The 71,686-nt window shown below is 38.4% G+C and overlaps 4 protein-coding genes across 5 annotated transcripts; 3 read left to right on the top strand and 1 right to left on the bottom strand.

The window, feature by feature from the left end:
- The first annotated feature begins 22,310 nt into the window (after nt 1-22,310).
- LOC121978518 (nicalin-1-like) lies at nt 22,311-35,082 on the top strand. The gene is made up of 16 exons (XM_042530854.1): nt 22,311-22,383; nt 24,423-24,429; nt 24,590-24,930; nt 25,250-25,389; nt 26,560-26,663; nt 27,961-28,027; nt 29,110-29,199; nt 29,273-29,437; nt 29,712-29,852; nt 29,927-30,004; nt 30,464-30,576; nt 30,652-30,712; nt 32,891-33,058; nt 33,666-33,767; nt 34,629-34,718; nt 34,792-35,082. Exons 1-16 carry the CDS (start codon nt 22,311-22,313, stop codon nt 34,852-34,854), a joined length of 1,803 nt encoding a protein of 600 aa, XP_042386788.1. The 3' UTR covers nt 34,855-35,082.
- Nucleotides 35,083-37,705: 2,623 nt separating this feature from the next.
- Nucleotides 37,706-46,053, top strand: LOC121976004 (serine/threonine-protein kinase rio2-like). The gene is made up of 13 exons (XM_042527974.1): nt 37,706-38,042; nt 38,181-38,227; nt 38,326-38,396; nt 38,483-38,596; nt 38,664-38,839; nt 38,919-39,007; nt 39,113-39,230; nt 41,585-41,658; nt 41,746-41,793; nt 42,659-42,821; nt 43,373-43,504; nt 44,317-44,409; nt 45,573-46,053. Exons 1-13 carry the CDS (start codon nt 37,959-37,961, stop codon nt 45,756-45,758), a joined length of 1,395 nt encoding a protein of 464 aa, XP_042383908.1. The 5' UTR covers nt 37,706-37,958; the 3' UTR covers nt 45,759-46,053.
- Nucleotides 46,054-47,264: 1,211 nt separating this feature from the next.
- On the top strand, nt 47,265-50,991 carry LOC121976005 (vacuolar protein sorting-associated protein 55 homolog). 2 transcript variants are annotated; one of them, XM_042527975.1, is made up of 5 exons: nt 47,265-47,393; nt 49,282-49,333; nt 50,050-50,089; nt 50,173-50,257; nt 50,513-50,991. In XM_042527975.1, the coding sequence occupies exons 2-5, from the start codon at nt 49,301-49,303 to the stop codon at nt 50,694-50,696; spliced, it is 342 nt and encodes a 113-aa protein (XP_042383909.1). In that variant the 5' UTR covers nt 47,265-47,393; nt 49,282-49,300; the 3' UTR covers nt 50,697-50,991. The 2 variants fall into 2 exon arrangements, with proteins under 2 accessions (XP_042383909.1, XP_042383910.1); XM_042527976.1 differs by lacking the exon at nt 47,265-47,393 and adding an exon at nt 47,476-49,204.
- A 2,753-nt stretch (nt 50,992-53,744) lies between these two features.
- LOC121977826 lies at nt 53,745-54,731 on the bottom strand. Its single transcript, XM_042530250.1, has one exon. The coding sequence runs from the start codon at nt 54,563-54,565 to the stop codon at nt 53,864-53,866; it is 702 nt and encodes a 233-aa protein (XP_042386184.1). The 5' UTR covers nt 54,566-54,731; the 3' UTR covers nt 53,745-53,863.
- Between the last annotated feature and the right edge of the window lie 16,955 nt (nt 54,732-71,686).

Genomic DNA, 71,686 nt, shown 5'->3' on the forward strand with positions numbered 1-71,686 from the left:
GACCTGGTTCGACACGGCCGACGCCGCGAGTTTGATAAACACCTTTGACATTCCTTCTGACCATAAAATAGTTCTAGCCTCTCCGTCCGATCGACCCAATGATCCGCCGGTCGGCACAGTTTGCTTCTTCTGAGACTAGTTCGTGGTCGGTCTTCGGTTTCCCGTCTACCCTTTCATAACCGAGGTCTCAATTACTTCCGTGTCCCACTTGCCCAGCTCGTTCCTAACTCCTTCCGCCTGCTGTGCAGTGTGGTAGTGCTGTTCCGAGTACACAACATTCCACTGATCCCTCAGGTCTTCCACTACTTCTATTATCCCAAACAGCCCGAGCTAGGTGCTTACCTTTTTCAATCCCGGATCGGTCTGGGTTTTTTTTTTTGACAAAATGTCCATTTCCAACAAACACTGGAAGGAATACTTCTTCTTTTTGAGACTCCCCGAGCGGTCAAGCTACCGGACCATATGGCAAGTCGGGCTTCCTTCTCAACTCGATTTGAAGAAGTACGAGACCCGGCCGGACTACCTCCATGTTGCAAACATGCTGGCCTGCCTGAAGTTCGACATCCATAAGTTGTTGTCGGAGGGTGTGATGTGTAGGACCGTTGAGGCCAGCTAGAAGGGGGGTTGAATAGCCCTGTAAAAATAAAACACAACCCTTCCTGACTTTTCAAACTAACACTTGCATATAAAATAGAAAAGCAATAAATCAAAACAAAAAAGATGAGGCACCAAATGTTTACTTGATTACAACCGGGGAGGTTGTTAATCCAAGGAAAATGATCGAACTACTATCTCCTTCAGGCGGAGAAGCCTCTTTTACAGCAATGTAGGCACAGAAAGAAAGAAGCTAATCTAAACAGTGGAAGCGCACAAGCGTTGTTACAATTTCTGAACTGATTTAAAAGCTTCTGGATCAAGGCTATATTTATAACCTTGGTCGGGGTGCCTGGAGGGGTTCCGGGCGCCCTAGGGGGATAAAACTTTATCCCCCAACGTTCAGATCGCGTTTGACGTGATCTGGTCAACAAACCAGGTCCAAGCCCCCGGAAGGGTTCTGGGCGCCCCGGGCTGCTCCGGGCGCTCGGAATGGTTCCGGGCGCCCCGGAGCCTAAAGTCAACAGATGTTGACTTTTTCATCCAGGGACCACTGCTCTGGTTCAGTTCTCCTCGGTCCGGGTCTTCAACTCCGGATCCGCTTGCTTGGGTGATCTCTGCCATCTGGAAAAGGGCTCACCCGAACCCAACTTTCGGTCTTCTCGAGCGGGCTTCCCTCCAGCTTCTCGTCCCTCGGAATCACCGCGTGTTTCCTTCTCGTCCGCCGGCGTACTCATCCGCAGTCTTCGTCCCTCGGACGCACCGCGTGCCGTCCTTCTCGCTAGCTGCATCTCTTTCTCCTCGAGCAATCTTCCGCTCCGACTTTCGTCCCTCGGAACCACCGCACGCTTCCTTCTCGTCCGCCGGTGTACTCTTCCGCAGCGCCTCATCCCTCGAACGCACCGTGTGTCATCTTTCTCGTCAACCGCGTCTTCCACTCGACTACCTATGCTCCTAAGCTCCTGCACACTTAGACACCAGGTTAGAAATACACAGGACCTAACTTAACTTGTTGATCACACCAAAACAACCTTGGGGTTCCAATAATCTCCCTTTTTTGGTGTGAGTAATCCAAGTTAAGCTAGGGTAAAAATAGGCATAAAATAAATTTAACTAAATTTGTAATTAAGTGCAAAAATAAAACAAGTTAAATTTTGGTCTACCTCCCCCTAGACTTATATTTTTCCTTCTCCCTCTTTGATAAAAAAAAATGGGGTTCAAAGTAAAATAATCTAAGGGTTAAAGACTTTGAAAAAATATTTCTAAAAAAGTTCTAAGTTTAAGAAAAATATAAAAAAATTTCTAAGTAATTTAAGCAGAAATTTCTAGTTTTAGGAAAAAGTTTTAAACTTAGAAAAAAATAATTTTTGAGAGTTTTTTTTAAAAAAAATCTAAGTAAAAATATTTTTGAGATAAATTTTAAAAAAATTCTAACTTAAATCTTTTGAGAATTTGTAAGTTAAAAATATTTTTTAAAAAACTTCTAAGTAAAAAAAAATTCTAACTTAGGCAAAAATATCTTCTGAAAATTTTTCTAAGTATAAAAGTGAAGTTTTCTAAGAAAGAAAAAACACTCAAGAATATTTCTAAACAAAATTTTAAGACTTTGAAAAAATTCTTTTTGGGAAAAAATGTTTGAAAAACTCTAAAAGCATTAATTAATTCTAATATTAATACTTTATTAGTAAGTTAATTAAACATTTATTTCAATATTTTGTCTTCCAGGTCGTGGCGAGGTACTAAGCCTTCTTGATTATTGGAGCAACAACCATTTCCTTAGACAAAGTCTCATAGAGAAATTCACTGTTTAATTTTCTCACTGAAGGCGCTAATTTCCTTTAAACTTTAGACTAAACAAGATTTAGGAACCCAATATAGGTTCCAGCCTACTAGATTAACTAAATGTTTCTTAGGTACATATTTTCTTGAAATATTCCTAATTTGTCCCTGGTGATATCTATAATACCAATTTAAATTTTTAAATTTCCTAAAATTAGATGAGCATGCATGGTTTTTCAAATGATCTATTTGAATTTTCAGATCTTTATTTTCTAATTTCAATTTCTCAATTTCTAATTTTGATTTGTCTAATTCTTATAAGGGACAGGACTTAGCTAAAATTACTTTTAAATTTTTTTTTTATTTTTATTTTCTAATTTGCAGCAATCTTTTGTTAAAAGTTTAATGAACTTAAACATTTTGTCGGGAGGAAGAGATCATACCTGACTTACCTTGTCGATCTCGTTGTCCGTTTCTCCCCCTGAACTGCTGCTTGCTTCCGACGTGGCTCCCCCTTCATCGATGCTCTCAATGCTCATTTCGGAAGAGCTTAACTCACAGTTGTCGTCTTGATGACTTGCCATTAGCACAAGTCCGGAGAATGCCTCGACTTCCGACTCCGACGACGTATCGTCCCACGTCGCTTTTAGGGCCTTTCGTTTTTGGATAGACTTCTTACCCTTCTCCTTGTCCTTGTTCTTCAGCTTGGGCAGTTATCCTTGATGTGCCCTTCTTCGTCACAGTGGTAGCAGCAGATAGTCCTTTTCTTTTTCCCTTACGGATGGTTAGTAGATCTGGATTTACAAAGTTTCTTGAATCTTCTTACCATCATTACCATTTCCTCATCATCAAGAGAAGATTCCGACTCTGGTTCGTCTCTCGAAGCTTTGAGGGCGACGTTGTTCTTGGGCTCCTTCATTCTTGCACATCTTGACTTATGCACTTCAAATGTTGAAAAGAATTCTTCTAACGAATTTTTTTCTAAATCTTTAGAAATGTAAAAAGCATCTACTAATGATGCCCATTTAGTATTTCTAGGAAAGGAATTCAGTGTGTACCTAAGCGAATCTCGGTTACTTACCTTTTCTCCGAGATTCGAAAGTTCGGTAATGATTTCTTTTATTCTCGAGTGCAGATGTGCGACTGTCTCGTCTTCCCCAAGTCGTAGGCTGGTGAGCTGATTGTGAAGCAGATCTCGTCTAGCGAGCTTGGCTTCAGACATCCCTTCGTGCAGCTCGAGGAACTTCTCCCAAAGTTCCTTTGCTGAGTCGTAGTTCCCAATCCTGTTGACTTCTTGAGGCGGAAGAACACTTAGCAGATGGTATTCTGCTTTGCTGTTCGCCACGAAGTCGGCATGCTCCTTTTTCGTCCCATTGTTTTTCTCCTTACCTTCCGGTGCTGTAAAACCAAATTCCATTGTAAGTATTAATTCAAAATCGGTGGTAAATAATACCTGCATTAGCTTTTTCCAAGTGGTGAAATCCCCTTCGAATTTCGGTGGGTGGATGCTTGGTTTGACCATCTCGTTGCTTCGTTCGACAGTTAGTCCTCCTGAAGTGCCTCGGCTCTGATACCACTTATAGGACCATTGTGGCCGGCTAGAAGGGGGGTTGAATAGCCCTGTAAAAATAAAACACAACCCTTCCGACTTTTCAAACTAACACTTGCATATAAAATAGAAAAGCAATAAATCAAAACAGAAAAAGATGAGGCACCAGATGTTTACTTGGTTACAACCGGGGAGGTTGTTAATCCAAGGAAAATGATCGCACTACTATCTCCTTCAGGCGGAGAAGCCTCTTTTACAGCAATGTAGACACAGAAAGAAAGAAGCTAATCTAAACAGTGGAAGCGCACAACGTTGTTACAATTTCTGAACTGATTTAAAAGCTTCTGAATCAAGGCTATATTTATAACCTTGGTCGGGGCGCCTAGAAGGGGTTCCGAGCGCTCTGGGGGGATAAAACTTTATCCCTCAACGTTTAGATCGCGTTTGACGTGATCTGGTCAACAAACTAGGTCCGAGCCCCCGGAAGGGTTCCGGGCACCCCAGGCTGCTCCGGGCGCCCGGAAGGGTTCCGAGCGCCCCGGGCTGCTCCGGGCGCCCGGAAGGGTTCCGGGCACCCCGGACTGCTCCGGGCGCCAGGAATGGTTCCGGGCGCCCCGGAGCCTAAAGTCAACAGATGCTGACTTTTTCATCCAGGGACCACTGCTCTGGTTCAGTTCTCCTCGGTCCGGATCTTCAACTCCGGATCCGCTTGCTTGGGTGATCTCTGCCATCCGGAAAAGGGCTCACCCGAACCCAACTTCCGGTCTTCTCAAGCGGGCTTCCCTCCGGCTTCTCGTCCTTCGGAATCGCCGCGTGTTTCCTTCTCGTCCGCCGGCGTACTCATCCACAGTCTTCGTCCCTCGGACGCACCGCGTGCCGTCCTTCTCGCTAGTTGCATCTCTTTCTCCTCGAGCAGTCTTCCGCTCCGGCTTTCGTCCCTCGGAACCACCGCATGCTTCCTTCTCGTCCGCCGGTGTACTCTTTCGCAGCACCTCGTCCCTCGGACGCACCGCATGTCATCCTTCTCGTTAGCTGCGTCTTCCACTCGACTACCTGTGCTCCTAAGCTCCTGCACACTTAGACACCAGGTTAGCAACACACAGGATCTAACTTAACTTGTTGATCACACCAAAATAACCTTGGGGTTCCAACATGATGTACGTGTTCGAGCTAGTCCGATCCGAACGAAGCTCTCGAGCATCCTAGGTATGAAATTTCTCAACCTTCTTCCCTTGAGTCTAACTGATTTCTTTCTTCTTTTGCAGCCGACATCATCATGCGCGCTCGGGCAGCCGACATAATGAAGGCCAAGCAATCTGAGATTGACGCATCTACGACCAAGGAGATGGAACGGTTTGGCTTAACCCCCGTCGGCTCACTAGAGGGTACAGGTGGGGAGACCCCAACTATGGGCGAGGGCGCCGCCGAATGGACGCCCAGCGTAGGAGGGGCGGCTGACCCGCGCTCGGTCTGAGAAGTACCACCCGTCGTTCATACTAAGGGCTCGGGGTTCTCGGGCGATGAGGTACCGCTGACTCGAAAGAGACGCCGAACGGACACGCCCTTTCGCTCTGCCACTTTGGTCGTACAAGCTTCTGCGGGGGGAGGCACCCCGTCTCCAGCCACCCCCGAAACAGTGGAGGCTACTTTCCTCTGATCGAACTCTGTCTTTGGCTGAGCTACCAGAGCCGCTCGCCGTGTAGCCGATCACTTCCTTGCCTCCGGCTTAGCGGAGGATAACACAGTCTGCTATTCTTTCAGTCCCTCCTGCCTAAGCTTCCGGCCCGACGCCTCTTTTCAATCGGCGCCGAGCGGGCGACAATCCATCACCGCCACGCTTTGCCTACCGACGGAGGATCTTCTTGCGCCAAGCGGCCATCCCATCTCTCCCCAGCATCAGGTCTATATTCGTGGTCGGCTCGCCCATATCTGGGAGGAAGCAAGTGTAAGACCGTTAGATTCGATAGAGGGGAGGTGAATATCGATTCGAAAATCTCGAGTTAAGACGCAGCGGGAAAGTAAAGAAGTAAAGAGATGAACACTGTTGATTTTTACTTCGTTCGGAGCCTGTGACGACTCCTACTCGAAGGCCCGTACTCCTTGAGTACTTTCGTTGGGCAATTCACTAGTAATTCGGATAATTACAATTTACGTACAAATATTGCTAATGAAAAGAAAGAAAACAAAGCTAACCGACAAACAATGAATTAAAAAGAGAGCCGGAGTGAGTCGTCGGAGCTTTGTGAACGTCGTTGGAGCGCAGAGCAGCAGAGTGATTGGACTCAGAGTTCTCAGAAGACTGATATATTGAAGCTCCTGCCTGGGGCTTCTTTTATATGCTGCTCCGGGCGCCTGGATCCCTTCCGGGCGCCTGGAATGTGACATAACACTCCCAACCAGCATGCTCCAAGTGTCAACGTCGTCCTGGGGATAAAACTTGCCTCCGGGCACCTGGATACCTTCCAGGCGCCCGGACTTCCGGGCGCCCAGAACCATCCCGGGCGCCCGGACCCTCACTGTTTCCTACCTGCAAAACAGTGTTAGTCCGAGGCAAATAAAAACCCTGCAGCACAGATTGTAAGCACATTTTTATAGATACGCTAAGTAATAAAAATTAACAACAAGAGTATGACTTAGATTCCGTCTTTCCGAGACCGGAATCTAGTCACGATCTCGACTTAGATATCCGAAATGGATCTAAGCCGGATCGACGCCTAATGTTCCCTTCCCGGGAACGCGTCCTCGCAGTCACTCCCCTCCAGTGACTTACCTCACTTACCTGCCAGACGTCCGGTCAGCCCGTCGACCCGTCTGGACTTCTCGCCAAGCGTCCGGTCGACCCGCTTGGACTTCTCGCCAGCTATCCGGTCAGCCCGTCGACCTAGCTGGACTTCTCGCCAAGCGTCCGGTCAGCCCGTCGACCCGCTTGGACTTCTAGCCAGCTATCCGGTCAGCCCGTCGACCTAGCTGGACTTCTCCTGCACACTTGATCAAAGTGTCAGATAACAACAAAACTAACTTAACCTATTTGTCATTTATCAAAACCTGGGTTAAACGTTAGTGCTAACCGCACCAACAATCTCCCCCTTTTTGATGGAATGATAACCTGGTTAAGTTAGTGAAAACATATGCATGAAACAACATGCATTTATGTGGTTTTTAAGTTAGTTTGTATTTTCAATTCTGGTTTAGCTAACTTAACCACCTAACCCTCCCCCTTTGGCATTCATCAAAAAATAAGCAAGGGTAAACAAGCATAGTGTAGAGTTATAACAAGTTTAGTTCAAAAATTCAAAGATACTGATAAAAGTATAATTTTTAACAGCAAGTTAAAAAAATAGTCAAATTTTCAAGCATAAGTGTATAAGTTCTAAATTTCAAGATCAAGTTTTAAATTTTCAAAACAGATTTCCACTTTGAAACGCTTTTCAAACATAAGTTTTCAAAATCAAAATTCCAAAATTAAGTTTGAAAAATCTATTTTTCAAAACTGATTGAAGTTTATTTTTCAATCACTAAGTTTGTAAAAGATTCAATTTTCAATAAAAAGTAAAACTCAATTCTTAAAAACAACTTAGTTTTATAAGAGTTAGTTTTCACAGACTAAGTAAAAAGGATAAAAAGTTTGTGATTTAAAACAGACAATTTTGAGTTGATTTTAAAAAATTTCACAATTTTAAACAAGTTGATTTTGACGATTGATTTTTAAACTTTGATTTTCAAAATTAAGTTTAAAATTCAATTTGAAAAACTGAATTAGTTTTATTTCTCCCCCTGAATTTGATACTCCTTTAATTTATTACTCTCCTTTAATTTATTAATTTTTCTAGGGGATATAGAAAGAAAAAAATTGAATCTCCCCCTTAAGTTAATACTAAGGTTTGTTTGTGTTAAATTTCAAAGCCCTAACACATTTGTCTAATTTACTAACACTTATATCTGTATCCTTGGTATAACTATTTATTTGAATTTGATTAATCAATTATTAATTAATTTTAGATTCAGGCGCTAAACTTTAGTTTAAGGTTTAATAAGATAAGATTTTATTAATTCAATAACAGTTAACCATTATTAATAATTTATTGATTAATTTTTACTTAATAAGTTAATGCTTAATAAAATAATTTAAATTTCATATTAATTGATTGAGTCGTCAATGAAAGTGTTAGTTATAATTATAATTTTTTTTATTTACTTCCTTTTAAGTGGGATTTGAAGTTAGCATGAAGTTAAAATTATTAGACACTGTTAAATAAGGTTTAATTCAAGTCAATTTTAGTTCTCAAATGAAGTTAAACTTAAACAGTTAAGTTCTACTTCTTAATTACATAATTAAGTTTAAAGTTAACGGAATTTAAGTTTTTAAGTTAGGTGTCTAAGTTTTAAATGGATTTAAAAGAATTATTATTATTATTATTTTTAAGGAATTTCTAACAGGATTTATAAATTAGTGTTTAAAATGATTTTAAAATGATTTATATAATTATTTAATTAACATACGTTCAATTCAGTTTTGATTTTGGATTTAAATTAATATTAGTGATTAATTTAGGTTTAAGTTTTAAGTTTAAGTTAAATTTTTAAATTGTAATTTCAATATTAAGTTTTAATATTCAGCTAGGTTAAATTAAGTTGAAAAATAATTTTAAGAAAAATAATGTTTAAAGAAAAAAAATTAAAATACTTTTTAAAGTTTAAGAATAGTTTTTTTTTTAAATTTAAAATGGTTTTAAAAGACGTTTTAAATAGTTTTTTTTTTTAAAAGAGTTTTTTTTTTTAAAAGAATTTTAAAAATAGTTTTTTAAAGAATTTAAAATAATTTTTTAAAGAATTTTTAAAATAATTTTTAAAATAATTTTTAAAGAATTTTTAAAATAGTTTTTGAAATAGTTTTTTAAATAATTTTTAAAATAATTTTTAAAGAATTTTTAAAATAGTTTTTAAAATAGTTTTTTTTAAAGAATTTTTAAAATAATTTTTAAAGAATTTTTAAAATAGTTTTTAAAATAGTTTTTAAAGAATTTTTAAACTAATTTTAGAGAATTTTTAAAATAGTTTTTAAAGAATTTTTAAACTAATTTTAAATAATTTTTAAAATAGTTTTGTTAAAGAATTTTTAAACTAATTTTTAAAGATTTTTTTTTTAAAATAGTTTTTAAGGAATTTTTAAAATAATTTTTAAAGAATTTTTAAAATAGTTTTTAAAATAAGTTTTAAAAGTTTTTAAAAGAATTTTTAAAATAATTTTTAAAGAATTTTTAAAATAGTTTTTAAAGAATTTTTAAAATAATTTTTAAAGAATTTTTAAAATAGTTTTTGAAATAGTTTTTTAAAGAATTTTTAAAATAATTTTTAAAGAATTTTTAAAATAGTTTTTAAAGAATTTTTAAAATAGTTTTTAAAGAATTTTTAAACTAATTTTAAATAATTTTTTTAAAATAGTTTTTAAAATAGTTTTAAAGAATTTTTAAAATAATTTTTAAAGAATTTTTTAAAATAGTTTTTAAAATAGTTTTAAAGAATTTTTAAAATAATTTTTAAAGAATTTTTTAAAATAGTTTTTTTTTAAAGAATTTTTAAAATAATTTTTAAAGAATTTTTAAAATAGTTTTTAAAATAAGTTTTAAAAGTTTTTAAAAGAATTTTTAAAAGAATTTTTAAAATAAGTTTTAAAAGTTTTTTAAAAGAATTTTTAAAATGATTTTTAAAATATGTTTAAAAAGTTTTTAAAAGAATTTTTTTTAAAATAAGTTTTAAAAGTTTTTAAAAGAATTTTTAAAATAAGTTTTAAAAGTTTTTAAAAGAATTTTTAAAATAATTTTTAAAGAATTTTTAAAATAGTTTTTAAAGAATTTTTAAAATAATTTTTAAAGAATTTTTAAAATAGTTTTTAAAATAAGTTTTAAAATAATTTTTAAAATAATTTTTAAAGAATTTTTAAAATAGTTTTTAAAGAATTTTTAAAATAATTTTTAAAGAATTTTTAAAATCGTTTTTAAAATAGTTTTAAAGAATTTTTAAAATAATTTTTAAAGAATTTTTTAAAATAGTTTTTAAAATAGTTTTAAAGAATTTTTAAAATAATTTTTAAAGAATTTTTTAAAATAGTTTTTAAAATAGTTTTTAAAGAATTTTTAAAATAGTTTTTAAAAGTTTTTAAAAGAATTTTTAAAATAATTTTTAAAATAAGTTTAAAATGTTTTTAAAAGAATTTTTTTTAAAATAAGTTTTAAAAGTTTTTAAAAGAATTTTTAAAATAAGTTTTAAAAGTTTTTAAAAGAAATTTTTTTTTTTTAAATAATTTTTAAAATAAGTTTAAAAATTTTTAAAATAATTTTTAAAATAATTTTTAAAATAAGTTTTAAAAGAATTTTTAAAATAAGTTTTAAAAGTTTTTAAAAGAAATTTTTTTTTTAAATAATTTTTAAAATAAGTTTAAAAATTTTTAAAAGATTTTTTAAAATAATTTTTAAAATAAGTTTAAAAATTTTTAAAAGAATTTTTAAAATAATTTTTAAAATAAGTTTTAAAAGAATTTTTAAAATTATTAATTAAGTTAAAATAATTATTAAAATAATTTTTAGGTTAAGATAATTTAAGTTTAATTTTTTAAAATAAATTTGTAAGTAAAATAAATTTATTTTTAATTTTTAACGTAAAATTTTAAATTAAAGAAAATGTTATTTTAATTTAATTGATTTAATTTTAATTTAATTTAATTTAATTAATTTAATTAATGTCTTTTAGGTCCTTAGTCATCTCACCTGATCTATATTTTCAATCAGGGAATCCTACAATTTTGTGAGATGAATTAGATTTAATTATAGAGTTTGATTTAACTTGTGTTAGATTCAGGTTTAGGTTTGGTTTCCACAAATAGTCATTCTTCGGATAAATTTCTAAGCTTGGTGAGTCACATGGACATCATTAGAAGTAACCAACCTTTCGAAGTTTTCCGAATAGTCCTATCCACGGAACTTAGTACTAAATCTTGGACTAACTGGTTAGGATTCGTTTAAGGGTAGCTTCGGTCAGTTCCACTTGGCCAAATGCACCAGATCGAAGCCATATCTTTCTAGACATGCGATGCCCAAGCTTCCCTAACGTACTATCATCCAAAAACTTCACCAGTACCATGAGTCAAGTTAAACTTGGTCTCTCTTTAACTAATCCTAATTACCCTGCCGGGTTAGGTTAGTTTTGGAGGTGCCAGCTATTCTGGAGCCTCCCCCTGAATTATTGGCCATTAATTTAGATTTTGGGTTTGTGTCGATTCTTTTTATAGTTATAATCAACTTGGTGATAATCTAAATTTTGTTGAGTTTTGAATTTTGATTTTAATTTAGATTTATATTTTAGTTTTTGATCTGATTTATTCAAGTTTATATAATGTATTTTATCTTTAGGTATATAGAATTGATTAAGTCCTACTTGCGTGGTTAAGCATGCTTTCGGGACCCAAGCTTGTTTAGTTGCTTTGTGTTGGGTTAATAATGATTTAAAGGTTTTATTTGAGTTTGACTTATATCCAAGTCCGGTTTTATTATAGCATGCCTTTTGGTTATTTAGAATTAAATCTAAATTTTTAGATCTTGTTGTGAATTTTTCCAACAATTCTTTTAACTTATTAATTTCATTTTTTAATGATAAATTCTCCTCCTCAAGTGTTCAATCTTGAGTTGGATTCGAATTTTTTAATTGTTCCTTGAGGTTTTGATTTTCCTCAAGAAGCGATTTATTTTTATTTTCTAATTTAACTAATTTTTTATTTAAACACGAGATAATTCTAAAGAATTTACGATTTAAGTTTAGGTATACCTCTTCGGAACCTTCGGAAACGAGTGCGGACTCGTGGCTCGATTCGGGTTCGGACCCGTCTTCCGCTTCCTCCGATTCGTTTCAGCTTCGCGAGCCATCAGCGCGAGGTGACTTTGGTGCTTTTGCCTTTCTCCCTCCGATTCGTCTGAGGAGGAATCGTCCCATGTTGCTTTGAGGGCTTTCTTCTTTGTTGACTTTGGTTTGTCAAGTTTCAATCTTGGGCATTCGTTCTTGTAGTGCCCCTTTTTGTTACATCCGAAACATGTGACATTTCTTGAGTCGGCTGGCGAACTGATCTTCTGAAGATCCTGTTTGCTGAAGCTTCTCTTTTTCCTGGTGAACATTTTCCTTACCAGGTTCACCAGGTGTTCTTCGTCTTCAGAGTCTTGATCGGAATCTTCTTCAGATTTGGGCTTGTTTTCTTTAGAGGAACCTGCAAATAAAGCTACACCTTTCTCGACCCCGGCGTTAGTTTGCTCATGAAGTTCTAATTCACAAAAGAGTTCATCCAATTTTAATTTAGATAAATTTTTTGAAATTTTGTAGGCATCTACGATTGATGCCCACAAATTGTTTCGCGGAAAAGCATTTAACGCGTACCTGATTAAGTCTCGGTTCTCCATTTGGTGGCCTATCGCGTGGAGACCGTTGAGGATATCTTTGACCCTCGCGTGGAGTTTACTGTTTCTCCTTCCTGTATTTTTATATTAAAAATTTTATTTAACAGCAAATCTCTTTTTGTTACCTTCGCGTCGCTTGTTCCTTCGTGCAGCTCGATCAGTTTATCCCAAAGCTCCTTAGCGTTTTGATGCGGTCCGACCCGGTTCAGTTCTTCTCGTGTTAGTCCGCAGTGTAGAGTATTGATGGCTTTGTTTTCAATTGATGCCTTTTTCTTTATATCATTTGTCCAGTCTTCAGGGTCTACTATGTTCCCTGAGTTGTCTACTGGAATTTTGTAAGCCCTTGTGACGCTCATCCATTGGTCGTAGTCTGTCTTCATGTAGACCTCCATTCTCCTCTTCCAGTACGAAAAGTCATCCCCGTTGAATAGGGGAGGACGTACTGTGCTGAAGCCTTCTTGTTGAGACATCTTATCCTGCACACACTAAATTAACTGGAAAAAAATCCCAAGACTTCGTCTTGGATTAGCAGTGCGGGAGAAATAGAAACTCTAAGTTGGTGTTGTACCAATTTAGATTTTAAATGCAACGAGAAAAAAATCTTCCAAAAAGATAATAATATCAGTTTGGAATTGTTAAAAAAAAATGATTTCACCCCCTGTCTGATTGGTGGTTGCACCAAATCAGAGCGGTACCTGCTCTGATACCACTTGTAAGACCGTTAGATTCGATAGAGGGGGGGTGAATATCGATTCGAAAATCTCGAGTTAAAACGCAGCGGAAAAGTAAGAAAGTAAAGAAATGAACACGGTTGATTTTTACTTCGTTCGGAGCCTGTGACGACTCCTACTCGAAGGCCCGTACTCCTTGAGTACTTTCGTTGGGCAATTCACTAGCAATTCGGATAATTACAATTTACGTACAAATATTGCTAATGAAAAGAAAGAAAACAAAGCTAACCGACAAACAATGAATTAAAAAGAGAACCGGAGTGAGTCGTCGGAGCTTTGTGAACGTCGTTGGAGCGCAGAGCAAACAGGGATTCGAAGTTCTCAAGCGATAGATCGAGATATCAGCCCCGACGCCTTTCTTTATCTACTAGGCACGGGATCCCTTCCGACGGCAATGTGACGACTACTCCCAACTCAAGAGGCTCCAAGTCAACGTCGTCACGGGATAAAACCTGTGCTCGGATATCGGACCTTCGGCGCCGGAGAACCACGGGCGCCCGAACCCTCACTGTTTCCTACCTGCAAAATAGTGTTAGTCCGAGGCAAATAAAAACCCTGCAGCACAGATTGTAAGCACATTTTTATAGATACGCTAAGTAATAAAAATTAACAACAAGAGTATGACTTAGATTCCGTCTTTCCGAGACCGGAATCTAGTCACGATCTCGACTTAGATATTCGAAATGGATCTAAGCCGGATCGACGCCTAATGTTCCCTTCCCGGGAACGCGTCCTCGCAGTCACTCCCCTCCAGTGACTTACCTCACTTACCTGCCAGACGTCCGGTCAGCCCGTCGACCCGTCTGGACTTCTCGCCAAGCGTCCGGTCAGCCCGTCGACCCGCTTGGACTTCTCGCCAGCTATCCGGTCAGCCCGTCGACCTAGCTGGACTTCTCTCCAAGCGTCCGGTCAGCCCGTCGACCCGCATGGACTTCTAGCCAGCTATCCGGTCAGCCCGTCGACCTAGCTGGACTTCTCCTGCACACTTGATCAAAGTGTCAGATAACAACAAAACTAACTTAACCTATTTGTCATTCATCAAAACCTGGGTTAAATCGTTAGTGCTAACCGCACCAACAGCAAGGGCACGGGCGGCAGTGAAACCCCCTAGCGTGCTCGCTGACAGTCATCTAGAAATGTCCACCGGGGTTAGTATTCTCAACTATCAATTCATGAGTTACCTCCGATCGGCACTAATGCTTGCTTGCAGTTCTGGGTGGAGAACATTGCCATGTGCCAGCGGTTGGCTCAAGTGGAGGACGAGCTGAAGAGGCTCAAGATCTCTAGAGGTGCTTCCTCTTCCTCCTAGGGATCACCGATCGCTCAAGTGCAGGCCGACCTGGAAAAGGCCCAACAACTTCTCGCGGCAGAGCAACAGAAGTCGACTAACCAAGCCAGTAGGTTGGGTCAGGTCGAGGCACAACTAAAGACTTATAACCGGAAGCTCGAGCTGGCCTCCAAAAGGAAACAGTGAGCCATCGTCGATCTGGAACTGAAGAACTAGGAGGCTCGTCAGTTGGGCGAGAAGCTAAAGAATGCGGAGAACTTTCTGGTCGTCGAGCGGGAGAGTCGTTCGGCTAAAGAGGCTGAGTTCCAAGATCAAGTGAGGCGCCTTGAAGAGGAACTGAAGGCCTCCCGTGCTGCACTGACAACCTACCAGGAGGCTGAACCGAGCTGCTTCGTGGTCCTGAGGCAATAATACCTCCGCTCGGACCAATTCCTGGAAAAGGCGACCAATCAGATTGTCCAATCGTTTGAGCTGGCCATTAACGCGACGCTTAGCCAACTGAAGGCGAACAACCATGTTTCCGAAGCCATGTCCGACAGCGGTGTTAACCACGTTCAGCTCCTCGACTCCATTCCCAACGAAGCCTTCGACTATATCGAGTGAGCGAGGGGTCTGTAGAGAATATATTTTTGGAAGCTCTGAATGTATTCTTGCCGCTCAGCAGTGCTTGACTTATCATCAATGAAATCTTTTTTGTATTTTTTCTTCATATGTTGTCCTTTTGTTAGTATTTGTCTGTATAGTCCCGATCGACTGCTATGATCGTACTTTCATTACCGATAAATTCGTTAGGATCATACCTCTTGGGTTTAAGGTTGCCGCTCGACCCGGGGGTTTATAGTCGTCGCTCCACTCCGGGGTTTAACGTCGCCGCTCGACGGTCTTCTAAAGCGGGAGTTTAAGGTCGCTGCTCAATCCTAGGGTTTATAGTCATAGTTCGACTCTAGGGTTTAACGTCATCGCTAGATGGTTTGATGAAGACCGGGGTTTAAGGTCGTCACTCGACCGTCAGTGGAGACCTGGGTTTAATATCGCCGCTCGACGATTTGGTGAAGACCGGGGTTTAAGGTCGCCGCTCGACCATCGGTGGAGACCTGGGTTTAACATCGCCGCTCGATGATTTGGTGAAGACCGGGGTTTAAGGTCGCCGCTCGACCGTCGGTGGAGACCTGAGTTTAACGTCGTCGCTCGACGATTTGGTGAAAATCGGGGTTTAAGGTCGCCGCTCGACCGTCGGTGGAGACTTGGGTTTAACGTCATCACTCGACGAGGATTTTAGTAGCCTTTCATTTTTCATTCCAATCCTGCACTCAAAGGAAATAGGAAAAACGGAGAGTACACCTCAATTACACTAGCGCACATTTCATCCAGCTCGGTACGGCTGGAGATGGTTTGCGCTCTAAGGACGTTCTAGTTGCCGCCCATCTACATCCTCTAGGTAGTAGGCGGTTGAGTGGAGCTTCTCCACGACTTTGAATGGTCTGACCCACGAAGCTTCTAGTTTAGTGACGTCGCCGGCCGACTTCACTTTCTTCCACACGAGGTCGCCGACCAAGAACGATCTCGGGATCACTCGTCGATTGTAGCTCTGTCTCATCCTCTGCCTATAAGCCATCAGCCGAACGGTTGTTTTGTCGTGCGTCTCATCCACAAAGTCCAGCTCCAGAAGCCTCCACTCGGCGTTGTCTTCGTCGTATTGTTGTATTCAATTGAATTCGAATCTGACCTCGACCGAGACGACCACTTCACTATCGTACACCAGGTGGAATGGGGTTGCCCTTGTGCCTTCCTTAGGCGTTATGTGGATTGCCCATAGCATGCTGGGGAGCTCGTCCACCCAACTCCCTCCGATGTGGTCGAGCCGAACTCGTAAAATCTGTAGGATCTCTCGATTGGCAACTTCAGCCTATCCGTTGATTTGAGGGTACGCTACAGAGGTGAAGGCCTGCTCGATGTCATACTCTTCGCACCACTCTTTGAGTTTTTGTCCGGCGAACTGTCTACCATTGTCTGAAACGAGTCGACGCGGAATGCCGAACCGACAGATGACTGATGATATGCTGCCAAATAAATTTTTGGACCATCTGCTCAGTTATTCTCGCCAGTAGCTTGGCTTCAACCCACTTGGAAAAGTAGTCCACTGCGACGAGCAAAAACTTTCACTGCCCAGTCGCTATGGGGAAGGGTCTCACAATATTCATGGCTCATTGGTCGAACGAACACGACACAGTGGAAGCCTTCATCTCTTCAGTCGGTCGGTGGGAGAGGTGGTGGTACTTCTAGCAGGACAGGTAGTTAGCTACTGTCCGAGCGGCATCCTCCTATAGAGTCGGCCAGAAGTACTCGGCCAACAAAATCTTCCTCACTAGCGATCGACCGCCCGGATGCCCTCCATAGGAGCCTTGGTGTACTTCTTGTAGTATATAGTCGGCGTTGTCCGATCTGACGCATTTAAACAAATGCCTGGAGAAGGTCTTCTTGTAGAGCTGGTCCCCGACTAGGGTGAAACGACCAGCTCTTCTTCTCAATAAGCGAGCTTCCTCCCGATCGAACGACGTAGCTCCCGATCGTAAAAACTCTGCTATAGTCGTTCTCCAATCGCTAGGGAAAGTGAGCCCCTCCATCCGATCGACGTGCACCACCAAAGATACTTGCTCAATCGGCTGTGTAATGACTTTCGACGAGAGTGAGCTTGCCAATTTGGTCAGCTCGTCCGCCGCTTGGTTTTCTGCTCGGGGGATCTTCTGGATGATTACCTCCTGAAAGTTTGCCTTTAGCTTTTTGAAGGCTTCGACGTACAACTTGAGTCGCGTGTTACTGATCTCAAATGCTCCAATCAGCTGTTGAGGTGCTAATTGAGAGTCAAAGTGGATAAGCACCTTGCCAGCGTGACATGTCGAGCGGCTTGTAGTTCAGCTATAAGCGCCTCGTACTCAGCTTCGTTGTTAGTTGCCCGGTATTCTAGCCGAACGAACAATTGCACCCACTCTTCTTATGGGGAGATAAGCAGTATGCCGATCCCACTACCCTGCCGGGTGGATAACCCATCCACATATACTTTCCAGATCGAGTCGGGTTCAAGGTTTTGTACCTCCGTGATAAAATTCGCCAAGGACTGCGCCTTGATGGCCATTCGAGGTTGATATTGGATATCGAACTCGCTGAGCTCCATTGCCCATTTGATCAACCGCCCGGACACCTCTGGGTTAAGCAGGACTCTTCCCAGAGGACTGTTGGTCATCACAATGATAGTGTGAGCGAGGAAATAAGGATGGAGCCTCCGTGCAACGAGTACCAATGCAAATGTGAGCTTATCAAGACTGGTGTAGCGAGATTTAGCATCCTTTAATATATGACTCAAGAAGTACATGGGTTGTTCTTCGCCACCCGACCGAACTAGCGCCAAGCCGACATCGTGCTCGGTCGAAGACAGATAGATCCGGAGTGGTTCACTGGTAGTAGGCTTAGCTAGTATGGGTAGCGAGTTCAGATATGCCTTGAGTTCCTCGAATGTCTGGTCACACTCTTCATCCCACTGAAACTTGGTGGCTTGGCGCAGAATCTTGAAGAAAGGAAGGCTCCGGTCGGACGACTTGGAGATGAACCGCGATAATGCTGTTATCCGGTCGGTGAGGTGCTGAGCTTCCTTCAAGTTTCTTGGTGGTGGCATATTTTGAAGTGTCTTCACCTTGTTGGGGTTTGCTTTAATGCCCCGCTCGGTGACGATATATCCCAGGAAGCACCCACTTTTCGCGCCGAACAGACACTTTTGAGGATTTAACTTGATTCCATACGCCCGGAGGGTCTGGCAGGTCTCCTTGATATCTGCAGAGAGATCGGCGGCTCGGAGAGATTTAATTAGTATGTTATCGACATATACCTCCATGTTGTGGCCGATCTGCCGCTGGAACATTTTGTTCATCAGCCTTTGGTAGGTGGCTCCTGCATTCTTTAAGCCGAACGACATTACGTTGTAGCAGTACGTACCGTCGACAGTGATGAAGCTGACTTTCTCTTGGTCTTCACGGGCGAGCGGCACTTGATGATACCCTTGATATGCGTCCAGCATGCATATTAGCTCGCACTCGACCGTGGAGTCTACCATTGATCTATCCTGGGCAAGGGATAGAAGTCCTTTGGACATGCCTTTTTAAGATCCCGGAAGTCAATGCAGACCCTCCATTTATTGCCTGGCTTGGAGACCAGCACCACATTAGCGAGCCAGCTCTGGAACTGAACCTCGCGTATGTGGCCGACCTCCAGTAGCTTCTCAATCTCCGCCCGGATAATCAGATTCTGCTCAGCACTAAAGTCTCTCTTCCTTTGCTTCACCGGTCGAGCGTCCGGTCGGACGTGGAGTTCATGCTGCGCGACGCTTGGGGAAATATCGGGCAACTCATGCGTTGCCCATACAAAGGCATTGTGATTCTGCCGAAGGCATCTGATCAGCTCGACCTTCTGCTCGACCTCCAGGTCAGACGCTATGAAGGGCGTCGCCTCTGCTCGGCCCGGATGTATCTGTACTTCTTCATTTTCCTCACAAATTAAAGTAGGAGGCTTCTTGGTTATGGCACTTACTGTTGGACCCCGTGGATATTTTGATGTGATCAACTAAGTTAGTTAGGTCATGCTTTGTTATTTGATCACTGTGTCTAAGTGTGCAGGAACTTAGGAGTGCAAGAAGAGCGGAAGACGCAGCTAGCGAGAAGGACGACACGGGAAGGGAGCTGACGCGCTCGGTGCTTCCGAAAGATGAGAGATCTGCGGAAGAGTACACCGGTAGACGAGAAGAATGTGCACGACGTTCGAGGGACAAGAAACCGGGTCGGAAGCCTGCTCAAGGAGAAGGCCAGAAATTGGGTTCAGGTGAGCCCTATTTTGGTTGGCCGGAATCACCCAAGTGATCGGAGCTTCGGAAGAAGAAGAAAGAGAAGCTGGAAGCTATTTATACCATGCAGAAATTGGGTTATTTATACCATGTAGAAATTGGACTATTTATACCATGCAGTCTTAGAGGCGCCTCCATCACACCTTGAAGGCACCTTAGGCTTGGAGGCACCTCCATCACCTTGAAGGCGCCTCAAACCAGTCCGAGGCGCCTTGAAGGACATTGTGTTGGGACCTTGACGTTCGCTAGAGGGGGGGGGGGGGTGAATAGCGTCTCACCCAAAACTTTACTTCCTATAATGTTAGTGCACAGCGGAATACAAAAGAAAACTAACAAATATGAAAGTTAACCTAAAACAAGAAGGAAGAAGACAACAAACCAAACACAAACCCTAACACAAGGCGTGTACGTGGTTCGGAGATAACTTGCTCCTACTCCACGGCGTGTCCGTAAGGTGGACGATCCCTCAATCCGTCGGTGGATTAGTCCCCGGCAAACTCCGGCTAGCTCAACCTCCTTGTGGGTGGAGAAACCTCACCACAACTCCAACCAAGACCTCTTGGCACACAAAGATCTCTTGAGCACTTTGGTGACTACTAATTAGGCTTTAACCAAGTCTAATTTCGTCACCTTGGCCGGCCATACCAAGCTCCTTCTTATAGAGCTTGGAACAAATCAGAACCTGATTTGCCCGTTACCAGTCGACTGGTCAATGCACCAGTCGACTGGTGCCAACGGCTATCTCAACGGCTCTCTGCTACAGTGCATCAGTCGACTGCTACAATCATCAGTCGACTGCTACAGTACTGCTACAGTAGCGCTACAGTACTGCTACAGCAACGCTACAGTAAACCCTAATTTTAGGATTTTGCCTCGAGTACATTCACTCAGCACTCGTTCTCGCCCGACCAACCTAGACCTAGCCTTCTAGCCTCCTCCATCAGCCTCGCGTCCCTCGGATGTCTCCCCATCCTTCACGTCTTGCCTTCTGGAGCTTCCTTCGGCCTTGTCCATATTGTCGGGTTTTCCTTTGCCAAGAGGCTCCTCACCTCCGGGGCTTCATCCATTGCCAAGTCACACTTGGACTTACGTTGCCAAGACTACATGCTTGGACTTACACCGCCAAGACTCATTCTTGGACTTTCCTCCTTTGCCAAGATCACACTTGGACTTTTCTTGTTGTACTTGTATCCTGCACACTCACAATGCATATCAAATACAACAATAAACCTAACTTAAACCTTTGCCCAAACATCAAAACCTAGGGCACCTAGATTGCTCCAACACATTGGAGGCGCCTCAGACCCAATTTTCTGACTGTTTGCAACCGGATAGAGCTTTATTTGATCAAACTGCTTGGAGGCGCCCTCAACTCTCTTGGAGGCGCCTTCAACACTCGGGATAAGATTTCCAGGAGCTATATAAAGGCCCTTGGAGCTAGGAAATTAAAGCAATCAACTCAGTATCAAATTCCTAACAACTTGTAAGAGCTTTAGTCTGTAAAAGGCTTCTCCGCCTTCAGAGAAAGGAGACTTTTTCTTAGTGCGCTTTCCACCGCCTTGGATTAACAACCTTCTTGGTTGTAACCAAGTTAAATTTCCTGTCTCTATTTCTTTTCTATTCTTTTAATCTTTTTAATTGTTGCTATTATTTTTTAATTGTTACTTCTATTTTCTTCCTCACGAGCGGACGGTCTGCTTTGGTCGCGTGTGGCTCTGGTCGGATCGGTGCTTCTCCGACGAGGTGGTTGCGGGGATCTTCTTGTGTCCTCTCGATGACCAGAACGATGGTGCTCGTGCCGCCGGTTGGGGGAGGGGACCGGTGAGGATAACTCTTAGGCGTCGGTTGGGCGACCGGGTTGAATCCGTGACAGTCGCGGGTATTGTGAGTTGTAGACTGATGGAATGAGCAGAACAAAGGGGTCCATACCTTCCCCTTGGGTCTCGACCGCTCAGCGGCAATATGCTGAACGGTGTGTGGCCTTGCTTCCTGGTGTGTGCATACTCCTTCGGCTCGGGGCCCTCTCGGAGGTTGATGGTTGATCAACGGCCTTTGTTCGGTTGCCGAGGGCGGCTCGAACGGTGCCTCCTTCCTTCTTGCTGCCTGGGCTTCCTCTACATTGATGTACTCATTGGCCTTCTTCAGCATGTGGTCGTAATCGTGGGGAGACTTCCTAACGAGCGATCGGAAGAAGTCCCCGTCCACGAGCCCTTGCGTGAACACATTTATCATGGTCTCGGACGAGACCGAGGGGATATCCATCACCACCTGGTTGAAGCACTGGATGTAGGCTTGGAGAGTCTCCCTCTGACCTTGCTTCATGGAGAATAGGCTGACGCTTGTTTTTTGATAGCGTCTGCTGCTCGCGAAGTGGTGAAGGAACGCCATTCGGAAGTCTTTAAAGCTTCTAATCGACCCGTCCGACAACCTCCGAAACCACCGTTGCACCGAGCCGGAGAGAGTGGTGAGGAAAACTTGGCACTTGACTCCATCTGTGTACTGATGAAGGGTAGCTACGTTATCGAACTTAGCAAGATGGTCGTCCTAGTCAGTCGACCCGTTATATTCTTCGATCGCCAAGGGAGCATAGTGCCTCGACAGCGGATCCTGCAGAATAGCCTCAGAGAATTGTCGGTTGATCCGCTCGGGGCGCATTGCCCTTTCTTGCGTCCAGAACGGGAGCCTCGTCTGAAGAAGAGCCCCTGTCCTAGTTGGCCTGAGCAATCTCTGAGGGCGTCTGAAATAATGCCCGGTGAAACAGAATGGGCACTGGTGGAACCTCTCCTGGAGTGCCGGTCAGTATCTTGTTCTGTCCCCATATGGAGAGTTTCTCCGATCGGTCTTCATGCACCGCCCGACCTCCCGAGGCCGACGTCGCTTGTTGTGCCAGCCGGTCGGCTAGTGCCTTTTGTTGTTGCTGCTCGACTATCTTTGCCGCTCGTACTTGAATGAGCGCATCGAGCTCCTTTAGAGTGAGCGTCATGGTGTGGAGACGTCCAGTTTCCTCCATCTCCTTGGCTCGGATTCAGGTGCGTTCCCACAGATGGCGCCAAATTTGATCCTGTCCAAGAGCGAGTCGACAGACGCTGGGGAGGTGGCGCTCACGCTGACTGAATGTTGACTGAAGATGACGTGGACCTCCAATGAGCTAAGCTTGTAACCACAAGTCATTAGTGTTGAGCCGAGGAAGGGTTTCCAGGCGATAGCCCTTCGACGCTCAAGTTAGCTATCGGCGGCAAACGAACGAAGTAGAGAAGAAAGGAGTAGCAGCGTAACTATAGCTACAGTAGTGAACATACCTTCGTCAAAGCTGGGGGGTCCTTATATAGGGCTACCAGGAGGCGCGCGCACGCTCTCCGAGGAGTGCACGCTTCTCAAGCATACTTGGAAAAGACGTTTCAGAAAAGTGTGTCTGACGCCATACTCGAACAGCCCGAGCATATACCTGACGTGACAGTGGAAGCTTCCACCGTACGATTCTCTGCCCGACCATATCGCCGACCATGCAGCCCGTCGGTGACATCGGTCCCTAGGAAGATATCGCCAACTGCTCCTTTTGTCTGTTATTGGGCCGAGCAGGAGGGTCGCTCGGCCAGTTTGTCGTCTAGGTGATACAATGGTCGGGCCGAAAGTCCGCTAGACCAATGACTTGCTACTCGGCTCCGCCCTGCCGAGTGAGGGAGCCCTGTCTACCGAATCGAGCCTGTGTCCACTGCTTAGCTGAGCGGGGAGGCCGCTCGGCCTTCGTCCCTCCTTGCTGAGCTTTGTGAGCGTCGAAAGCTCGGTGTCTGACCGAGCTGTCGAAGTGTCAGACCGGCTACTCTTCCTGTTGATCAGGAAGGTAGTTCGCCCAATCAGACGTCTGCCTAGGACTTTGACCTCCTACCGGGCGGGCCCCACCTTACCATCGGATCAACTTGATTAATCGAATTCAATCAATTGAAGAATCGATTAAATACATGATTCACTGTGCCTTGAATTTAATCGATTCAATTTCCTTATCAATTGATTCAAATGAATGAATTGATTGAGCAATCGATTAAAACAAAAAAAAAAGTGCACTATTCTTCTTCTTGCGACAAACGCGAGGCTTTCCGCGGCTAACTTTCACCGGTATTTGAATACGGTTGCTGACGCTCCTCGAGCCAAATCCTTTTCCTCTCAGATGTTCTCCTTTGCTCACCGTCGCTTCCGCGCATACTGATCACCATCGCCTCTTCCTTTTTTTTCTTGCCGATTGTTCTTGAACGTCATTTTAAATAGTAAGCAAACATCGATTACTAACCGATGCTTTGATGGCTTTTAATGAAGGAAGATGAAGGTGAATGGACACTCCTTCATCTTCTTGACGTTGCAACTGATGCAACGCCCAACATTTATAGAACATTCTCTACTCATGGTGTTGTCAATCCTAAGATGTGGGACTAAAGATAGTATATATTTTTAATATAAAACAATCAGAGAAAATTACTATTAAATTTTAAAATTATTTTTAGTGTGAAAAGAAAAAAAAATAATAACTTAAATTCATTTTAGGCTTTACCAAAATTAATTATTAAAGCGTCCAAATTCTTAATAAAATAGTAAGATATACAACTAAGCAGAGACAGAGCCAAAGGGGGAGCAATGGCGACAACCACCTCTCCTCAATTTTTAAGTATGAGAAGTATATGTGATATAGGAATAAGGGGTGAAAGAGAGGTAAATGGAAGACAACGATATGGTCGCCTCCCCTCAACGTAAACATATACATTTCATCCCCTCGATATGAAATTCCTGATTCGATCTCTGCAACTAAGATAAAATTATAGAAATGACATCATAATATTATGAAAATATTATTTTTCTAATCTAGATTACTTCGTAGAACTTTCTTAAAACACATTTATGGTAAAGGTGATGTACTCACTTAAGCGCTCCTCCATGTCCTTTCCGAGACATTTAGGAGGAGATAATCATGATACTTAAATGACATTTCTTTAGATAGGAAATATTTTATTCCCCTAAAAACTTAATTTTTATTTTTATTTTTATTTTTATTTTTATTTATATTTATATGACAATCTAGAGTACCAATTTAAGTATGCCTCCATGGACTTCTCAAAGCACTTTTGAATATGTTAAGAGTTAATTTCTCCTTTCTTTCTAAAAACAGTTTATTGGTGAGTTGCAAATGATTATTCATTATCAATGTTTTCAATTTGATTCGGTTCGATTTTTAATTGAACCGAACCATGAACACCGATCCATCTAGACCGGAGAGATGCCTCGAAGCCCTCTCCTCTATAAGAACCAAACCCTGTTTCGTTAGGAGTTTTAAAGTCCGCGACAGCGTTCCTGGTTCGGGAGGAAAACCTCAAGCCTCTTCTCTGGACGACTAGCGAGGATCTGCCGAGGTGGGGGCGGGATGGTGATGAGTTTGACTACCTACTCGATCCTGGTGCTCGTCCTCGTTCTCGCGGTCTGCGTGGAGCTCGGTGACGCCGCCACCGCCGTCGACGCGTACCGGCTGATCCAGTACGATCTCGATGGCGCACCCTACGGATCTCGGCTGGCGGCCCTGAATCATTTTGCCGGAGTGGCTCCCTTTGCTTCCGGTGTCGATCTCTCACGCACCGCCGTCATCCTGCCTCTCCGGGATCTCAATTTCACCCTTCTCCACGGTGAGCCGCAGTCGCTCTTTCTCCTAGATCTATTGGGGACGAACCCTTGTGTGAGAAAGTTAAGATATTTTCGTTGCTTGATTATCTGTGCATCCCGCTCGAGACATGTTATCGCAGTAAACCTGAATAAATCTCAAATTTCACAACGCGTTTTTGCATGATTAAGCAATGGTTTGGCGCACATGTATATTTCCTTTTCTAATTGACAACTGATTTGAACTAATTAGACCTTTAGTTTCTTTTCTTTTCTGCAGGTCTTTTGTATGCTCTTAATTGTTCCCCCTATTGACATTTTTTCTTTTTTTTTTTTTACTTGAAGAGTTCATAACCGGGAAGCAGCAATTAGGAGGATTGCTATTTTTGCTTCCTCAAGACACTGATAACGCGAGAAAAGATACAGGGCCAATAAGAACCATATTGTCTAAGCTGGAACATTTGCTCATTCATGCCAACCTACCCGTAAGTGAAGCTTTAATTTCTTTTTTAATTTATCAATCAATTCTGAATTCCATTGTCATCTGTTCCTCGTAATTGCCCTTCACATTTTGTGTTTTTCCATAAATCGGTCATTTTTGTTCTATTAATAATTTATTTGTTAATCCAAAACCTTGAAGTTTTATTGATCATTTTTGTTCTAGTAAAAATTTATTTGTTAATCCAAAACCTTGAAGTTTTTATTGGTCATAGTAGCATGAGATGACCAGCAAAATCATTCATTAGATGGTTTTTTGTTTTTTGTTGCTTCAGCAGTTTGGATGCTAATTGTCATATCTGCTATGTATTGATCTATGCCACTTTCCAAACTGTGGTCAACATCATATCTTCTAATTCTTAGACTGGATTTCATTTTGCAAGTTTTTTTTTTTTTTTCATTAAGTACCTATTTGTAAGGGTTACTGGAGGAGAATTGTTAGGTTTATGACTGTCTATAATCAAACTTAGCAAGAAGATCTTTGCATTTCGGTATGTTAATGGTATTAAAGTGATTGCCATTCAGAGAAAATTGCTTTGATCCTTTTGTTGATTCAAGAGATTATAAACCTTCTTCACTATATATATAAATGTATATTTATTGACAATCTTAAACAATATTCCTTCAAAGTCGTGGTTGGAAAAACTTGGCTTGGATTCTATATGATAAAAAGTCCAACAAAGAAAAGCAACGAACATTAAAGCTGCAAACAGTTTCCTGTTAGGCTAAGACGTGTTGCATTAATAAGGGTGCTGTTTTGCCTGTGCAAGTAAATAAGGTTGATCATGGTTATAGGATTAGCAAGTCAGAATATAAAAATTCTTTCAGAAAAAAATATTCTAACAAGAAACAAGATAGGTTGGAGACAACCTAGAGTAGTAGGCATAATAGGTACAAGATTCTAGATTCTTAGATTCTAAGACACACAATAGATGTACTGGAGTTTAGATTCTTAAATTATTGAAGATCCTCTCCATTGTAAATTTAGAAAACTAAAGTACAAGAGATCGGTGCATCTGTTTGGCCTTATGCCATAAGCCTTAATTTGGCTTAATTCATTTGTATTGCCTAGAATAGTAGACAACTGTTCTCTGCCACATGTTCTGATGTGCCTATATCCTTGTATTCTTATCAACTATTTATGTCGATCCTTGCAGTATCCAGTTTACTTTGCTCACGAGGATGACAAGATAAATGAGGTGCTACCTGATGTTCAACGAGGTGATGGTACAGGTCAACCTGCTTCAGCAACCACTGGAGGGTCAGTTAATCTGTAACTGTTATAGCTAATCAAAACACCTGGACATTAGACATTTTAGGCTTGAATTGATGACCCATAGGTATTCTTCCCTTCATTCTGTGCCAAAACAAAAAATTGAATAATTGACCAAATGGTGAAAAACATAGGCTATTATCAAAAAGAAATTTATTATACACTATCATTCATGTTTGAAATCTTGTATCTCTTACCATATTGAGTGGCACGATTGAAATGTATCATTTAATAAGATTATTGAAATATAATATTAATCAACATGAGTAATCTCTGTTGTGCCGTCTACGTGGATCATGATGACTATCGTATTTTGTTGACAGTTGACACACCTTCACATGTTGTGACACGTGTCAACATAAATTGAAGTAATATTTGATAGTTCTTTTTTTCTAAAGTTTCTAATCCTTATAGATTTATAAATAAATAAGTTAAGTGGAATAAGATTGTATGAGTAAAACTTATATAATTTGTCTTGGCATGCATTAAAAAAATCATTTTTAATTCCGTTACTAATTCATATGTGTTAATAAAACTAAAATATTTAAATGTAAGTGAATCATATGAGTAAACTCGATTCAAATTCATCTCGATTTGCGTTAAATTTGTTGAAACATGTTAAATATTAATTGTCTGATTATTAATCTTATTTTGCAAGGAAATAAACTAAGTGAAAACTATTATAGAAATAAAATTCAACGAAATTACTCTCAATAATACTTTGATACATGCCAAAAATGTGCCCAGTGTTAGCACAACACAGTGCATCTCAGCCAAGGATGGAAAGTCCCTTGCCCTTGCCCTTGCCTTCTTTTTCTTCTTTTTTTGTTCTTCCTAATTTTCTTACTCTCTCAACCTCTAATTTGTCATTAGCATCATACGTTGACACTTTGGCACAACACTAGTTGTCCTGTTTTCTGTTGATGACTGAAACTCTGGCACATTTTGAGATTGCAAACCTTGCTTTATTTCCCCTTGCATATGGTTGTGCTGACTGTACTAGTCTGACTGATAAATGAGGATAGCATTTTTAAAATCCATAGATGCCCCTGCCACTGTTATGTCATCATTTGATGAGAAATAAACGAAGTCAGATTCTATGTCTAGCAGACATGCAAAATGATCTTGATTTATTACTTTTTTTTTGTGAGATAAACTAACTGAACTCTTCTGCTCCTTAATTTGTTTTGGTGCTACTTTTTGGGTGGTAGTGGTAATTGTCTATGATTTTTTTTTTCACACTCTTAATTGTTGTTTCTTCTTTGGTGATACTTACATGTTGCAGCTTCAAGTTGGTTGTGTCAACGTCAGAACCTAAAAAACTATCATCTCCAACAATCACAAACATTCAGGTTTGCTCACATCCTGTTAGTTAGACTAATGAACATGATAATAATGCAGGGATTTCAATCACTCATATCATAATCCTCGAAAACAAGTTCTTCTCTTGTTTTCCTTGCTTAAGAAACTTGAACACAGATATGAAATACACCTGTACAATGTATGTCCAATTTGAAATTCCAGGAAAATAATTGTTCAAGGTCTTACATACTTGTTGCGGATGTTGATTCTTTCTAAACTGATGAGACTTGGACAACTGATATAGAGTCTACTAACTGATACACTTTGTGCCGGCAGTGGGTTGTAACATTCATCCAAGGAGAAGAGAAAGGATTAGAAGAGGAGAGAAGAGGAGTGGAGGAATAGGTGGTCGGGACGGAGACATCAGAACGAGGGTAGAGAAGAAAAATAAAGAGAATGATATGTGTAGGAGAGCTCATAGAGGAAAGAGGGGAAGGGCATAAACAAGGGCAGATAGAATTTGGGTAAAAAGATCGAGGTGAAAGAAAAGATAGAGACTAAGGGAATGAAGAGAGCTGAGAAGGTATTAAACAAACTACAAGAACTGTGTTATAGCTGGTGCTGAATGCTATATACTGATTCTGTGTCCCACTGACCATGACCACAATTGTTGTGGAGGAAAACTTTAACCTATGTAATCTTTTTTGGTTAGATACATCTAAATTTGACAATGACCATGATAGTTCTTTCAATACTGAAATTCCTTGATAGGTTTTTGAATGTGAACCTTTTGGTATATCCCATTTATGAGTTCCTTTGTTTTAGCAATCACCTTAAAAATCAATCCTTGCTTTATAGCTTGTTAATTTAAGATTCTTTTAAGAAAATAACGTATTCATAGGCTAATTTTTGTGCCATTTATGTGATTTTCTAAGATAACATAGGAGTTTGAAGGGAATGTAGTGCCTTTCTTACCCTTTATTTATTTGATTGTTTGCTTGCCCACCAATATTATAAATTTCGAGTTTAATTCTTTTGCCTCAGATTATCAAGCTTATGATTAGCATTCAGGCATTTATTTCCAGGAATATTTTCTATGTAACACTTAGGTGAACAGTGTTGTATATAACAGGGGTGGTTGCCAGGCCTAAAAGGAGATGGTACTTCACAACTCCCAACTATTGCGGTGGTTGCTTCCTATGATACTTTTGGGGCTGCTCCTGTATGTGTTTCTATTTAACTAGTGCTTTTAGTTTTACTAAGTGTTGCTAAAGCTCTGCTACCTATATCTGAAGGAACTTTCCGTAGGAAGTGACAGCAATGGAAGTGGAGTGGTAGTTCTTTTGGAGATTGCAAGACTATTTTCACGACTATATTCAAATCCAAATACTCGCGGTAGATATAACCTTCTTTTTGGTTTGACATCAGGGGGACCTTATAACTACGATGGAACCATGAAGGTTAGTTTGAATCTTTCAAGCCATTGCATTCATAAGGATAACTTTTTTTTCTCTTTTTAGCTCTCAACTTTCTTTATTATTGTTGCGTTAAGCCTTCATGCCATGGTAAATTTGTTCCTCTCTAAATCTGGTGATTTGTGATTTACAAGGTAATCTCTGTTTTCCATAGGTAGAGTACAAGTGTTGATTCTCCCCTACTTTGCATGTGTGGGAAGTCTTGTGCACTAGGCATCTTTAAGCATCTTTTTCTCTTGTTTTGATTATGTGATTTCAGTGGCTTAGGAATTTTGATCAACGTATACGTGAGAGCATTGAATTTGCTATTTGCTTGAATAGTGTTGGCTCTTGGGACAATGAGCTATGGCTTCATGTCTCCAAGCCTCCAGAGAATGTGTATATAAGACAAGTTTATGAGGTAAGTTATGCAATATTAAAAAATATAAAGATTTCTTATCAATTTTCCTAACAAACGAGTTACTCTCATGTCAGAGTCTAGCAGATGTTGCAAAGGAGCTTGATGTTACAATTGGCATAAAGCACAAGAAGATTAATATCTCAAATTCACGTGTGAGTGTTGGATTTCTTATACACACAAAACTCTTTATCAATTGTATGTTAAATTTGAAGTTGATTGAAATTAACTTCTGACTGGTATAATATTAGCTGTCTAAATGTTTAGAAATCGAATTTAGTACCTCCTCTTTCTTTAGATTGCAATTCCAATTGATTGATAGCTTACCACAACAATGAGCATTCCATTATTCTCCACATTCTTTTGTAAAAGCACTAGTTAATATGTCCTCCACATCTTCTCTGCTTTATTTTCTTTCCTTCTTTTTCTTCAAAGAAAAGTCCACATGTTTAAATTTGTTGCTTTGCAGCCAAGCTGCTAAGATTGTCATTAAATGTCAGCTAATTGCATGTTGATATGCATGGTTGAGAATAATTTTCATGCAGTTAACTAGACTATTTCAAGATCTTTTCTTCATATAAAGTGAAAACTTATGCTGTTTCAAACTGTCATAGGTTGCATGGGAGCATGAGCAATTTTCCAGGGTAAGAGTCACTGCTCTCACTCTTTCAGAACTTTCAGTTGCACCTGAATTACTACATAACACAGGAGGACTGTCTGATTCAAGGTAAGACCGTGATGTAACTTAAAAACTTTGTTTCACCTTATTTTGATCCCTCTTGCTGAAATCAATTCCCTTTAGGGATTCAGTGGATGATACAGCAATCCAGAAGAGCATCAAGTTAGTTGCTGAGAGTCTTGGGGTAACTTTTTTTCAGTGGTTTAAGTTATTGCTTATGGATAATACTTGCTGACTTGCATATTTATTTGTAACTATTTATGTGCTGCAACTTGAATTTCTTCAATGTGACTTAATATTGATTGTGCTGCAACCCATCCTTTTGTTCTCTTTCAAATGCATAATGGTTAGCTCATTGTATTCCTGGTTGTAGTTTAAATCATAGTTTCAAATCTCATTCTGAGTCTGGGTTTCAGTCCTCAGCTAGAATGAGATGGGCTGGTTGTACTGGTGCCAAGTGTTGGTGCCGGTGGTAGTGGTTGTGTTGAGCACCAATCTTAGGCGAGGGAGGAGGGATAGGGAAGCTTCGCATAAGTGATCACGAATAAGGGCTTTGTTCATCATGGAGAATTTAATTCACCGAAAACAAGGGATTTGTGTGCCGCAAAAGTTTTATTTGGGCCATTGTAGACAAGTCTTCATTCTTCGCAAAAGAAGGCTTGTTTCAGTTTGATAGGTTTTGTCATGTGAGGAAGATTTCATTGCTTAAGTCTTTGTCTCAATGCATAACTTGGACAGGCTCCATGGTCTTAGATAGGTTATGCGGTCTCGCTAAAGCCTCCTCTATCCTTTGGTTCTGCAGTCTCGGATAGGTGTACATGTTGGTTAGCGAATGGAACAAGATGTTTCACCGTTCTTATTGGTGAAGAATGATATTTAAATCATGGTTTAAATTTTGTGAACATACTAGCTAAGCACAATGCATTGGACAGTATAATAAATTATACCATTGAGTACAAAAGTAATAAAAACTAAATGCTGCCATCTATGTTCAATAGTCTTCTAAATTTTCATATTTTCACCTGTCCTGTGGCTATAGGTTGTGATTGGAATCATAAACATATGCATGACTAGATGCTCTTAAACAATTATTAAGAAGAGTAGATCTGCCCATGCATAATTATTTTAGAAAATTCATGTATTAGTTTTTCCTCATTGAATTTTGGCATTTCAGTGTAGTACGGACTTGACCTTTGGTAAAAACGAACCATGCACCATGATTCAAATTTACCAAATGATGCACATTCCCCTTTTGACATTGCAATAATACTACTCATACTTCACCAAACATCTTTATAACTTCTAAAAATATTTGAATGGAAAATCAAGAAGGGTATGAATCAATTTCAGAAAGCATCACAAATGTGGCTGTCTCGTATATTGTCATTTTGACCATTGGACAATCATCAAAATGTTTTGGAAAAACACCAAACACCTGGAGGACACTCTAGTGGGAAAACACTTTGATGAACTTTCAGTGGTCAAGATCTAGAAGGGGCATCAAATGGCAAAATTAAGAAGGGCATTGATACATTCCTAGGAGTATTGCAAACGTGGTCTCATATTGTCATTTTGACCTTACCTTCTAATGGCCATAATCAAGAAGGGAACAAATAGACGTATGGAAACATTGTGAATCCATTGGTGGTCTATTATTGCATTCCGATCACAGGAAGACCATCAAGATATTTTTGTAAAAAAACACCTTGATGCCATCAAACTTTATAGCACCAAGGGGAGTTTATTTGCAACCTTAGTGGCATCTGTGGTTAGTTTCAGGGTTTAGATGTTGTTTCCATGTCAACCTCATGTTGGATAGTGTGATAATGTCAATTGCAGCATTGGGGAGAACTGTCTTGCAAATAGTTGTTAAAACCATGAAATATTATAGGGTTGCTGCAAAGTGTTGGAGGCGCTTGCACTAAGCCAGATAAACACAGTTCACTTATAGGATTCCTGCAATATAGCACCTACTGCACAACCACTCATTTCCATGTCAATTCCCGTTCCTATTGGTGTTGTTTCTTTTAGTAAAAAAAATTGTGGCTGACTGGTTCTCTCCACTGTTGTCCAAATCTTCATTCCATTATATCCATGGAAGATATGTTGTCAGTAGGTGAAACTGTTGACAATCGATGATATTTGAAATAGTCTCAGCCAAAATGTCTTGGAAGATGGGGCAGGGATCAAAGCTTATTTTCCATGTTCTTAGTCATATTCTTAAGATGTTTACACCGCAGCCTGAAAAAATTCTAGCTGCGGATTGAAATAATTTCCTTTGGATATATTTAAGGTATTATCTTTATTCATGCACAAACTTGACTCTTCTTAAGATTATTATTGCTTTATTTTGTGTATGCAGAGGCATATCTATGGGTATCACGGGAGAAATGTTCAAATTTTTGCCGACAATAGTAGTTTGGCATTGAATCCATTCTATGTTAAATCGTGGTTGGATCTTTTATCCCAAACACCTCGAGTAGCACCCTTTCTCTCAAAGAATGATGCAATTGTCTCTGCTTTGAAAAAGGTGTGTTTTACTGTACTTGTAGTACCTTATTATATTCTAACAAATTATTAGGCACTAAAACTATCCATTGTTCTTTGTGAACCATTTTGTTATTTTTTGGCATGGTCTTAATTTTTTAATGTTTTCCTACTAACAAATTTTCCAGTTTAGAGTAGTGGCATTATAAAAGATCTGGACAGTTTTTTTTCATTTGCCATAATATTGAGATTTGACCATCATATTTTTAATATGTGAATAGTGACAAAAAACCAAGAAATTTTTTTTTTGGCCTCCCTTCACTGCACGGTTTGTCTTGCCATTCTCCTCTTTCATTGTGGTTACCCCAGATCTCCCATAAGCACATTCAATTTAACACGTTTTAAACTGGTTCTGGTCGTAGACCTCCATTCCCAACTTTCTTTATTTCAAACCCAGAAGTAGCAGATAATAAAGTGGCAGAAGATTTAAAGTGCCTAATTTTAAATCTTCTGCAATAGTAATACTCGTTAATTACCTAGACAAGAGTTGGGCCAGATCATGGCAGTATCTTCTCCGAGTGGAGTTCTTGTTTACATTGAGGATACATTCTCGTTTATATTCTGAAGTCTATTGTTATTAATCCTGACAGGAATTGGCTGATCATACGGATGAAGTGAATGTGTATCATGAGACTATTGATGGGATGTTCACTTTCTATGATTCTACGCGCTCCACACTTAGCATATACCAGGTGTCTAATACTGTTGGTTTTTATAACTATTTTCTTAAAAGATGATACGTGGGTTTATTTGCTATTGAATTCTTGTATGTTTCTATTTTCTTAAGTACCTCTTAGGTTCCGCTTGTTTTGCTGCAAATATGTTCACTTTTTCCCACTCTATGTAGTATTAGGGCAAAAATGAAAGGGCGCTCCACCTTATTTTTTCCTCAACCCTTGTCTGGTTAAAAATATTTGATGTAAAAGTACTTTATGGGTAGCAATTTTTATCAAGTTAGGGCAATTTGATCAAAATTGACTATTACATGTTATAGAAGCTACGGGTCATAGCCGTTACAACTTGTAGCAATTATGCCCCGTAATTGCTACAATAGTGGCGGAGTAATTGTTTTCTATGTTGTATCAGCTATATGTTGTATAGCCGCCACAATAAATAGTACTGAAATAAGATTATTCTCGGAATAAAATATAGGTTGGAGTGTCCTTTTGACGATTCCAAAAAAAAAAAGAACACCCTAATGATTTTTGCTAGAATTGCTGTGTTTAGCTGGCCTTCCTATTTCCCTTTGTCAGATTTAGTGTTAGAAATTTGATCTGTATAACTCGAACGGCTACTTATGAAGTTGGTGGCCATACATTGTAATCAACTTTTTTTTGGCAGAACATGATTTTACCAGCTTCTGCTTCTGTTCAACAAACATCTATCGCAAACATTTTATTTATTGTCTGCCAAATGGATGCAACCTAAGCAAGATCAAATGCAAGCCTTTTTCCTTTTTCTTTTTCATTCTTTGCCCTTTGTCAAAATGACTAGCCATTCATTTTATGCTTTGGCCATTTGGGCTAACAGGTAACTTTGATGTTAAATTGCAGGTCACAAGTGTTGGTTTTGATTTTGTTATGCTCGCGATAATTGGCCTTTATCTGATCGTCCTTTTTACTGTTCTGGTCATCGCAACACGAGTATGTATCTTTCCAGCAAGGTTCTATAGATAAATACAATGCAAGATGCTAACGGTAACTAATTGCTTTGCAGGGTTTCGATGAACTCCTACTTATGATTCGACGTCCTCCAACTCGCAAGTCCAAAGCAGCATGAGCATGAGTCGCATTTTGTTAACTTATCAGCAAGACTAACACAGCCGAAGAGAATTAATCTCTCAATGGACGATGTATTGTTATTGAATTATTTTAGCCGTGTACGAGTTTATGTTATTTTTAGCGATCGAATTCAGTTGGAAATTTTGGTGCTATTGTTTTAATTATGTTTCCTTAATAAGATCGATTAGCTGTAAAAGCTTCTATTATCAGCAAGGTTATTGGAAAAGTGCTCTTGTTAATAAATTTGGCCACGCAAATGAGCGTGTGGTGGCTCCAAATTGACCCACGCCAGCATGGAATCACACGTTTACTCTCCGCTCTCCGCGTGTCTACGTAGCGGCCATCGACGGTGGCCCCACAGATCGCCGGAGGCAGAGACGCCGACCCACTAAATTCCGCACGGCCTCCGAATTCCAACCCACCTCTTCTCAATTCGATCATGGACTCCGCTTCGCCCTCTCCAACGACTTCGCCTTCCGGCTACGGCATGTTGGAGGGGATGGAGCTGGACGCCACCGTGGCCCTCGCGAACCTGGCTGGCCAGGCGGCCTCCGGCGAAAGAAGAAAGCTGAGCGTCTTTCACGCCTGCTCAGGACGACCTCGCTTGAGCAGTACGAAAGCGAGATCACAATCTCTTAAACTTGTCTTATTTTCAGCTTTTTCGTCAACACGTTACTTCTCTTCTTCTATAGATCGCCAACACTGCGAGAGGTGAAATCGACATGAACAGTACAGCCACAGAGGTGGAATCATCAGCATGCCCTACCATTGCATTCTTCGATCAGACCACGACTCTATCTGTGAGGCCACTTCATGTGCCACCTTGTGCTTTGGTACCGTGCCGTTCAGTGGCAGGAGCTGAGAAGGAAGCAAGAAGCGATTCACAGGTGAAAGCAGCAGCAGTAGTCGATGACAAAGGTAAGCAGACTGGTTGCCATCAGACCCCTGATGAAGTCTTCATACAGCAGCCGCCGCCGCGGCGGCAAGGAAGAGGAGGAAGGAGCTTACCAAGCTGAAGCACCACCATGCAAGATAAGGAAGGACGTTGACAGTTGTGTGTTGGTAGGTAGGTAGGAAGTTTTTCAGTTGCATGTAAGATTCAACTGTACCAAGTGCCATAGTGTCTTAGCTTATTTAAGATGTTTATGTACTTTGAAGTATTGTTGTGATAGGATGACTTGGATAAAATTTATTGTTCTACAAAGGATCTGATCTGATGATCAAGATTGCAACGGGTCAAATTGGGACAGAATTAGAGTGGCCAATTTAGGATTGAGAACATGTAAAAATTATTTTGGAGCCTTCTTCCCTCTTCCTCTTAATTTGTGATTCTAAGGATTCAACTACAAATTAGATTTATTTCTTATCTTTTATTTCTCTTGTATACAAACTAGTAGCTTGCTCATAACCATTGATTGCTAGGGCTGTAAACGAAACTAGCCTAAACTTTATGTTAATCAAGCTTATTTGATAAGCTAAGTCAAGAATTTAAAATTAATCAATCTCTTAAAATAGTTGTTCGAGTTTTCATTTGATTTTTTTTTGAGTTATATATTGGTTTTAAATTTGACTTGAGTTTAATTTATTTAGATGTTATTAGTCTCTAAATTCGAACTTATTTGAAAATTTTACGTTGTTAAACTGATTTAGTTGATAGAAGAGGAGTCTGACGTAATGATAAAATTGTTATCGTATGATCTAGGCATTATATGTTTGAATTACGGAAACAATATCTTGTAATACAAGACATGATGATGTATCATAGATTTAATATGATTCGAATCTTTTTCAGAATTTAATATTACGAGGACTTCGTGCACTCTACTATCCTTTAAACTTATTTAGTTGATTAGTAAGTTTAACTTTATAAATTTATTTATTTTTTTTGGGAGTTTTTTTACCTATTTTATAAATTTGATAGTAGCTGTACGGATGAATATGGTTTATAAATTTTATTCCTAAATGTTATTTATGAATAATTCATAATCTTTGATTAACATTGATGAACTAAATAGATAAGTGTTTAAATTTATTTATTTATTTTAACAAATTATTTAAATTTATCAATTTAATTGATTTTGTGAATATGAATTGAAGGATTATAAATAATCTTTTACAAATCAGCTCATGAACATTTAATTTATGGATAATACTAAATGATTAAAATCTGATCAATTGTAAGTCATTATTAAAGATATTTTAGTAATATCATTTCTATTTATTAATTATATGCATATATTATAATTTAATTTTGACCCATCAGATAAATTTATCGTTAATCGTTAATTTATTTACAACCCTATTGCTTAATGCACTAATTGTGAGGGTAATGAGTCCATGATTCTATTAAAAATTAAAATTGTATTAGTTATTAAAAATATTAGTTTTAATAAATGAGATCCTAGCTCATTTATTATTTTTAATATTTTTTAGATATTTATAAATCTATCTTTTTTAAATTAATAAAGATTTACAATATTATATTATATTTTTAATATATAATAGAAAATATTAAATATTTTAACAATTCACGTATTTTTTTTAAAACATTAGGGCATCCGTAGTCGTAAACCTCTTAAAGAGGTTTATACTCCGTTACATCATTGTCAAATAAAAAATTAAAAATCTCACATTGAAAAACAAATTACTCAAATTAATATCTTTATTATGATTTTATCAAATTAGATATATATATTTTTCAATTTTGAAAACATATTAAAAATTGAATTAGATTCTCCTAATTAGTAATTACACTAAATTTAAATGACAATTTGCTTGTTTTTATAATTTTTTGCAAGGAAATAATTATTTTATTTATATTTTTTAAAGAGGTATTGGTAATTGGTTCCCTAACCTGATAAATTAGGTCTCCCGCCGCCGCCGCCCGCTGCCAGGCATCCTCTTCCAGGCGACGTTGCCGGAAAAAGCTCCTCTTTGGTATCTACTCCTTCGCCGGAAAATTGGTACTCTAATCTGGCCTCCAAGATCAGGGCAAGGAAGATAAGCTTGATTCGACTGCCACCTTTCGTCCGCTGCAGCCGCCTCGCGGCTGTCACTGCCGTCCGTATCATCATTACACCATTGTAATCACCATCCTCGGAGATGAAGCTCGACGTAAACTCTCTGAGGTATTTGTCCAAGGACGATTTTAGGGTTCTCACGGCTGTCGAGATGGGCATGAGAAACGTACGTTATTCTTTTTTCGCTTTACCTTCTCGTTCTATTTAAATCATGGAGATTTTTTTTTCCCAGCTGAGAACTATTTTTAAGGAATAAAAAGAATCCAGCTTTACTTAAATCTAACATAAAATTTCTTATTCTCAGCATGAACTTGTTCCAGCTGAGCTCGTTGATCGCATTGCGGGCCTCAGGTAATCTCATTCTCGTCATTATAAGATTGAAAAAGCAGTGTGAAGATTATTGAGTTTATTTTCTGCTCGATATTGAGTTCGCTGCTGATTTTATTTAGGCATGGTGGGACGTATAAAGTGTTGAAAAATTTGTTGAAGCATAAGCTAGTACATCACGATTCTTCCAAGTGTAAGTATATGGAGTGTTTGAGATCTTCAATCTACTGTCTCAATTATGATTCAATACACTTTACTGGATTATTGTTCTCTTTGCAGATGATGGTTTCCGTCTCACATATCTTGGATATGATTTCCTTGCTATTAAAACTCTTGTCAATCGTGGTGTGTTTAACGCTGTAGGTCGTCAAATTGGCGTGGGAAAGGAATCAGGTATTTTGATGATTAGTTCCTTCTTCTCTTGATGACAATCATGATTAGTATTTCATTTTGTGAAAAGACATATTTGAGGTTGCTACCGAAGATGGAACAATTTTGGTGATGAAGTTGCATAGGCTTGGGAGAATGTCTTTTAGAGCTGTGAAGTCTAAGCGTGACTATTTGAAGCACCGAAGTAGTTACAATTGGCTCTATTTATCACGACTTGCAGCTCTTAAGGAGTTTGCTTTTATGAAGGTAGGATTATTTTAATATTGCTTCCTTTCATATTTATGAATGCTTGATGCATTTTACATTCTTTCTTTTTCGGATGAAGGCGCTAGGAGAGCATGAATTTCCAGTTCCAGATGCTATTGATTGTAACCGACATTGTGTAGTCATGTCACTTGTTCAAGGTTATCCACTGTAAGGATCCTTTGGGGAGTGATGAGTGTAGTTTTATTATGTTTTTTTTTAATTAATTATTATTGTTTATAGGTAACATTTATTTAGTATGATTATCTTTTTCAGTGTCCAAGTCCAACAGTTGCAGAACACAGATGAAGTATTGGAGACAATTGTTGGTCTTGTTGTTCGCTTGGCAGAACATGGTCTTATACATTGTGACTTCAATGAGTTCAATATCATGGTATGAATTCATCTTGATTGACCTGCAAAGCTAATTTGATATCTACTCTTGAAAACTGAGTACGAATGCAGCAAACATGATAACCCATCTTATTATAGTCATGCACAAATGCAATTGCAGAAATATCCAGAAAGAAGAAAACAATTTACTATCTGTGTTAATGTGAAACTCACATTTTAGTTACCACTAATTAAGTGTTCAAACATGACATGCCATTAACCTATTTGTATAGCTACTAAAATCCATATAATCACTTAACTACAAACCAACATACAAATGTCAAGCCAACATACAAACGTTTATATGATGCACCTCATATCAATGAGCCGACCATGGACCTATTAATTGTGCTTGCACAAATGTGCAATTTAGAGTGGTACCATGTGTACATTCTAACATGACTATAATGGTAGTTCCAGCCCGATGTGTTCAACACCTTCCTTCACCGAAACATGATCGCAAAAATTATAAAGACAATTTATGGTTTGAATCCATACATGCTTCACTATGAGGGTCCATATATATATATATATCATCTAGCATAAATAGGCTGAACATTTCATCCAAAAAATAGGTCAATTTGCCATCATGAAAACTCCTATGCGTATGGCTGGTCATGTGTTAGGTGGAGTTAAGTTTGGTTTTAAATCCCATCCGACTTAGACGGATTCATGGTATAAAGAAATTCCCATGCCTGATTTTTTTGGTTTGGATTCCTTGAGGTTTTTCCTAGTGCTAGGTTATATAAGACATAAGTTATAACCCGAGTAATAGGTAATTATTTAATCTAGTATATCAAATATAGTAATCACTTTGATCAGTAATTTACTTATAAGTGATTAAGTTACAATCAATTCTGATTACCTATATATACATACAAAACTGGATGACTCGTTGCTTAACACACTATTTTACATTCAACACCCGAATGACCATGTCAAGATCAATTCCACACAAACATCAGACCCAGTTAGAGTTGCATAATTCATCACATGCAAACAAAGCATAGATACAGAAGGGAAACAAATTATTGTTTTCTTTGGTGAATGGCTGTTGATGCTACTACACATTGCTTGCTCAAAGCCCCCAATTGAAACTAACAAACTGTCCTTGTTTTTGTTATCACTCAGTCTTCACCTTCAAACATCACTTCCTACATCTGATGCACTCTTCTTCCTGATAATTACCCAAACACTGTTAGAAATGAACTGTAAAGCATATGACTAAACCTCAAAGTTACTGTCATGAGATATGCCATTAACGTCTTCATAGATAACTAGAGCAATGGAGTTGTTGACCAAGGTTGTTATCATCAGCATTAGTTTAATGGATATAGGAACAAGAAGTGGAATAAGGATGAGTCACGAGTCGTATTTGCTCGGGTCACTGAGGAATGCAAAGGGCTTGCTTGCTTGCTTTTGGTTGAAGAGGAAAAGGTTAGGGGTGGAGGTGGGTAGAAGTCTATTGGTTGAAAGAAATGTTAGGATCTGGGAAAGGAATAGGGAAAGGCGGATAAGGAAGAGGAGAGCTACATGATTTTATCTATAGCGGAAGGGAGTGGATGGATCATACAACATGGGTAGTGCATCTCATAAGGAAGGGGAAGGGCTGGTTGAGATGCATCAAATAGTGGGAATGAAGGGGAAAAGAAAAGTTGTCCTACAAATCAACATTTTTTTTTATATTTAGACTACACATTTATGGTATGACCTTATTTAACCTTGATTTCATGTATCCCATTATCAAATTTGAAGTCTGGTTCTTGGTGTTTGAGTTTTCTCTTGGCAACATGGGAAATTCACACGTGAATAATATTTCTGCAAGGGTTCAAAGATGTGCTCTCTAATTTGAGTCCTAGAAAAATTATTGGCAGGGCTTAAAAATGGTGAAACTGTGGAAGCTCATGCTAATTTACTTGTTCAAGATTCATTCTATCTTTAACAATTTTGTGGACGTCTATATTATCTTCAACAAATGTACGCGCCCTTGTTGTCACACCATTTTCTACCAAAGTTGTTTCAGTATTTCTGATAAGCTATACGTGATGGTGTTTTGTATTCTACTTAATTATTAATCTCACACATCTATGTTGATACCTACATGTTGACAGAATTTAATTTCTTATACACTGTCCAACTTTCATACGATTTGATACAAACAACATGATTGGCCTTGAAAGTGATTGACATTCATTATACTAGTGTATTGTTTATGTTTTAGAAATCTCAGCTCCCAAATCTTAGTTCATATATAATACATTCTTTCCTGAACTTGTGGTTGTATATTAAAACAAATTTATGTGTTCTTTTTCACTCGTTTGCGTCTGTTCTAATTTGGTTCTGTTGTCCTTTTAGATAGATGATAATGAAAAGGTCACCATGATTGACTTTCCACAGATGGTATCAGTTTCTCATCGCAATGCAAAAATGTATTGACTATCTCATCATTATCTATCCTTATGTTGTAAAGTTTTTTGATAAGTTAGTCTTGTGACTATTCAGAAATAAAATTCCAGGTACTTTGATCGCGATATTGAGTGCATTTTCAAGTTCTTTGCCAAAAGGTATGTAGTTAACCTAAATATTAGAAAAAAAATATACTTTCTATTTACTAACTGATTTTGTCGGATCTTCTCTTTTGATTGCTTGAATATCAATATTCCTAATGTTATTGGTCTTGTTCGGAATTATGTGATAATAGGCCTAAAGTAAAAAGATCATGGATATTGGCATGCTTGATTTCAGGTCTTATTGCCTTAATGTCTCTACCTTTTTGTAATTAGTGGGTTCATGGTTGGAAGTCATTTTTGTGCTGGATTGTTGGTCCCTAATTAGAAAAAGATTTGCTGATGATGCAAAGTGTGACCTTCTTTGTTAACTGTTTAGTGGTATTATTGTTGATTTATAAATCGTTAGCGTCCTGTTAGTTGAGTTTTGATGCTGAGTCTTGTGTTGAAATGTCAACTACTAAGCATAAGATGGATATGATATTTGAGTTTGAATATTGGAGCTCATTTCCAAAAACTATGGCACCCATATTTTATAAGGCTTTATATGTTGTGTGTTTTTTGCTTTTTCCCTCTTTTCTTGAGGAGGAATTTCACAATTTTCAATAGTGAGCAAATATTCAAGGTCAGACTAAGATGGCCGCGCTTGGAATAATTTTGTCCCTACTTGGTATAGTAATTACAAACATTGTAGAAAAAGATCCATGCAGCTAATAACAATGATGAAACACCAGGGCTTCTTGTTCTCGTCATGGTTCTTTATTTGAAAAGTCTTGCAAAGAAATAAGAGACTGAATGTGGTGTTGCCTGCTCAAGATATGAATGTTTATTTCAGATGTTCTGTAATGTATACCCAGTTGTTTCTTGACAATATTCACCAAATCTCTCTTCTTGACAATATTCACCAAATCTCTCTTGTTAGGTTCAAACTTGTGTATGAAGATGATGAGTGTGACGGGGCAGAAGCTGATGAGGAGGAAAATGGAAGGCCATCTTTCTCTTCTATAGCTAAATCTGTTGGTTTCTTGGACAGGGAACTTTCTGCCAGTGGTTTTACACGAAAAGATCAAGATGACATAGAGAAGGTATGCATACATGTCATAGCTTATATTCTTTTGCATTTACTTTATATCAACGGAAACCTTGCAGTGTGCGCCTAGTTTCTTATACTTGCCAATCTTTTAATCAATATTGTGTTGATGGTTTCTACACAGTTTTTCCTGCACATATAAATCTGACTAAGTAAACCTACACTTTGCCTACTACTTATATGTTTAGGAAATGCAACCCAGTTGTCTTGTCATTTTCTCACGGAGAGCTTGACAATTTTTTTCCTAACTCTCTAGTATCATTCTTCTTAGTAACTGTATTAATTTTTAGTTGTAATGCTTATATTTTAGTCGACAGAGTTTTACTACTTTTTAATTTCCATGCAACAAATTCCTAGGTCATGAATTGTGTTCAATAACATACTGTTTTGAGGATGGCCCTGTCTATAAAATTGTTTAAATGGCCACGATTTTATCATGTGCTTGAATATTCTATCCTATGGAAGTCACTTTTTCTTTATTTAGATCATTCTGCTCTTATATGGACTAGTTTTAGCATATTTATTTACCTTGTCGTCTCTTTATAGTTTATTGAAGGAGGAACAGAGCAAACTGACATTACAAGTTCTGAGGATGAACTTGAGGAGCAAGTGCAAGCAGAAACTGAAACAGATGCTTCTATTGTACAAAATATCGATTTATTAAAGTTAGAAGATCAGGTACTACCTAGTTTGGCAATCATTGAAACTGCAAATGTGTTAAATGATAAGAAACAATTTTGACAATCATCATGGTCACTGTGTTATTTAACAGATTTAGTTTTGGATTATAAGGTGTGATGAGGATATTTTATACGCACTATTAAAAATTTCAGAGTTCTTTTGCGTGATTCCTCTTATGTGCATTACTATGGACTCAATTAAATCTAGTTGCACAACTTTCTTCTCTTGTTCAGCATCTAAGTATTTTGAAGGAATACGTTTTGTAGGTGTTTTGAAGTAATGGGGTAACACCTTTTGATTGGAATATGTCGCTAAATTCTAGTATCACGGTCTAGTTGTCACCTCACCCCACCCCACCCCACCCCACCCAACCATTATCATTATTTTTCTTTCATGGACAGAGTCTCTAGTTGTTTTTACTGTAACCTTCAATTTGTTTTTGACCATTGTATCATTGCAAGAGTTACAACAGATATGCCTACATGGACATGGACATGGCCTCTTTATGTCTAGGTGAGGTCTATGGATATTAAGCAATGTTTATTCTGTTTTTGCATGCAAATGTTCAATTTGGTCGCTTCTCAAAAAATTTCATGGTTTTTAAAATCAATCAGGAAAGGATGGGTGATTACTGTTAATATCACGTTGCTAGGTTATAAGTGAGAAAATTACCATGATCATTTAGTTTCTTTAGTATATGAACCATTACAATATGAGATTATTCATATACATTCATTCTCATGAGTTTGAAGTCAACTTACTACGTCCATGATGGAATTCATGACTTAGTATTTATTCACATTTTTCAGAATAATGAGAAGAAATCTAAGGATGATACTTCATGTAATGAAAATGGAGAAAATGATGATGGAATATTGCAACCAGGGCAAAACTCAGAAAAGGTACATTATTTATCTCTATGGCAACTGTTATGCATAGATTAGATGCTCCAAATTTTTTTTTAATATTTTGAACGTTCAATTATTCTCTTCATTTTGATTTGTCAAATTCATGTCATTGTTAGATAGCTAATCCAGTGCTTTTATAATGTTTTGCAGCAGTTCTTGATTTGTAGCTTCATTTACTTGTTGACATTTAAACCTTGTTTATAACATGCCTTCCGTGCCGGCAATTAAAGTGCTTCAGTGGTGTTTTATAAATTATAATATTCTGATAGTTCACATTATTGCTATCTGCATGGCTGAGTTTACTTGGTCGGAAAAGTAGGAGGGGGGAAGGAGAGTGGGTGGGAAATAACAAAATAATGCAATAAGTTATTCCAGCTTCATGTACAATTTTTACTCTTTCCCTCTCCCTTCCCCACCTATCTTTACATTGGATAAATTCAGTTGAAGATAAATGTATTAGATAAACCCAACTGAAGGTAAATGTGTTAGAGCTTTAATGCGAAGTCAAAAGAGTAATAATCTAAAAACAGTGAGATGTCGAGTTATCTGTCGTTCATCTGACATTATTGACGTCATGTTATATTCAGTTCCTTATATGGTAGATAAAGTAACTCTTTTAATCTTGGGCCCTCTTTTCTCTCTAAGTTTGTTTAGATGTACCTATGACCTGCAAAAGATAGATTTAGCACCACTTAGTGCACCTTGTCACTAGTATTAAAGTAATTGTGATGTTAATATGATTTCACTCCTACAATGTTATTTTTAATTATCACTATATACACAAAATAAAAAATGAATTCGTACCAAGGATATCTTCACAAAGTTCTTCAATTTACTAGAAAAGATGACTCTAGGAGTTAAGATCTTAATGATCCATTTCAGAATTTTGGACAATGTGCCTGGTTGACACCATTATTTGTTGGGTTCTTTAAATACATCCAAATTTTAGCGTCTTCGTTAGGTCTCATGTTCAACTCTAATGCTCAGTTGCTGCATTTCAACAAACTCCATCTCCAAGTAACTGGAAAATGTAAAGGATAAATTATGAATGATTGTTCTTCTAATTTTATTTGTAGTAAATATCTTGTTTGCCTTTGTATCCTTGCTAGTAATCAACTACTGCCTAAATCTTTGAATGAGCCAATTCTGTCTTACAGGACAGTGATAATGAATCTGATGATGGAGATGATGATGAACTAACAAAGCGACTATACAGACAGAGGCGGCGAGCCATAGCAGCAGCTCAAGGCACAAGGAGGGCAGGATCAAGAAATGCTTACAAGGACAAGGGTGGCAAGTCTGGGCACAATTCGAAGGTTCAGAGACAATTTTGCAAGTGGTGATACAAGTATACTTGCCCACTTCTCGGTTTTCTTTATCAATATTCCCACTTGAATCTATTGTTCCCAGAGTAAAAGATAAGATAGTTACAACTGGGGGCTTGTGTGTTTTGCCCTCTCATATAGTTGTAAATCCTCCATAAACTTTGTTGCATTTCATGTTCAAGGTGTGGATTTTCTGATGTCAAGTAGGCCTAACTTATTTCTTTTTAAAACTCTATGCTAGCAGAATTTATAAGGATAAAATGGAATGAGAATTGAGAATTAAGGTCAATGATAAAATGGAATGGTTCATCAATCTTTTTCTGTGTTCTTCTGCATGAATGGAGTGTGCACCGAGTATATGATTCCATTTAATTTGCAAATATCACTGATTTTATTCATAGCATTTTAGATTATTTTTGATAGTTAAAGTGGAAGGAAATATTCCATTATTATTTTTTATATCTACGCATGTTATATTTTTGGATTTGCAAATACACATTAATTCAGTGTTCATATTTTTGGATTTTTTTATATGAATTTGGTAGTTATGTTCTTCAACCGCCTTAATTTTTGTCTACTTTTAATTCAAGAAATGTTTTGGTATGCACTATAAATTAACTTACTATATTTTAGAAAAAGAAAAGCGGGATTTTAAAAAAGATGTAGATTTTAGATAATTATTTTTGTGTAAAAATTGATAGGGCATCCTAGGTTTTCTTGGATTCATCGAAATAATTCTCGTCTTTTTTATCAAAGTATGACACATCCCCTTATAAAATGATACATGTGTCTCAGTATCTCTTATAATCTATATACAACCTAATAAAAATTATTTATGTTATAATAGTTATAATTTTATGACGGTTACACTATGGATTCAACTTTGTTCATTTATACGTTTATCTTATATCAATTATGATTTATAATTATTATAAGACGGATTCAACATATTTATCTAATATTTATATTATAATAGTTATGATATTGTAGTTATTATTCAATGTACTTGTAGGATGAGATGTCTGGTTCATGATTCCAAAAAAAAAAAATCACTCATTTTTTTTAATCCAATATTTTTTAAAATTTATTTAAATCAAATATAATTAGACTGTAATCACATGTAGAAAAATGAACCCGATTCTTTTTTTTAAAGTACTTGAGTTATTCAGTTTTTCAAACCTATTAATTTGAAAGATGATTGATTTGATCATATAAATTTTTTTTATCGATTAATAAGATAAATCAGGATGCATATGGATAGTTAATATTCTTAGACGAAAAAAAAATCTCATGTAATGGACTGCAATTAAGATTTAAACCTCAGATCGATTATCGATGGAAGATCTACTAATAAGATCATTGCTCCGGACTAACACGATTAAGCTTACTAGTACTGTTAGTAAAATCGAACTCAAATTGATTTTTTTTTAAAAAAAACTCAAAACCAAACACAAACCGAAACGGTTTTGATTAAAACCCAACTAACGATTTCTGTTAAATAAAATTTTAATTATAAAAAAAAATCACAAATCAAGTATCTGAGTCAGTTAACTCGGACGGGTCCAGTCGGGCCATATTTAGATCGCTTCGTCCGATCCTGCGCCATTTCCTTCCCCGACGAAGAGAGGGGGAAAATGGCGATGAGCATGGAAGGTAGCTAATTCTCTCTCTGATTTATTAACTTGGTATTTTTCTTTTGTTCTTTGATCCGAGTGGCCCTATAGACTTCATTCTGTGGCAAAGAATTTATACTGGAGATTTGATTGTATTCATGGCCGATTAGGGTTTTTCTAATATGGAGTTTAGGGTTCATGGTCGTTTGGGGTTTTCTAACATGTTGTTTGTTCTTGGTAATCGGAGAGGGGTTCGTAGGAGAAACAAAGATGGAGTTTTGGAGCGTCTTGCTGTTTCTCTATTCTTGATCTCGTTGACTTTATTTTTGTCGTTTGTTCACTCCTCGATGACACGATCGAACTGCCCTTGTGTTTCCCTATTATCTTTCTTTTGATTGTGCACTCGCCATGGATTTTGTAGTTTCGATTTAATGAGGTATTCTTTGATTTCTGAACTACTTCCGTAGGAATTCTAGTGGTAACTCAGTAGGCCATTTTGCTAATGGATTTTAGACTGAATGGCGACATTAGATGGGAAATGGAAATTAATTTTTAATTATTAAATGAAAACTGAAAGCAGTATGTTCCGACCAATTATTATTATTATTATAGTTTGTTAATACTTTAAAGGATTTGGATTGAGCTATTGTGTGGGTGTTACTTCACATACTTGGACAATGTCGCTAGAAATATGTAAAGCATTTAAATCACTTTCGATTGCATTGACTACTGTTTTATGGCCTCCCTCAGTTTCTCTCACTTACAGTTCTTATAAATTCAACTTATCTAACTATGAAATTAATTGGTCCTTTGATCATGCTTGATATCCCATTAACATACTTTCTCATTTTATCATCCATTGACTCTGTGCATCATAACTTTAGGTATTAGTATTTTTGATATTATATTTTTTTGTAACCTTACACATCGTTCGCAGCATTAACATCTTGGTTAAAAGATGTTACCGGAGAAGATCCTCTCCATTTTAATTATCTTCTAATTGAAATCATGAAGGGGAGCCTTGGCGCAACGGTAAAGTTGACGCTGTGTGACCTTAGAGGTCACGGGTTCAAGTTTTGGAAACAACCTCTTGTAAAGTAAGGTTGCGTACAATAGACCTTTCCCGGGACTCCGTATTGGCGGGGGTTTTGTGCACCAACTGCCCTTATTTCTAATTGGAATTATATTTCATTCAAAGATTATTCATTTTACTATTGAAATAATTGTTGGAGACTCAAACGTCTTGTGAGTGCAAGTGGCCTTAGTGCCTGATTTCGTAAGGAATGGTGTACAGCTTCGAATATTTGTAAGGTTACTGGAGAATCTTTATGTACAAAATAAGTGTCGGTATAATTATGTAAGGGCAACATCCTATCACAATCTCAACAATAACTGGTGATTGTGGGCATAAGTTCAGTCATGATGTCTGATACTTGTATCTTGTGCTGTAAAAGGACAGCAGACAAACTGATAAGAAACACGAAGAATTGATAAAAATCTCAAGCAGTGGTGAAATTCTATGTTTAATAGGTATAATAGGAAGCTTTATGTGGAAAATATGTTTACCCTGATAAGCTTTTTGACCAAATGCATTAGTACTTTCTCCATTGATAATTGCTAGTAACTTGTAAAACAGTGTGCTTATGTTCAGAATGAGGGGCAGTTCTTTGACTTCTAGTTCAAAATTTTACATGTTCTATATAATGTGTCAGTGATTGACTGTCAGATTTATGGTTATGTTTCAAATTTGTTATTTATTCACATTACATACTTGGTCTAACTGTTGTCTTCTTTCGCTCCCAATTTCATGCTGCTGTGATCATTTTTCTGACATGGATATTTTTCTACAGTGTAAGTTCTAAATTTTATCCTACACTTTTTCTTCTTATGTTGGGGAAAGTATTATATGCCATTGTTACTGAATGCAGGCTTGCTGGACTTGCTTTTATGTTTTCGTCTAGCATTCTGTTACAGATCCTGGTATAGTTTTTCTTATCTAATTGGTTTCTTAATTTCAGTTTGTGGGGTTGTTGAAGTTCCTTATTCTTTATATACATGAATTACATTTGTAGTTAAAGTTATTACTGAAAAATGAGTTAGTTTCCTCAGCTTACCTTCTATGCTCTGTTAAAGTTTGGATTAATTCTTTTCCTGAATTTTCAACCAATCAAGAACTAAAGTCCTATCTTCCAAAGCTATTTGTGGGTTTTCAATCCGTAAAGTATAGTGTTTTTGCCTGGCAATTAACCTGGAATTAGACTGAATGGCAGGATTTCTGTCATAATAGAAGTATGGGGTTGTTAGGTGAAGAATTGTCTCGATATTGGATTGATACTGTAATTAGTCCAATCCAGAGTTGAGATTCTGCTATGTTCCTTTTTGTTAAAAAAAATATGATCGGTATGGAAGAAAACCCTAATTTATGCCAGTGCGGAGTTTGAATGTAGGACCTTGGCAACAAAGTAGTGGGCATTTTTTTTACCTATTTTGATGAACTGACATCTTCCATGCTCTTGCTACATTTAATTTTATCACATAATTTATACAAACTGTCTAATTGGCATATTCTGAACCAAGAATGCTTGATAGAGGCTATCTGCTAAATGTTTCTCATATGAGTTAATTTTGACTGTCATAAAGATCCTCTGATTATCTCATGACTGGCGATTTTTTGATAAAATGACTATATGTTGCAGGCTTGTGCTTTATACAACAACTGGTGGCCAATGTTATCTGGTGAGAAATTATCGAAAAAGAACTGATTGGTGCTATTTTATTTGATGTCATTAAGTTTTGTTTTGTTTTTCATTACCTTGCAGCGCTCATGTATGTTCTGATACCCATGCCATGTCTTTTCTTTGGAGATGGTTCGACACGGTTCTTGACAAGCAGAGAAGGTGGCGGGTAAGTTACGTTATGTATAATCTGGTCGACACATTTTTAGTTGCAGCTTTGAGCTTTCTGAACTATAAAACCTGTGTTTATTTGCTCGAACCAGTTTATTTATCATATGTTGTAGCTCTCTATTGGTTGCATGAACTAGGTCCTGTAAATATGTTTCTAAATACCTATACATAACTATGACTCGGCAATTACCGAGATATCTAGATTCCTTCTTTTGGATCGGATTATCTTGACATAGTCTCTCTTTTCCTGAAGTTGGATCAGTGCTGCCAAGTTTTTGACTGGGGCTTCAGCCGTGGGGAGCATAGCGATTCCAGCAATTTTAAGGCATGCCAACTTGATCGAGACAGGGGCTATGCTAATAGAGTTCACGTCGTTCTTCATCCTCGTTTGCACAATTCTTTGTTTCCATCGAGTAACTCTCGAGGAAGATTGGTGAGATGCCATTGCCTGAAGAAACTGAGCTCTCCGGTACAGCCAGATACATATTTGCTGTGTAGAAAAAAGGTTGACATCATATTTGCAAGCTTTTTTAGCATGGTTCAGAAAAAGAAAATGGCAAGTAATGCTGTGCAGTTCACGTTTGAATTGGGTAGACGAAAATTAAAGCTACTTCATCCTTGTCAAAAACATAGTCAGCTGAGTCATGAAAAAGCAAGAAATTACTAAATTTCTTATGACAAGATATTCATATAGATGGTTAGTAATAGTTGGATTTGGTTTGGATTGGAGCATCTTTCTACACTCCACTAGTAGTGCTCATAAAATTCCATGTGCCTGTGGTGTTTTCACATCTCAAAAGTAGTACTAGATCTAAAATGCTTTTCGTTCACTTGCACTCAATTCATACCCATGTTTTCTGTCCATCAGGCTGAAGCAAACCTGACCTGTCGTGAACATCAAGTTGTAGTCAAGAGTTCTATCATCAGCCACTACCAGTTGTCACTAGAAAAATATTTCCTTTTCGTGGTGGGAATTCTAGAGAAAAACCCATGGAGAATGCAACAACTGAATCGATCAATCAAAATCTCCGCTGTGAAAATTAAGGAATCTGTATAAAATGAGACCTTGAGATAATAATATTGGGGACAAAATTTGCAACATATCCTAAAACCATGTAAACGGCGCCAGGAACTCATGCATCATTCATATTTTGTCACATTCCAACTCATGCATCATTCATAAAATTTCATACGGAAGACTCACCCATAAACTGTAAGAAAACAAGTTAATTACTGAGATACCAGTTATCATGGAAATGCATCACTATAAACTATCCCTAGTCTGCAAAGTTGGTCTTGCAAAAGACTGGATGTGATGTTTTCGTAACCACCAAGACAATAATTGCTATCAGCTTGCCATTTTAGTATTTTACCACCAAAGCAGAACATGGAATCTGCATTTAAATATACGGAAAAGGAAGCAAATTGAGGGAGTGAATATGTTGAGCAGGAAAAAGGAATGGTCCCATTATTTTTAATGCATGATATAATGACAATGACCTAACAGAAGAAAGCGAAAGGCTGAAATAGAGACCTAACTGCTAGTTGATAATATTTTTAAAAAGAAAGATGCCTGCAACAAAGAAGTGTCATGCAAAGGGTAAAGTCAGTCATTAATATAGAATTCAGATATAGTAGCTCTTGAATACCCAGTTTTGCATGTCAGATATGCATGAAAGCTTATTTGCATACTTCCAGTGATTTAAAATTATTGGAGGCTAGGAAATAGTTACCTAGCAAAACTGCAGTACCCTTTTAGAGGGGAAACAAACTGTAGCTCGTATTATATAACAAAGGAGTAAAAGGATTCCAGGTCTATTCCTCCATATTGGGTAGCAACAATCAGTCAGAGAATAACGTGATCTTTTCAACTAAAATTTCAAGGTGCAAACAACCTTCAAAGCTTAACTAGAAAAGAGGATCATTTAGCTTGAAGAAACCATCTTCAGTATTTTTTTGCAATTAGCTGAGAATTGATCCTCCACACAATCAGTTCTGCAGAAAATAAATATTGTGATCTTTTTTATTGAGGCAACTCATTATATAGATTGACAACACATTGCATATTTCTTTATGCTTAGAACCACTAAAGCATGACAATTTTACATTTGACACATCTTAATTTCCTAGTTATCACTATAATTGGTTACGTACAGTGTATAAAACTTACATTTTTATATCCTCATCACAATTGAGGAATTTGGTAGCCATTTCATATTACCTGCTCTAGAGCACACGAGATCACACTAGAACAACTGAGCATGTAGGCCAGAATTGTCAATCACAATGACATGATGATAGGGGAAGAATGCAGTAGGATCTAAGGCTAGGCTTTATTCTTATGTAAAATATACAGGGAAAATGAAATGCAAATAACAGAACCGTATCATGACCTAGAATCCAGCAATCAAGTCCTTAAGAAGATTTCCCTAACAACTTCCAAGTAAAAAAGGCAACATAACTCCATTTACAATTTGCCAACAAATAAATCGTCAAGCGACTCAAACACTGTAATGGTTCAAGGAATTTCCTGATTTCTGTGCCACCGATCCCAATATGATATGTATTGTGCAAATTGATGATAACCTATTCTGGGAAAGCCAGGGACTTTGACCATAGTCTAAAATTAAACAACTTTGTTAGATGGCATATGTTCATTGTTCATGAGAATGCTTATGGAAGGACCATTGCTTAAGAGTAACAAATACAGTAGAAATTTAGGGCACAAATTACGTACAACTAAAACGACACTCAATAACACAAAGTTGATTTTTGAACCATATAAAAAAGTTCATATATTAAAAGATAGAAATGCCAAATCAGTTGTGATCAGGTGATAATTATACACACACACACAAAAAAAAAAAAAAAACTAACCAAAGTATCATTGATTTAAACAAAAAAGTATGGCACAGATAGAAGGAAAGTGGTAGAAGATATTGGCTGTCCAAATATTGAGTACAACAAAGGAAAGAAATGCATTACAAATAAGAAAGCATTTCTTTAACAAAGTCATCAAACATATCAGTGTCACCAGCAATCTCTCCACCTGAAAGGAAACAGTATTTGATGATTTCAGTCTTGATTAGAAATTTAACATGCTTTGGCCTTTGACTTGGAAGGAAACAAATCCTTAGAATAGGTAGGCTTCTTCTATCCACCCAAATGGCATAATATCTTACTGCACAGTTTCTCAGAAAAAGTAACTATAGATGGGTAATAACTGTGGAAAAAAAGAAATTTACCTGTTAAAATTCTCAGTAATCTGGCCATATCAAATGATCTGGACCAAGGAAGTGCTACTTTGATTCCCAACTTATGAACTTTAAAATATCAAGTCTAGAATTCCCATTTGGCAAAGTTTCCATTTGGTCTATAGACAATTTAAGAATAGAAGAGATTTATACAAAGGCAAGTACAATCCATATGATAGATATAGTTTGGCGACATCAATAATAGGTAAGAACAAAAAACCCAAAAAAACAAAACAAGAAGAAGAGGCACGGCGTTATTTATTTTAGTAGATCGCGGAAACATACTGGGATTCTGTTGTAACATCTCATAATTAGGCAAAATTTTAAAGCAATTCATTCTTGCTCGGAACTCAATCAAGGAAACCTGTCTTCTCGAGCACAGCATTGCGAACTCGGCGCAGATCCCTCCCTTTGAGTGTCCTCCCAGCGCCCTCTAGCACGGAGAAGGTGAACATGGGCGACCTGTTCCCGGAAGCCCTCGCCACAATCTCGTGCGGCGGAAGCATCTCGTGCCCATCCCGGTCGCCGTCGCCTCCCTCCATGTCGAGCTCCTCCCACCATTTCTTCAGCTTGGGCGCCACCGACGTCGACATCGCAGGCACATTGACTGGCGCTGACTGCTGGTAGATCTTCCCGGCGGGCATCGACCTTGAGTAATCCAATTTCGGCTTGGACATCGCGGGTATCATCCGGGCGGAAACCACCGGGGACGACTCCGCACGCGCGGCGGGTGGGGACGCAACGAAGGTAACCCTCCTGTAGATGAAAGCGTGCGGCTTCTTGTCATCGTCCGATAGAGCGTCTAGGATGCCGTAACTCCGGCGGTAGACGAGGCGAGGTCCCTCGTCGGCGACCACGGAGGTGGGAGGCGCGGGTCCAAGGGAGGTGGTGCGGATTGGGTCAAGGTGGCTGGATTCCGAACCAAACCAGAAGGCATCGTCGTCCTCGTGGAGCTCATCCCCCACGGCGTGGGTGGTGGACCGCGGGGATGCGGCGAAGAGGCCCAGGAAGCGATCCGCGATGGGGCCTCTCTGGCGGCGAGAGGTCTCCATGGCTCTCGCCTCGCCGTCGCCCTCCGGCGTCAGAAGCAGCGCTGCTTCCTAATTCCCTTCCGGTTGCGCTCCACCACCATCAGAGACACTGAAGAGGAGCGAGAGGGAGGGACGGAGAGAGAGAGAACCAAGACGGGAAACGGGGAAAAGGTACGCGACTGGCGAGGCGCAAGGGATTAAATTAGCCGGCGATCGTCCTACGTGGCGAGAAAATAATAGGGCCCGGTGCGGGGACCGCGCGTTTCCCCTGAGCACCATCTGGCCCGCGTATTCTAAGCGTAGGACACCGAATCATCTCCTTCGCTCCCTGGCACCTAATGGAATCAACGGCACGAGAATCACCCGTGTATAATTATATGTGCGGACGTGCGTCCCTCCTGGGAACCCATGGCGCTGCCATGCGGAATCTGTCTCAGGTATATATCTCGGGCATGCAGCGTTCCCGTTCATCCCACGACGCGACCAATAACATCGAAACACGTAGCCATCTTTAACACGGCGAGAATGATTTACGTCACCCGAGTGTTTGTCTCCTAGTTGATCCTTACCGTCTCCGTCCGATAATGATCCAACGGCCTTGACATCGTCCAAATGGACTGGGATCCTATAAGAGCTTAAGGATCCGACTAGCATAAAGTCCAATTGGTGCTATGGAACTTACTTGGATGATTGGATCAACTAGATACAGTTATTCTAATTTTTATATTAGAAAAATCAATATTTTATCGTCTAATCAGTCTTTTATAAGAAAAATGACATCATATACATCATTAAGTTCAAGCATTCCCAAACTCTAATTCTAAATTCCACCCTAGGTTAACAATCACTCTTGACATGCTCAATAATTTACTAAAATTCTCAATTCTAGAAGCACACAATCCATTTTCCTAACGAGAGTGGCCAAGTTACACTTTTGAAATCACTCACACCTCTCAAGTTAGTCTTGTAGTTGTGTGTGAGTTTTTTTAGTTGTGTTATAATGATATTGAAGTAGATGATTCTACAACAATATTGAAAAATCAATATTATTTTCTCTTATTGAAAAAGAAGATGGAAAATAATAAAGTGTGGGATGACAAAATGCCATTTATTTTCTCTTATTTTTTGATTTAATTAACTATAAAAACTTGCTATTTTACTAGAAAAACAATAAGATAATGTTCATGCCTTGTGGAAACATCTCAATCCTCCAAATTGACATCATCCCTAATCTCAACCATTAATTATCTTAGCTGTGCCTTGCTAAAATAATTAATTGATTTGGCCTTTCACCTACTATAACTTTCTTAACACTAATCTCCCCTAGCCACCTCAACCATCATCTTAATTATAAAATCAACCATTTGATTTATTTTAGCAAATAAAAATAGGGTATAGAATACTTAATTAATTCACCTTTATATTTAATTATGAGGCATCTCTATCATGCACTAATGTACACGAGAGCATAAAGAAAGAAAATTATTACATGAAGAATACTTTGAGAGATGGAGGACATGAAATGGTGGTCATAAGTTAACCTTCGAGTGGAGTTGATTAATGCTATGTAGTGTATACCACTAAAGTTGGTCCAACTTATAAAAAGTGTATTTAAATGAAATTTCTATAAAATAGTTAGAAATTTTTAAAAGTGCTATTACCAAATTAGAGGGCATATTGAGATATTAAGTAATGAAGAACCTAACGATCAAATAAATATATTTGCATCAATCGTGGTGCTAACCCAAGATGTACAAACCATTGGAGTTGTTATGTGCATTGTGTGTTCTAGGAAGGAAATAGATAATAGAGATGGATCGTGTAAGAAAAGAAGTAGATGGTAATAAAATAATTTATATCTTTTTATTGTCTCATTTCCTCTTTCAATTTTTTTCCCCTCAGGTCTGACTCTTTTTTTTATCGTAATGTTTGCAAATAGGTTGAGTAATCTGTTTAAAACTAAATCGACTGAACTGATTTAATCAAAATTGAACAAATAAAAAAAAATCAAACAAACTAAATCAATTGTTCTTTTAAAAAAATCGAACAAATCAAATCGATAAAATATCAGTTAATTCAATTTTTGATTGAATTAATCGAACTTTTCAACAATTATATATTTCTATCCGGTTAACTTGTTAGTTGGTGACTTTGAGAATGTGTATTTGTTTATCATTGTTAGTGCCAACTTTGAAAATGTATTATCATTGAAGATCATACAAAATCACAAGTCGGATATTATCCTTCATCCAAATCGCTAACAATTGTGATAGTTGCAAAAGGGGAATAAAATATATTGATTTATTCAGTTTAATTAAATTAGAGACCGAAGCAAATTAACTAAAATAATCAATATTTTTAACAAAAAAAAATTAGAATTTCTGAAATAATCAAATTGAACTTTTAAATTCAATCTGTCGGTCAGTTAATTCGATTTAATCGAACTTTTACTCATCCCTAACTCCATCTATATTTTTCTTATTACTAATATATTATTAGTAATAAGAAAAATAATGTCAATCCTACTCTAAACTCAAAATTTCCCACTCTTCCCACCCCTACTCTTATTTTTCCCTCTCTCCCTGTGTTTCAAATAGAGGTGAGTAAAAGTTTGGTTAAATCAAATTACCAACTGAATCAACTGAATTTAAAATTTCAGTTCGGTTAATTTTGAAATTTATTTTTTTCTAAATATCGATTATACTAGTGTAATCGGTTCGGTTTCCGTTTTGAAAGTCAAAATTTGGTTAAACCAAATTAATTGATTTTTTTCCCAATCGAATAAATTTGTAAAGGTAATAAAAATCTGGTTCTCTCCTGACACAAAGCCTCCTCACATGAGTTCCCTAATCATGCGACTTCTCCTCGCTTCTGCCCTTATCCCAGCGATCCCCCTAATCGCGTGGCACCAGAGGAAGGCGGATCGGACGGGAAGTTTCTTCTCCTCGCTTATGCCCTAATCCCCACGACTTCTCTAATCGAGTGGCATCGAAGGACGGTGGATCGGGCTGGAAGAACCTCCACGATTGGAGAGGAAGTCGGGTGATCCTCCCACTGGTAGTCCTAGTGGGCTCCTTGGCCTCATCTTCAGCGCTGTGTACGCACGACCTCCCTCCTCAGCTCGGTCTACCGATGCCTCCATCTCTCATTGGGAGCCCTAGTTGGCTCCTTAGCCTCATCTCTGGCATAGGGAAGCTCATCTTTGCTGCGTCTTCCACCTCCTATTCCTCCTCTTCGGATTACTATTCCGACCAAGATCGTAGCCCTCAATTTTGTGAGTTGTTTCTTGCTTGTTTTGATGGCAATTCTGAAATTGATTGTGCGGTTAGATCTATCCCATGAAGGAACAAAGGCACGGGGAGCTAGGCATAATCTTACTCAGGTTGTAGCCCGGGGGCCCAACTGATGATTATATTAATTTTACCTGTTAACAACGTTAATTTTTAATTTCCAAATCAAAAGCAAGGGCTTTTAGCTCAGGATCCATTCTGACGTCAATTTTAGCCTAGCTCCACCATTGAACAAAGGTATTGGAGTCCTTGATTGTTGTGCAAAGAAGGGGGCAATACCTCTCAACCTTTCTGAACCACGGAAGAAGAGGAAGAGAGAAAAGAGATCGCGCGGAACAACAAGACAAAGACGCACAAAAGAGAGCAAACACCAAGAAGGAGAAGAAGAAGAGAAAGAAAAAGAGTTACCGTGGTTCGGCGACTTGCCTACTCCACAAAACGATCGAAGCTTTATTAGAATTCTCTTCTACATAAGAGAATCACATCTAATGATTCTTGTGTTTTCTGATCTACAATGAGTTTACAATGATCCCTATAAATACTGTTAGACCCCCAGACCCGGTAAAAACGTAACAGAATTTGTTATGAAAAACATAACAAAATTCTGTTATATAAAATCTTAACAGAATTTTATTACGAAAAATCTTAACAGATTTTTCTTCCATGACATCCCTTCATCCAAATATGAGCCACTCGTCAACAATCTCCACCTTGGCGAATATTCACCCCTTCGAAGAATACGAATATCTGGACAAAACTCCATCTGGATCTCTGGGTCTGGGCTTCCTTCCTCTAGCATCTAGAGATATGGATCAAGTTCAAGCAATGCTTAAACTTCTCTGTGGTCACTGGCTTTGTCAGCATATCTGCAGCATTGTCTGCAGTGTGAACCTTCTCAAGTTGAATTTCCCCGGAAGCAATCAACTCTCTGATCTTGTGAAACCTCACATCAATGTGTTTGGTTCTCGCATGATACACCTGATTCTTCGCCAAATAGATAGCACTCTGACTATCGCATAACAACTTGACTCCACCTTGCTGAACACCCAGTTCTCTGACCAACCCTGTAAGCCATAAAGCTTCCTTCGCTGCTTCAGCTGCTGCCATGTACTCGGATTCCGTAGTAGACAATGCAACAATAGATTGTATCATAGATTTCCAACAAATAGGTCCTCCTGCCACAGTGAATACGTATCCTGTAGTAGACCTCCTGTTATCTAAATCTCCTGCATAGTCTGCATCTACGTACCCAGCAACTAAAGGATCTTCCGGTTGTCTACTGAACATGATGCCATAATTAGTTGTATTTCTCAAGTATCTGAAAATCCATTTCACTGCATCCCAATGTGGTCGACCAGGATTTGAGAGAAACTTGCTTACCATACTAACTGCTTGTGCCAAATCTGGTCTCGTGCAAACCATGGCATACATCAGACAACCAACTGCACTGGCATAAGGAACCTTTGACATCTCTTGGATCTCGTCATCCGTCTTTGGACACTGTGTACTGGATAACTTGAAGTGATGCGCCAGGGGTGTGCTCACCGACTTTGCATTCTTCATGTTGAACCTATCCAACACCTTCTCCACATAGCTACGTTGAGACAACCATAATCTCCCTGCAACTCTATTCCTGTGAATCTCCATCCCAAGAATCTTCTTGGCCTCTCCCAAATCTTTCATGTCAAATTCCTTGCTCAAGAGCCTCTTCAATTTGTCAACCTCAGTCTCAACTCTTCGCAATAATGAGCATGTCATCTACATAAAGTAGTAAGAAAATAAGTGAATCATCATTAAGGTTTCTCATATAAATGTAACAGTCATACTCACATCTCCTATACCCGTTTTGAATCATGTATAAGTCAAAATGTTTATACCACTATCTTAGAAATTATTTTAGCCCATAAAACAACTTCTTCAATTTATAGACTAACTGCTTCTACCCGACCTGACTAAATCCTTCTGATTGTGACATAAAAATCTGCTCCTCCAAATTTCCATGAAGAAATGCCGTCTTCACATCCATTTGCTCCAAATACAAATCGTGATGTGCCACCAAAGCTAATACCGCGTCTAATTGACGTATGTCTTACCATCGGAGAAAATTTCGTATCATAGTCAATCCCTTTCTTATGTGAGATACCCTTTGCTACCAACCGAGCCTTAAACTTCTACTTCTTCTTCAGATTGCTTCTTTCTTCTTGAATATCCACTTGCACCCTATAGCTTTCTCTCCTTCGGAAGTTCCACTAGATCCCACATTTGGTTTTATGCAACGACTCCATCTCCTCTGCCATAGCACCTGTCCACCTGTCCTTCTCGAGCTATGTATTGCCTCCCGAAAAGTGTAGGGTCTCCGCTACTAGTGGTAAGTGTATAAGATACCAAGTCTTCGAATCCGTATCTAGTGGGTGGTTTTACGACTCGTCTCGTTCTACCACTAGCTATAGTGCGATGCTCCATGTGCTCTGAGTTAGAATCATCGAAGTCATGAGTCTCTAGCTCCACTTGCACAATATCTTTCTCTTTGTTGCTTTGTGGTGTTTCCTTTCCTTCTTCCTGAGTACGTTGTAACATAGCTTTCTCGTCAAACACCACATCTCTGCTGATCACCACCTTGTTTGCCTTAGGATCCCAAAGCTTGAAGCCTTTAACTCCTTTCTGATAGCCCAGAAAAATGCATTGCTTTGACTTTGCATCCAGCTTTGATCTTTCCTCACTAGATATATGCATATAGGCTGGACATCCAAAAACTCGAAGATGAGAGTAATCTACTTGATTCCCTGTCCATACTTCCTCTGATACTTTGCCTTCTAGTGATGCCCTTGGTGATCTATTAATGAGATAACATGCCATGTTAATTGCTTCCGCCTAGAAATTCTTTGCAAGCTCTGCATTCAACCTGAGACATCTTGCCTTCTCAATGATTGTCCTGTTCAACCTTTCCGCTACCCCATTCTGCTGAGGTGTCCTGCGAACCGAGAAGTGCCTCATTATCCCATGCTGCTCACAGAATTCCTGAAACTTTGAATCTGTGTACTCAGTCCCATTATCTGACCTAAGGCATTTGATCTTCCTTCCGGTCTGGTTCTCTACTTCAGTTTTCCACAATTTAAACTTTGCAAAAGTTTCTGACTTGTGACGCATAAAGTATACCCATACCTTTCGTGAGAAATTATCAGTAAAATTTACAAAATACAAGTGTCCTCCATGTGATGCTACACTGGCTGGTCCCCAGAGATCTGTATGTATGTAGTCCAGAATCCCCATCGTCTTGTTTGCTGTTGTCTTGAATTGCACTTTGTTTTGTTTCCCAAGAACACAGAATTTGCAGAATTCAACCTTACACGTCTTGATACCCTTCAACAAATCTCTCTTGTGAAGTTCTAGCATCCCACGTTCACCCATATGCCCTAGCCACATATGCCACAAGATTGTGCTGTCTGATTCAGACTATACTGAGGCGACTCCACCTACAACTGTAGTCCCTATCAACTTGTAGATGTTTCCTGCTACCTTTTGTCCTTTCATTGCCGTTAGAGCTCCATTGTTGACCTTGATCACCCCGCTCACTGATTTGTAATTGCAACCAATACCATACAGTGTGCCTAGTGAGATCAAGTTCTTCCTTATATTTGGTATATATATGATATCACACAAAGTTTAATAACACCATCACACATCTTGATTCTGATATTCCCTATGCCGATAAACTTGCATGATGCATCGTTTCCCATCAACACCGAACCAGAATCCACCGCCTATAGGTGTCAAACCAATCCTTGTTTGGAGTCATGTGATATGAACATGCAGAGTCTAAAATCCATGCATCCGTCAGCTGCTCCGAACTTGACATAACTGATAGCATATCTCCATCACCGCTTTCTGAATTTTCTTCTTCAACTATGTTTGCAGACTTTGCCGAACTACTTTTGTTCTCTGCAACATATTTCTTTATCTCTGGACAATTTCTCTTGATATGACCTTTACCTCCACATTTGTAGCACGTGATCACCTTCTTCCTTCTCGACTTAGAACGAGTCTTGTTGTTGTTGTCATATCCATGTCGAGATTTGCTCCTACCACGCTCTTGGTTGTTATTTACCACAAGTCCTTCTCCTTGAGAAATTTCATCGCTTGTTTTCTTCCTTTGGTGAAAACCTAGCAATGCACTTGTGATCTCCTCCAATTTGAGAGTTTCCTTACCTCACATCAAAGTAGTAACCAAATTCTCGTACGTAGGAGATGAAGGTAGAGAATTCAACAACATCAGCGCCTTGTCTTCGTCTTCGATCTTCACATCAATCCGCTTCAGATCACTTACAATCTGGTTGAATACGTTGATGTGCTGGCTCAGATCGGTTCCTTCTGTCATCTTCAGCCCGAATAATTTCTGCTTGAGATACATCTTGTTTGTCAATGATTTTGACATGTACCGGCTTTCCAGCTTTTGCCAAACTGTCACCGGTGACTCCTCGTCCATGACATGGTACATCACGTCATCCGTAAGACAAAGCCTGATTGTTGCTACTGCCTTCGCCTGAAGTTCTTCCCAATCTGATTTCTCCATGCTTTCCGGTTTTCTTTCTCCTAGCGCCTTCGCCATGCCTCTCTCATAATCCAAAGTTTCCGGTTCCGTCAAACTTCACCATATCAAACTTCGCAGAAGTCGTCCCCGACATGTTGAAGAAATCTGCCAAAAACCTGGAGCTCTGATACCAATTGTTGTGCAAAGAAGGGGGCAATACCTCTCAACCTTTCTGAACCGCAGAAGAAGAGGAAGAGAGAAAAGAGATCGCGCGGAACAACAAGACAAAGACGCACAAAAGAGAGCAAACACCAGGAAGGAGAAGAAGAAGAGAAAGAAAAAGAGTTACCGTGGTTCGGCGACTTGCCTACTCCACAAAACGGCCGAAGCTTTATTAGAATTCTCTTCTACACAAGAGAATCACATCTAATGATTCTTGTGTTTTCTGATCTACAATGGGTTTACAATGATCCCTATAAATACTGCTAGACCCCCAGACCCGGTAAAAACGTAACAGAATTTGTTATGAAAAACATAACAAAATTCTGTTATATAAAATCTTAACAGAATTTTATTACGAAAAATCTTAACAGATTTTTCTTCCATGACATCCCTTCATCCAAATATGAGCCACTCGTCAACAGTAATGCTCTTCGGTACCACTCCAGTTTGTTTGCCTTATGCTATGGATATTAATAAACCATCTTTTCTTTTGATCTTTAACTTTGAAGTAAGAAATTGATTCTGCATTGCCAGGACGAGGCATAACTCCTATCTTTGATTTCTATTTTGCTCATAACCAATGAACTTACAATTTGTCCGATGCCTTTATTCCCGTGGCTTCGAAAACCAAACATTACTAGGCAAATGGTATAAAAGTTTGGTTAATTTGATTTTTAACCAAATTAATTAATATTTTCTCGGTTCAGTTTAATCGGCACTACAATAAAATTATATATTAGTGACGGTTTTAGCGACAAAGTAAATAATCCATCGCTATTAACGACGGAAAACTTATTCATCGTTGCTATTAACTAGAGTAAATACTCCGTCGCTAATTATATAATAAAATTTTAAAAATCATCCAATTATAGCGATGGAGTAAATATTAGCCGTCACTAATTAATCACTACTATTTTGCGACGAAATTAATACTTTGTCACTAATGTGACGGAATATTAAACGTTCGTTGCTAAAAATCAGAAAAATATAGGATTTCCGGTCTGATCTCGCATTCACGTGATCGATCTCCCCTCTCTCTCACCCTATGGTGATCATGTTCGATGACCGTCCATGGCATCCCTGACACGCTTCCTCTTCGGCGCGTCATCCCCTGCTAGTTCTTCATGAGTTCTCTGGCATTCCTTCGCATGTTCTCGGCAATGGCATCCTTAGCCTCGTGTACAACGACCACAACCTCATCTTCGCCCTCCTCAACACTCTCTTTAGCGTTCCCGAGTCATTGGTGCTCTTTGGCACTTGTGAGTCAGTATGCCCGAGCTCCTTCTCCTCTCCGAAATCTAGTATAAGTTATTTGATTGACCAATTATAATTTTCTAGTATCATCCATGCTAATTGTGATGTTTGATAATTAGACTAAGTTAGAGAGATACAATGATTCCTATTCAATTGTAATTAGCTTCATGAGATAAAAAGAGCTGTTCTTCTAATCCATTCATAGGAGAATCTCTTACAAGATACTAAGGTTTTCAACATTTATCTTAGAAAAATAATTATCTAAAAAATTTATCACTTATAAGATACTTGGGTAATATGAATGCATGTTATTCTAAAAGTTATACTTTTTTTATTTTCTTTTCCTAATTATCTAGTTAATTATTGTTGTAGAGCCGAGTTTAGTATCAAAACTAAGAATTAGATACCAGTAGTTTTGACATTAGATCAAGGTAGGAGTAAGCTCACTAAGCGAAAAACTTGAAGTACAAAAGTGGTAAGAATGTCAACTGTAGTTGGTGAACGCATGTTTTCTTATTATATATTAATAACAAGTCTTTGTATTCATAAGTATGAGAATATCATTGATTGAGATAGAGATATAATCTTAACCTAACCAAAGATGATCAAATTAATTTAAATATAAGCATGCTTAGTTGGATAAGATTAATTATGTTGGAAATTTTACAATAGGTTAGACAATAGATTTATTAGTCAAAATTTTTTTTACTGAGTTAAAGAGTTTATAAACTTCGCTAAGTCTCATCCAGAATACTTGAATATTATATAGTTAAAGTGTCTATGTAATCAACGCAGATGTAGAAATACAATTTTTCATGATGAAGATATAATGAAAACGCATATATGTATGTATGAGCTTATTCCAAATTATTACAACTAGTATTATCATAGAGAGCAGTATGTATTTGTCCAAATTGGACCTTCTGTTGCTTTATTTTCTTGCCCGATTGCTCTAGAGGAATTATCAAGGCTTGTGAATGCAATGCAATCAATGATTTATGATGCAATCAATGCATATGATCAATCAAATATAGAGGAAATACCTACACTCGAAATTCAGAAAATGTATGACATGTCAAAGGCCAGTGAAAGAGAATTATGGGAAGACATTCCTTCAAACCATTCTCAACTATCAGATATTGTAAGATTACTAAATATGAAAGCAAAACATCATTTTTTTGAACGATGTTATGATGACATGTGTCGATTGATGTTAGAGTTGCTATCCGTTGATAATTGCATGACTGATAGCTTTTACAATACAAAAAAATTGATTAGAGATTTGACTTTACCAGTAGAGAAGATTCATTATTGGTTCAATAACTGTATGAACTTTTGGAATGAAGAAAGTAAAATGATGCAATGTAGAATGTGTAATCACCCTCATTATAAGCAGAGTAGTTGCATGCCTGGGAAGAAGAAGAAAAATATTCTCTTAAATGTCATGTATTACTTCCCATTAACTACTAGACTCTAACGCTTGTATACATCTACTGGAACAATAAGCCACATGAGGTGACATCAAATCATGTACACGAAGGTAATATAATGTGTCATTCTTGTGATTTTCCTATATGTAAACATCTTGATACATATTTTTCTCCTTTATAATGAAACCACGTAATGTAAGACTTGGACTTTCCGCAGATGGATTTTAATCATTTGGAAGCTATGGACAACAATATTTATCTTGGTCAGTTATATTAACACCATATAACTTACCTCCATGGATGTGAATAAAAATGAATTCATGTTTCTTACTGTGCTTATTCCAGGTCAGAATCCAAAAGGCAAATAGATATTTTTTTATAACTTTTGATTGTAGAGTTGAATCATTTATAGAATGTAGAGTCAAAGACTTATGACATTACAAGTAAATCAAATTTTATAATGCATGATGCTTTATTATGGATGATTAGTGATTTTTCAGTATAATCAATGTTGTTAGGATGGAGCACAACTAACAAGTTAGTATGCCCACATTGTATGAGGGAGTCTGGTGCATTTTCATTAACTTGCAGTAGAAAGATATCGTAGTTTGATAATTAACATAAATTTGTACTAGTTGATCATCCATTTAGGTTAATTTTTTTTTTTAAAAAGGAACGAAATAGTTAGGAAACTTCCCCTTATATGGAAGTTAGATGAAGGAGTTCTTGATGAAATTGATAGCTATGGATTTCTACTAGTATATTAGGATGATTTTGATGACATAAATGTTGGTTGCTACTCGGAAAGCCTATAGGTTCCACTGTACAAAAATTTTGTACAAAGATCTGAACCTTTTCCTAGCTACCATGTGTTCTTTTAAATTAAATTTTGGATCTCCTGCGGAACTTAACACGTTTGATCCAAAACTTAATCTATTTGTTCTTTTAGGTTTTGACTTGGATCTCCTGCGGAACTTAACACGTTCGACCCAAGTCTCCTTAAGTTATTAATTCCATTAAATATTAATTTCCATAAAAGGTTCCCAGTACTGACGTGGCGAGGCACATGGCCTTCTTGGATATGGGAGCAACCACCACCGACTAGACAAAACCTTTAATAGAAAGCTAATATTTAATTTCCTAAAATAACTTTAGGTTAACCAAAGAGAACAATCAAATCACAAGGAAAAGAAAGAAACAAAAGAACACAACTTCGAAAAACATATTCGAAATACTAGAACGTAAGCCTCTTGTATTTGGTATTATTTCCATAAATAACTAGCATGATGCGGAAATAGAAATTACTAGTTATACCTTGTAGAAAAAAACCTCTTGATCTTCTACCGTATTCCTCTTCTAACCTCGGACGTTGTGTGGGCAACGATCTTCCAAGATGAGAAACCACCAACCACCTTCTTCTCCTCCAAGCAAGGTTCGGCCACAAAAGGAAAAGCTTCACCAAGGAGAAAACCAAAATACTAACCAAGCTCCAAGAGATGCTAGCTTTCTCTCCTTCTTCTTCTTCTTCTCCGAGTAGTATCCGGCCACCACAAGAACTCCAAGGGAGAGGGAGAGGTTCGGCCACCACAAGAGGAAGAGAAGGAGATGATGGTCGGCCACACCAAGGAACAAAAGAGGGAGAGGAATAATAGATGTTGTGTCTTGTGAAGGCACCCTCACCCCTTCTTTTATATTCCTTGGCCTAGGCAAATTAGGAAATTTAATTACAATAAATTTTCCTTAATTTCCTTGACATGATTTAATTGAGAAAAATAAAATAATATTTCCCCAATTAAACAATGATGGCCGGCCAAATCAATAGGAAGCAAATTGGACAAGTTTCAATCAACAATTAAAACTTTCCTTATTTGTTTCCGGAAATTTAAAAAAAATAAAATTTCTCTTTAAAATCTCTTCATGGTTAATAAAAGGAAATATCTATAATTTTAATTTTATTAATATGTGAATAATTTTAAAGAGAAAATAAAACATCTCTCCAATCTACAAATAAGGAAAGAGATCTAATTTCTTTCTTTAATCTTTTGTAAATCTTTTACAAGAGAGATATTTTAATTTTAATTCTCTTTTAAATTAAATCTTCCACATAATAATAAACATTAAAATTAAATTTTCTTTTTAATTAATTATGGCCGGCCCTACTAGCTTGGGTTCAAGCTAGGGCCGGCCACCTTAAACCCAAGCTTAGGCCGGCCCTAGCTTGGTTCCCAAGCTAGCTTGGCCGACCCCCTTTAGGTGGGTATAGAAGGTGGGTATATGTGGGTATAATACTCTATAAATAAGAGGCTACGATAGGGACCGAGAGGAGGAATTGGTTTTGGTCTCCCGATAAAATTAAGCATCCCATGTTCGCCCCGAACACACAACTTAATTTTATCAATGATAATTCATTCCACTAGAGAACTATCATTGAACTACCGCACCAATCCCAAATTACATTTTTGGGCTCCTTCTTATTATGAGTGTGTTAGTCTCCCTGTGTTTAAGATATCGAATGTCCACTAATTAAGTGAGTTACTGACAACTCATTTAATTAATATCTAAGTCCAAGAGTAGTACCACTCAACCTTATTATCATGTCGGACTAAGTCCACCTGCAGGGTTTAACATGACAATCTTTATGAGCTCCTCTTGAGGACATTATCAACCTAGTATCACTAGGACACAGTTTCCTTCTATAATCAACAACACACACTATGAGTGATACCATTTCCCAATTTATCGGGTTTATTGATTCATCGAACTAAATCTCACCCATTGATAAATTAAAGAAATAAATATCAAACATATGTGCTTGTTATTATATTAGGATTAAGAGCACACACTTCCATAATAACTGAGGTCTTTGTTCCTTTATAAAGTTAGTATAAAAGGAACGACCTCAAATGGTCCTACTCAATACACTCTGAGTGTACTAGTATAATTATATAGTCAAGATAAACTAATACCTAATTACACTACGACCTTCTAATGGTTTGTTCCTTTCCATTCTGGTCGTGAGCTACTGTTTATAATTTATAAGGTCCGATAACATCATCTTCTGTATGTGACACCACATACTATGTTATCTACAATATAAATTAAATGAACAACTACAAACAAATGTAGATAATTAGACCAAATGTGATTCTTTATTCATAATGAATGTTTACAAAGCTTAGGCTTTCAGTATACACTCCAACAATCTCCCACTTATACTAATGACTAAGCTGCCATATCTTCTACCATACATCTGATTCCCATTCCCTCCACATGCCGATCGAAAGCTTTCGCCGGAAGGGCCTTAGTGAAAGGATCTGCCAGGTTATCCGCTGATGCAATCTTGGCGATGACAACTTCTCCTCGCTTCACAATATCTCGTATCAGGTGGTACTTGCGCTCTATATGTTTACTTGCCTTATGAGCTCGTGGTTCCTTCGAGTTTGCAACTGCACCGCTATTATCACAATAAATTGTGATGATTTTGGGCAAACCAGGAATCACATCTAAGTCCATTAGAAAGTTCCTGAGCCATACTGCTTCTTTAGCTGCCTCAGAGGCTGCTACATACTCAGCTTCCATGGTTGAGTCCGAAACGCATTTATGCTTAACACTCCTCCATGAAATGGCTCCACCTCCTAAAGTAAACACATAGCCTGATGTAGACTTACTATTGTCCCTATCTGATTGAAAATCTGAATCCGTGTAACCCACAGGGAGCAAATCATCTGCTTGGTAAACTAGCATATAATCCCTAGTCCTTCTCAGGTACTTTAATATATGCTTTACCGTAGTCCAATGTCCTTGTCCAGGGTTACTCTGATATCTGCTGACCATGCCTACGGCAAAACAGATATCAGGTCTCGTACATAGCATTGCATACATTAGGCTTCCTACAGCCGAAGCATAAGGAACTGCTTTCATGTCCTCTATCTCTTTTGATGTCTTTGGAGACATCTCTTTAGATAGAGCTACTCCATGTCTAAAAGGTAAGAAACCTTTCTTGGAGTCTTGCATGCTAAAACGAGCAAGGATTGTATCTATATATGAAGCTTGGGATAGACACAACATTCTTTTCTTGCGATCCCTTATAACTTTGATCCCAAGAATGTGTGCACATTCTCCTAAGTCCTTCATATCAAATTGTTTGGACAACCATACCCTTACGTCTGATAATACCTTGACATTGTTGCCAATTAACAAAATATCATCTACGTATAGTACAAGAAATACCACCACGTTTCCGTTACACTTCTTATATACACAAGACTCATCCGGACTTTGAATAAATCCATATGACTGGATTACTTCATTAAACCGGATGTTCCAAGACCTTGAAGCTTGCTTCATTCCATAAATGGACCGATTGAGCTTGCATACTAGATGCTCTTTGCCTTTTCAATGAACCCTACCGGTTGCTTCATATGGATGTTTTCTTCAAGACTTCCATTAAGGAAAGCTGTCTTGACATCCATTTGCCAAATCTCATAATCCATATGAGCAGCAATGGATAAGAGTATCCGGATAGACTTAAGCATGGCTACCGGTGAAAAGGTTTCCTCATAATCGATTCCCTCTTTCTGAGTGTACCCTTTCGCAACAAGCCTAGCTTTGAAGGTTTCTACCTTCCCGTCTGTCCCTCTTTTCCTTTTGTAGATCCACTTGCATCCAACGGCTTTTACACCATCAGGTGGTTCTACAAGCTCCCAGACCTTATTAGAGTACATAGACTCTATTTCAGAATTCATCGCCTTTTGCCAAGATGCTGCATCTATATCTTGGAGTGCTTCGTCATATGACCGGGGATCAGGTTCATGTTTTCCCGGGATCAAGTTCGAAGACTCTCCCAAAAACATGAATCTTTCAGGCTGCCTCACAACCCTCCCACTACGACGAGGCACTATCTGTGGTTGTGTATCATGTGTGACACGTGTTGCAGTCTCTTGTGGTACTTCATCTTGTACTGTTGGTATTGAAGTAGACATGTCCTCTCTAAGTTCTTCTAAAACGACTTTACTACTGGGCTTGTGATCCATTATATAGTCTTCTTCTAAAAACTGGGCATTGGTGCTAACAATGACCTTCTGGTCTTTAGGACTATAAAATAAACCACCTTTCGTTCCTTTGGGATATCCTACAAACACGCGAACTTCTGTACGAGATTCTAACTTATCAGCATCTGGTTTCAGCACATGTGCTGGACTACCCCAAATCCGAATATGTCTTAGACTAGGTTTTCGCCCATTCCACAATTCTATGGGAGTAGAAGAAACTGATTTAGAAGGTACTAAGTTCAGAACGTATACTGCTGTTTCCAGAGCATATCCCCAAAACGAATTTGGTAATTCTGAATAACTCATCATCGATCTAACCATCTCCATAAGAGTCCTATTCCTTCGTTCTGCCACACCATTCTGTTGGGGTGTTCCAGGTGCAGACAATTGGGATTGAATCCCGGCCTCTGATAAGTAATTCCTAAACTCTCCTAAGAGGTATTCGCCACCACGATCTGACCGTAGTGTCTTGATACTTTTACCTAGTCGTTTCTCCACATCAGCCTTGTATTCTTTGAACTTATCAAAGCACTCGGACTTGCGGCGCATTAGGTAAATGTATCCATATCTTGAATAATCATCTATGAAAGAGACGAAATATTCAAAACCTCCTCTTGCCTGGACAGACATAGGACCACACAAATCAGAGTGAACCAACTCTAACACTTCTTTGGCTCTATACCCCTTGGCCTTGAACGGCCTCTTGGTCATTTTACCTTCCAAGCAAGATTCACAAGTTGGAAAATTTTTCAACTCAAATGAACTCAAAAGTCCATCGGCTATAAGCCTCTGAATCCTACTTAAGTTAATATGTCCAAGCCTTAGATGCCAAAGATATGCATGGTTCATTTGCGAAGGTTCTTTTCTCTTATTAGAATTAGAAGATGAGTTATAAATTTCCATGTTTTGCTTTGTGGAAGAAATTGGATTTAAAGTATACAAATTGCCAACTAATGTACCAGAACAGATAATCACTTTATTTCTTTTAATAACTACATCGTTACTGAAAGACCGAATATCCATCTAAAAACAGTTTAGAAACTGAAATTAAATTCTTTCTAAAACTGGGTACATAAAGACAATTTCTTAAAACCAAATTTTTATTTCTACTAAAAGATAAGTAGACGTCTCCCACTGCAACAGCTGCCACCTTAGTAGCATTGCCCATGTAGACGGTAATCTCCCCTTCAGATAGTCGTCGGGTTTCCTGGAACCCCTTTGTTTTGGTTCTTACGAGGACAGTCCGCCTTCCAATGTCCTGCCTGCTTGCAGATGAAGCACTTGCCCTTCGGCTTCTTCATTCCAGCTTTAAATCCCGTACTCTGAGATTTATTCACTTTCTTTGTTGAACCAGTTTGTTTCTTCTT

This window comes from Zingiber officinale, chromosome 4B (genome assembly GCF_018446385.1).
Source record: "Zingiber officinale cultivar Zhangliang chromosome 4B, Zo_v1.1, whole genome shotgun sequence".
Lineage (NCBI taxonomy): Eukaryota > Viridiplantae > Streptophyta > Magnoliopsida > Zingiberales > Zingiberaceae > Zingiber > Zingiber officinale.

Excerpts from the sequence above, each read along its gene's own strand:
- LOC121978518 (XM_042530854.1), top strand. The coding sequence starts at position 22,311 with ATGGCGCCAAATTTGATCCTGTCCAAGAGCGAGTCGACAGACGCTGGG. Across the intron at positions 24,931-25,249 it reads CAATTTCACCCTTCTCCACG|AGTTCATAACCGGGAAGCAG; the intron begins GTGAGCCGCAGT and ends TTTTACTTGAAG. Across the intron at positions 28,028-29,109 it reads CAACAATCACAAACATTCAG|GGGTGGTTGCCAGGCCTAAA; the intron begins GTTTGCTCACAT and ends TGTATATAACAG.
- LOC121976004 (XM_042527974.1), top strand. The coding sequence starts at position 37,959 with ATGAAGCTCGACGTAAACTCTCTGAGGTATTTGTCCAAGGACGATTTT. Across the intron at positions 38,043-38,180 it reads TCGAGATGGGCATGAGAAAC|CATGAACTTGTTCCAGCTGA; the intron begins GTACGTTATTCT and ends TCTTATTCTCAG. Across the intron at positions 38,597-38,663 it reads TGGCGTGGGAAAGGAATCAG|ACATATTTGAGGTTGCTACC; the intron begins GTATTTTGATGA and ends TTTTGTGAAAAG.
- LOC121976005 (XM_042527975.1), top strand. The coding sequence starts at position 49,301 with ATGTTTTCGTCTAGCATTCTGTTACAGATCCTG. Across the intron at positions 49,334-50,049 it reads GCATTCTGTTACAGATCCTG|GCTTGTGCTTTATACAACAA; the intron begins GTATAGTTTTTC and ends TATATGTTGCAG. Across the intron at positions 50,090-50,172 it reads CTGGTGGCCAATGTTATCTG|CGCTCATGTATGTTCTGATA; the intron begins GTGAGAAATTAT and ends ATTACCTTGCAG.
- LOC121977826 (XM_042530250.1), bottom strand. The coding sequence starts at position 54,565 with ATGGAGACCTCTCGCCGCCAGAGAGGCCCCATCGCGGATCGCTTCCTG.